This window comes from Onthophagus taurus, chromosome 3 (assembly GCF_036711975.1).
Source record: "Onthophagus taurus isolate NC chromosome 3, IU_Otau_3.0, whole genome shotgun sequence".
In the NCBI taxonomy this organism is placed as follows: Eukaryota; Metazoa; Arthropoda; class Insecta; order Coleoptera; family Scarabaeidae; genus Onthophagus; species Onthophagus taurus.
Genome location: NC_091968.1, coordinates 22,038,253 through 22,110,341, shown reverse-complemented (window position 1 = coordinate 22,110,341; position 72,089 = coordinate 22,038,253). Strand labels below are relative to the sequence as shown.

The 72,089-nt window shown below is 32.0% G+C and overlaps 5 protein-coding genes, 1 long non-coding RNA gene and 1 other non-coding gene across 11 annotated transcripts in view; 4 read left to right on the top strand and 3 right to left on the bottom strand.

Moving 5' to 3' along the window:
• LOC111420768 (vascular endothelial growth factor receptor 1-like) overlaps positions 1 to 5,042 on the top strand; it is a 14,999-nt gene extending 9,957 nt beyond the window's left edge. Inside the window, exon 7 of the mRNA XM_071195340.1 lies at positions 4,115 to 5,042. Within this exon, the coding sequence (XP_071051441.1) occupies positions 4,115 to 4,848 (734 nt within the window). The 3' untranslated portion in view covers positions 4,849 to 5,042. The remainder of the gene's footprint in view (positions 1 to 4,114) is intronic.
• An 8,292-nt stretch (positions 5,043 to 13,334) lies between these two features.
• LOC111427579 (tyrosine-protein kinase receptor torso-like) lies at positions 13,335 to 24,673 on the top strand. 5 transcript variants are annotated; one of them, XM_071195341.1, is made up of 8 exons: positions 13,335 to 13,472; positions 14,276 to 14,396; positions 22,348 to 22,468; positions 22,531 to 22,743; positions 22,800 to 23,128; positions 23,181 to 23,362; positions 23,427 to 23,478; positions 23,534 to 24,673. In XM_071195341.1, exons 2-8 carry the CDS (start codon positions 14,301 to 14,303, stop codon positions 24,536 to 24,538), a joined length of 1,998 nt encoding a protein of 665 aa, XP_071051442.1. In that variant the 5' UTR covers positions 13,335 to 13,472; positions 14,276 to 14,300; the 3' UTR covers positions 24,539 to 24,673. The 5 variants fall into 5 exon arrangements, with proteins under 5 accessions (XP_071051442.1, XP_071051443.1, XP_071051444.1 ...); XM_071195342.1 differs by having other exon boundaries at positions 13,335 to 13,538; XM_071195344.1 differs by lacking the exons at positions 13,335 to 13,472; positions 14,276 to 14,396 and adding exons at positions 21,609 to 21,690; positions 21,811 to 21,984.
• Positions 24,674 to 28,644: 3,971 nt separating this feature from the next.
• Positions 28,645 to 37,175, bottom strand: LOC111427335 (exocyst complex component Sec15). Its single transcript, XM_023062433.2, has 10 exons — positions 37,018 to 37,175; positions 36,796 to 36,961; positions 36,457 to 36,743; positions 36,300 to 36,402; positions 36,178 to 36,247; positions 35,934 to 36,127; positions 30,283 to 30,450; positions 29,271 to 30,231; positions 29,028 to 29,214; positions 28,645 to 28,972 (listed from the first exon to the last, which is right to left on the bottom strand). The coding sequence occupies exons 1-10, from the start codon at positions 37,107 to 37,109 to the stop codon at positions 28,846 to 28,848; spliced, it is 2,355 nt and encodes a 784-aa protein (XP_022918201.1). The 5' UTR covers positions 37,110 to 37,175; the 3' UTR covers positions 28,645 to 28,845.
• Positions 37,176 to 54,587: 17,412 nt separating this feature from the next.
• LOC111427082 (trehalase-like) lies at positions 54,588 to 56,418 on the bottom strand. Its single transcript, XM_023062054.2, has one exon. It carries the CDS (start codon positions 56,372 to 56,374, stop codon positions 54,608 to 54,610), a length of 1,767 nt encoding a protein of 588 aa, XP_022917822.2. The 5' UTR covers positions 56,375 to 56,418; the 3' UTR covers positions 54,588 to 54,607.
• Positions 56,419 to 65,547: 9,129 nt separating this feature from the next.
• On the top strand, positions 65,548 to 67,597 carry LOC111427083 (trehalase-like). The gene has a single exon (XM_071195294.1). The coding sequence runs from the start codon at positions 65,813 to 65,815 to the stop codon at positions 67,595 to 67,597; it is 1,785 nt and encodes a 594-aa protein (XP_071051395.1). The 5' UTR covers positions 65,548 to 65,812.
• Positions 67,598 to 70,402: 2,805 nt separating this feature from the next.
• Positions 70,403 to 70,565, bottom strand: LOC111427650 (U1 spliceosomal RNA). Its single transcript, XR_002707967.2, has one exon. It is a non-coding gene; the product is annotated as a U1 spliceosomal RNA (small nuclear RNA).
• A 319-nt stretch (positions 70,566 to 70,884) lies between these two features.
• LOC111427485 (uncharacterized) lies at positions 70,885 to 71,655 on the top strand. Its single transcript, XR_011639996.1, has 2 exons — positions 70,885 to 71,411; positions 71,464 to 71,655. It is a non-coding gene; the product is annotated as an uncharacterized lncRNA (long non-coding RNA).
• Positions 71,656 to 72,089: the final 434 nt, after the last annotated feature.

The following is a 72,089-nucleotide window of genomic DNA, read 5'->3' as shown; positions in this document are numbered from 1 at the left end:
ATTAGATAGCTTTGGCTGATATTTTGACATTTTTGAAAATCTTCTAGAAAACATTAAAGATATCTAGAATACATTTAGATATCTTTTGATAACCATGGAAGTCATTAAAAAGCTTTTGGAGATATTTTGACATCTCTCAAAACCTTCTGTGAAATCTTCAAAAATGGTTGAGAATCAAAGAGAGTTTAAACATTTTATGATAATCACGGAAGTCATTACAAAGCTTTTGGAGATATTTTGACATCTCTCAAAATTTTCTGCAAATCTTTAAGAATATCTAGAATGCGTTTTGACAGTTAGTAGGAAATCAGGGTAGTGTAGGAAATGATTAAAAAGCTTTTGCAGGTTTTTTGCCATCATTTCCAGTGTTGCCTGAAAATCTTCAAAGGTGCCCAGAAAGAATTTAGACATTTTTTGATAATCTTAAAAATTCTTAGAAATCCCTGGTTAACTTAGGAAATCATTACAAAGCATTTGGAGTCCTTTTCACATGTTTGAGTATCATTTGGGAACCTATAAAACTAATCAGCAACAATTCGAACATTTTTTGATAACCATGGAAGTCATTACAAAACTTTTGAAGATATTTTGACATGTTTCAAAATCTTCAAAAATGTCTAAAATGCGTTTTGGCAGTTAGTAGGAAATCAGGGTAATGTAGGAAATGATTAAGAAGCTTTTTAGAAATTTTTTCGCCAATGTAGAGTGTTGCCTGGAAATTTTCTAAAGTGTCCAGAAAGAGTTGGAACACTTTTTGATAATCTTAGAAATTCTTAAAAATCCCTGGTTAACTTAGGAAATCATTACAAAGCATTTGGAGACTTTTTGACATGTTTGAGTGTCATTTGAGAATCTGTAAAAGTAATCAGAAAGAATTTAAACATTTGTTGATAATCATGGAAGTCATTACAGCTTTTGGAAATATTTTGTATGTTTCAAAATCTTCAAAAATGTTTAGAATTCGTTTTGACAGTTGGTAGGAAATCAGAGTTGTGTAGGAAATCATTAAGGAGCTTTCGGATTTTTTTTTGCCATCGTAGAGTGTTGCTTGGAAATCTTCAAAGATGCCCAGAAAGAGTTTACACATTTTTTGATAATCTTGGAAATTCTTAGAAATCCCTGATTATCTTAGGAAATCATTACAATGCATTTGGAGTCTTTTTGAAATCTTTGAGTGTCATCTGGGAACCTCTAAAAGTAACCAGAGAGAGTTTGGAAATTCTTTGATAATCATGAAAATCATATTTTGACATCTTTCAAAATCTCCCGGAAATGTTCAAAATTGTCTAGAATGCTTTTTGACAGTTTTTGATAACTATGGAAATCTTACAAATGTCTGGGTAGTGTAAGAAATCATTAAGAAGCTGTTGTAGATTTTTTGACATTGTAGAGTGTCGCCTGAACATCTTCAAAAATGCTCTGAAAGACTTTGGACATTTTTTGTTAATCTTAGAAACTCCTGATGAACTTAGGAAATCATTACAAAGCATTTAGAGTCTTTTTGACATGTTAAAGTATCATTTGGGGGCCTATAAAAGTAATCAGAAAGAGTTTAAACATTTTTTGATAATCGTGGAAGTCATCACAAAGCTTTTGGAGATATTTTGACATGTTTCAAAATCATCTGAAAATCTACAAAAATGTCTAGAATGCGTTTTGGCAGTTAGTAGGAAATCAGGGTTGTGTAGGAAATCATTAAGAAGCTTTTGGAGATTTTTACCATTGTAGAATGTTGCCAGAAAATCTTCACAGGTGCCCAGAAAGAGTTTAGACATATTTTGATAATCATAGAAATTCTTAGAAATGCCTGGTTTACTTAGGAAATCATTACAATGCATTTGGAGTCTTTTTGAAATCTTTGAGTGTCATCTGGGAACCTCTAAAAGTAACCAGAGAGAGTTTGGAAATTCTTTGATAATCATGAAAATCATATTTTGACATCTTTCAAAATCTCCCGGAAATGTTCAAAATTGTCTAGAATGCTTTTTGACAGTTTTTGATAACTATGGAAATCTTACAAATGTCTGGGTAGTGTAAGAAATCATTAAGAAGCTGTTGTAGATTTTTTGACATTGTAGAGTGTCGCCTGAACATCTTCAAAAATGCTCTGAAAGACTTTGGACATTTTTTGTTAATCTTAGAAACTCCTGATGAACTTAGGAAATCATTACAAAGCATTTAGAGTCTTTTTGACATGTTAAAGTATCATTTGGGGGCCTATAAAAGTAATCAGAAAGAGTTTAAACATTTTTTGATAATCGTGGAAGTCATCACAAAGCTTTTGGAGATATTTTGACATGTTTCAAAATCATCTGAAAATCTACAAAAATGTCTAGAATGCGTTTTGGCAGTTAGTAGGAAATCAGGGTTGTGTAGGAAATCATTAAGAAGCTTTTGGAGATTTTTACCATTGTAGAATGTTGCCAGAAAATCTTCACAGGTGCCCAGAAAGAGTTTAGACATTTTTTGATAATCATAGAAATTCTCAGAAATGCCTGGTTTACTTAGAAAATTATTACAAAGCATTTGGAGTCCTTTTTAAAGTAATCAGAAACAATTTAAATAATTTTTTTGATAATCATGGAAGTCATTACAAAGTTTTTAGAGATATTTCGACATGTTTCAAAATCTTTAAAAATGTCTAGAATGCATTTTGACAGTTAGTACAAAATTAGGGTAGTGTGGGAAATTATTAAGAAGCTTTTGGAGATTTTTGTCATTGTAGAGTATTGCCAGGAAATCTTCAAAGGTGTCCAGAAAAAGTTAAGACATTTTTTGATAATCATAGAAATTCTTAAAAATCCCTGGTTAACTTAGGAAATCATTACAAAGCATTTGGAATCTTTTTGACATATTTAAATGTCATTTGGGAATCTCTAAAAGTAATCAGGAAGAGTTTAAACATTTTTTGATAATCATAGAAGTCATTACAAAGATTTTGGGGATATTTTGACATATTTAAAAGCCTTCTGGAAAACATCAAAGATATCTAAACTATATTTAGATAGTTTTTGATAATCTTAGAAATTCTTAGAAATCCTGGTTAATTTAGGAAATCATTACAAAGCATTTGAAGTCTTTTTGACATGTTTGAGTGCCATTTGGGAACCTTTAAAAGTAATTAGAAAGAGTTTAAACATTTTTTGATAATCATAGAAGTCATTACAATGCTTTTGGAGATATTTTGACATGTTTCAAAATCTTCTGCAAATCTTCAAAAATGTCTAGAATGCGTTTTGACAGTTAGTAGGAAATCAGGGTAGTTTAGGAAATCATTAAGACATATGTAAACCTCTAAAAGTAATCAGAAAGAGTTAAGACATCTTTTGATAATCATGGAAGTCATTAGAAAGCTTTAGGAGATATTTTAACATCTTTCAAAACATTCTGGAAATGTTCAAAAATGTCTAAAATGCGTTTTGACAGTTTTTGATAATTATGGAAATCTCTGGGTAGTGTAAGAAATTATTAAGAAGCTTTTGGAGATTATTTTGTCATTGTAAAGTATCGCTTAGAAATCCTCAAAACTGCCAAGAAAAAGGTTAAACCTTTTTTGATAATCTTAGAAATTCCTGGTTAACTTAGAAAATCATTACAAAGCATTTGGAGTCTTTTTGAAATGTTTGAGTGTCATATGGGAACCTCTAAAAGTAATCAGAAAGAGGTCAGGCGTCATTTGATAATCGTGGAAGTCATTAGAAAGCTTTAGGAGATATTTTAACATCTTTCAAAACTTTCTGGAAATCTTCAAAAATGTCTAGAATGCGTTTTGACAGTTTTTGATAATTATGGAAATCTCTGGGTAGTGTAGGAAGTTATTAAGAAGCTTTTGGAGATTATTTTGCCATTGTAAAGTATCGCTTAAATTTTTTTGATAATCTTAGAAATTCCTGGGTAACTTAGGGAATCATTACAAAGCATTTGGAGTCTTTTTGACATGTTTGAGTATCATCTGAAAACCTCTAAAACTAATCAAAAAGAGTTTAGACATTTTATGACAATCACGGAAGTCATTAGAAAGCTTTTGGGGATATTTTGACATCTGCCAAAACCTTCTGGAAATCTTCAAAAATGTCTGGGTAGTGTTTGAATTCAATTTTTTTCTTATTTTTAGCCGAATACACAAATTTATCAACAACACCAACCCCAACATCTCTAGATCAATTCACATTTGACGTCGATCAATCATCGCTTTTGGACCACACCGAATTACAACATTTCGCCCTTCAAATAGCTTGCGGGATGGCACATTTAGAAAAAATTCCGATAACCCATCGTGATTTAGCGGCAAGAAACATTTTAATCGACGCGAATAAAGTGTTGAAGATCTCCGATTTCGGTTTATCCCGACCTGGGCCATACATCAATAAGAGCCATAACAAACTTCCATTGCGATGGATGGCTTTGGAGGCTATCGAAGAGCACATTTATGACAATAAAAGTGACGTTTGGTCGTTCGGTGTGGTTTTGTGGGAAATTGGAACGTTAGGAGCTTTTCCATATGACACAATTCCTGATCGAATGTTACTTTATCATTTGCACGTGGGGAAACGGTTGGAACGGCCGGAAATTTGTACGGATGAGCTGTATTCGTTGATGTTGAGGTGTTGGTCGGAGGATCCGAAATTAAGGCCGACGTTCGAAGAGTTAGTTCAACAATTAGATGTAAATAAAAGTCGAGTTTATATTGATTTTGCGCAATTAAATCCGACGTACGTTTTTCCGCCCACAAGTTCGAACCATAGGTGTGCCAAAAAAGTGGAAGAATGTCAAAAAAATAATGACGAAATAATGATTACGCAAGATAACGTTGTTAGTGATAAAGAACAGTATCTTGAGTGTCCTTAAAATAGATACGTTTTAGATTGTTAATTTATTATTTTATATTTGCGAGACAAATTTGTACCTGGTTATATTTTTAAGTTTTATACTTAAGATTCGATTAGGAAATGTTAAAATTGTAATTTTTTTTTATTAGTAATTATAGCTAATGGTGATAATTTATAATAAATTTAATAAATGCTACTTTCTGTTATTTTTAACGATAAGTTGTTTTTTACCCATTATCAGCCTAATCACAGATTTAATTTGATGATGATTGAAAGGGATAAAGAAAAAAATTTTTCATAAAAAACCGTATCATTTGACGTTTCTTAAAAGTGTGATTACAGAAAAAAATTATTTTCTCCAAAACGGTTGGAGATTAAGAAATGAAACTTTTTGAGGTTATAAAGGAACCTTTAAGGCTAAGTTATACCAAATTACAACCTTCCTGAGTGAACAATTCATTTTATATAAATTTTTAAAAATCGCATATCGATTTGGTGTCTCTTAAAAGTGTGATTAAAAATAATTTTCTCCAAAACGGTTGGAGATTAAGAAATGAAACTTTTTGAGGTTATAAAGGAACCTTTAAGGTTAGGTTATACCAAATTATAAGCTTCCAGAGTGAACAAATCATTTTATATAAATTTTTAAATATCGCATATCGATTTGACGTTTCTTGAAAATGTGATTAAAGATAAAAATTATTTTCTCCAAAACGGTTGGAGATTAAGAAATGAAACATTTTGAGGTTATAAAAGAACCTATAAGGTTAGGTTATACCAAATTATAAGCTTCCAGAGTGAACAATTCATTTTATATAATTTTTCAAAGATAGCATATCTATTTGACGTTTCTTAAAAGTGAGATTAAAGATAAAAATTATTTTCTCCAAAACCGTTGGAGATTAAGAAATGAAACTTTTTGAGGTTATAAAGGAACCTTTAAGGCTAAGTTATACCAAATTACAACCTTCCTGAGTGAACAATTCATTTTATATAAATTTTTAAAAATCGCATATCGATTTGGTGTCTCTTAAAAGTGTGATTAAAAATAATTTTCTCCAAAACGGTTGGAGATTAAGAAATGAAACTTTTTGAGGTTATAAAGGAACCTTTAAGGTTAGGTTATACCAAATTATAAGCTTCCAGAGTGAACAAATCATTTTATATAAATTTTTAAATATCGCATATCGATTTGACGTTTCTTGAAAATGTGATTAAAGATAAAAATTATTTTCTCCAAAACGGTTGGAGATTAAGAAATGAAACATTTTGAGGTTATAAAAGAACCTATAAGGTTAGGTTATACCAAATTATAAGCTTCCAGAGTGAACAATTCATTTTATATAATTTTTCAAAGATAGCATATCTATTTGACGTTTCTTAAAAGTGAGATTAAAGATAAAAATTATTTTCTCCAAAACCGTTGGAGATTAAGAAATGAAACTTTTTGAGGTTATAAAGGAACCTTTAAGGCTAAGTTATACCAAATTATAACCTTCCTGAGTGAACAATTCATTTTATATAAATTTTTAAAAATCGCATATCGATTTGGTGTCTCTTAAAAGTGTGATTAAAAATAATTTTCTCCAAAACGGTTGGAGATTAAGAAATGAAACTTTTTGAGGTTATAAAGGAACCTTTAAGGTTAGGTTATACCAAATTATAAGCTTCCAGACTGAACAAATCATTTTATATAAATTTTTAAAAATCGCATATCGATTTGACGTTTCTTGAAAATGTGATTAAAGATAAAAATTATTTTCTCCAAAACGGTTGGAGATTAAGAAATGAAACATTTTGAGGTTATAAAAGAACCTATAAGGTTAGGTTATACCAAATTATAAGCTTCCAGAGTGAACAATTCATTTTATATAATTTTTCAAAGATAGCATATCTATTTGACGTTTCTTAAAAGTGAGATTAAATATAAAAATTATTTTCTCCAAAACCGTTGGAGATTAAGAAATGAAACTTTTTGAGGTTATAAAGGAACCTTTAAGGCTAAGTTATACCAAATTATAACCTTCCTGAGTGAACAATTCATTTTATATAAATTTTTAAAAATCGCATATCGATTTGGTGTCTCTTAAAAGTGTGATTAAAAATAATTTTCTCCAAAACGGTTGGAGATTAAGAAATGAAACTTTTTGAGGTTATAAAGGAACCTTTAAGGTTAGGTTATACCAAATTATAAGCTTCCAGAGTGAACAAATCATTTTATATAAATTTTTAAAAATCGCATATCGATTTGACGTTTCTTGAAAATGTGATTAAAGATAAAAATTATTTTCTCCAAAACGGTTGGAGATTAAGAAATGAAACATTTTGAGGTTATAAAAGAACCTATAAGGTTAGGTTATACCAAATTATAAGCTTCCAGAGTGAACAATTCATTTTATATAATTTTTCAAAGATAGCATATCTATTTGACGTTTCTTAAAAGTGAGATTAAAGATAAAAATTATTTTCTCCAAAACCGTTGGAGATTAAGAAATGAAACTTTTTGAGGTTATAAAGGAACCTTTAAGGCTAAGTTATACCAAATTATAACCTTCCTGAGTGAACAATTCATTTTATATAAATTTTTAAAAATCGCTTATCGATTTGGTGTCTCTTAAAAGTGTGATTAAAAATAATTTTCTCCAAAACGGTTGGAGATTAAGAAATGAAACTTTTTGAGGTTATAAAGGAACCTTTAAGGTTAGGTTATACCAAATTATAAGCTTCCAGAGTGAACAAATCATTTTATATAAATTTTTAAAAATCGCATATCGATTTGACGTTTCTTGAAAATGTGATTAAAGATAAAAATTATTTTCTCCAAAACGGTTGGAGATTAAGAAATGAAACATTTTGAGGTTATAAAAGAACCTATAAGGTTAGGTTATACCTAATTATAAGCTTCCAGAGTGAACAATTCATTTTATATAATTTTTCAAAAATAGCATATCTATTTGACGTTTCTTAAAAGTGAGATTAAAGATAAAAATTATTTTCTCCAAAACCGTTGGAGATTAAGAAATGAAACTTTTTGAGGTTATAAAGGGACCTTGAAGGTTAGGTTATACCAAATTCTATGTTTTTAGGGTGAACCTTTCGTTTAATATAAATTTTTAAAAATCGCATGTCGATTTTGACGAAATGAAACTTTTTGAGGTTATAAACGAACCTTTCAGGTTAGGTTATACGAAATTATATGCTTCCGGGGAGAACAATTCGTTTGATATACATTTTTGAAAATAGCATACCGGCTTGACGTTTCTTAAAAGTGTGATTAAAGAAAAAAATTTTTAAATGAAATATTATAGCTTTTAATACACTTTTTAATTATATGCGAGAAAATATGTTGACTTTGATATAAGTTATTTCGATTTAATTCGATTTTAGTAAAACCTCATTTCTGAACCAACGTTTATTCAAAAAAGCTCTAAATTACCTAAAATATCTTTTGTAACACGACTAATACACACATTTAATTTTGACAATATCAGAAATACTTGGTCACTTAACTTCTAAATTCGCAATTTTGGTTTTGTTAACTTTTTTTTGTTCTTAAAATGTTCAAAATGATCTAAGGAACACGATGAGTACACGCAATTCAAATTTGGCAGTAGCAAAAAAAAATACGCGGGTGCAAAAAGTCATTTCCTTAGCACTAAATTTGAAATTTTTGTTTTTTGAAAATTCTTGAAAAATTTTTTTCTTCTAGAATACATAAAATATCCTTTGGAACACGACTAATAGACACATTTCAATTTTGGCAATATCAAAAATAGTTGGTTCCTTAACCTCTAAATTCTCAATTTTAATTTTTAAATTTTTTTTTTGTTCCTAATATGTTCTAAATGATCTATGGAACATGATGAGTACTCGCAATTCAAATTTGGCTGTAGTAAAAAAAATTACGCGGGTGCAAAAAGTCATTTCCTATGCTCTAAATTTATAATATTCATTTTTTTGTAAATTTTTTGCTTGTAAAATATACAAAATATCCTTTGTAACACGACTAATACACACATTTCATTTAATTCTATACAAATCTCATCTATAAACACACCTATGATTTTTGATATTATTACTTGGGTTGGGTTTGGTATCTTGAAGTCTGGGTTTTGTGTTAGATTGGTGTTTAGGAAATCAGTTGAGTTGGTTTTGAATTAAGTTAGAATGAGATTTTGATCAACTCAGGTTGAGATTAATTTGGAATGATTTTCAAGTATTGATTTAGTAAAACTTGGATTTAGTTTTATCTTTTTTGCGCTTTCCAAGTTCTATTTAAAAATTTCTGCAACTTATTAGAGATGAAAATCAGAGGATGACAGATCAATACAGATACAATTTTGCAGTAAGTCCAGAAACGGATCTGTTAAAGTTTACCTTACCAAAAAGTTGATGATAAGTTCTGCACCTACCATATTTATAACAAGTTACAGAAAATTCTAATCTTAGTAACAATGATAGCCGAAAAAAGCTCTGTGCATGGAATAAAAGTATAAAATATCATTCATCAAGTATAGCATTTGCCAAAAGTATATTTATTGACTAAGAACGAATGTTATTATTTAATTCATTATTAATTTAACATTAACAAAGAGAAAAAAGTATTTTGTTGCAAAAATCGAGAAACCAAACGATTTTAATGATTAAAATTTGCAAAATAATCCTTAATAACCTGTTGGAAATAAAGGTTCAACCTTTTGTTTTTAAAAAGTTTTTAAAAATCGCATATCGATTTGACATTTCTTAAAAGTGGGGTTAAAGAAAAAAATTATTTTCTCCAAAACTGTTCAAAATTAAGAAATGAAACTTTTTGAGGGTATAAAGGAACCTTTAAAGTTGTGTTATACGAAATTTAAAGTTTTTAGGGTGTACCTTTCGTTTAATATAAATTTTTAAAAATCGCATATCGATTTGACGTTTCTTAAAAAAGTGGGGTTAAAGAAAAAAATTATTTTCTCCAAAACTGTTGAAAATTAAGAAATGAAACTTTTTGAGGGTATAAAGTAACCTTTAAGGTTGTGTTATACCAAATTTAAAGTTTTTAGGGTGAACCTTTCGTTTAATATAAATTATTAAAAACCATCATATCGATTTGACGTTTCTTAAAAGTGGGGTTAAAGAAAAAAATTATTTTCTCCAAAACTGTTGAAAATTAAGAAATGAAACTTTTTGAGGTTAGAAACGAACCTTTAAGGTTAAGTTATACCAAATTATAAGCTTCCAGAGTGAACAATTCATTTTATATAAATTTCTAAAAATCGCATATCGATTTGACGTTTCTTGAAAGTGGGATTAAACAAAAAAAACTATTTTGTCGAAAACTGTTGAAACTTAAGAAATTAAACTTTTTTGAGGGTATAAAGGAACCTTTAAGGTTGTGTTATACCAAATTTAAAGTTTTTGGGGCGAACCTTTCGTTTAATATAAATTTTTAGAAATCGCATATCGATTTGACGTTTCTTAAAAGTGGGGTTAAAGAAAAAAGTATTTTCTCCAAAACTGTTGAAAATTAAGAAATGAAACTTTTTGAGGGTATAAAGGAACCTTTAAGGTTGTGTTATACCAAATTTAAAGTTTTTGGGGCGAACCTTTCGTTTAATATAAATTTTTAAAAATCGCATATCGATTTGACGTTTCTGAAAAGTGGGGTTAAAGAAAAAATTATTTTTCCAAAACTGTTGAAAATTAACAAATGAAACTTTTTGAGGGTATAAAGGAACCTTTAAGGTTGTGTTATACCAAATTTAAAGTTTTTAGGGTGAACCTTTCTTTTAATAGAAACCATTAAAAATCGGATATCGATTTGACGTTTCTTAAAAGTGGGGTTAAAGAAAAAAAAAATTTTCTCCAAAACTGTTGAAAATTAAGAAATGAAACTTTTTGAGGGTATAAAGGAACCTTTAAGGTTGTGTTATACCAAATTTAAAGTTTTTGGGGAGAACCTTCCGTTTAATATAAATTTTTAAAAATCGCATATCGATTTGACGTTTCTGAAAAGTGGGGTTAAAGAAAAAATTATTTTCTCCAAAACTGTTGAAAATTAAGAAATGAAACTTTTTGAGGGTATAAAGGAACCTTTAAGGTTGTGTTATACCAAATTTAAAGTTTTTAGGGTGAACCTTTCCTTTAATAGAAACCTTTAAAAATCGGATATCGATTTGACGTTTCTTAAAAGTGGGGTTAAAGAAAAAAAAAATTTTCTCCAAAACTGTGACTTTTCAGTGTTCAAACCTTTTAATTTTGGTGATAATGGAAGTTATTTTGTGATTTTGAAACTCTATGTAGTAGTACCAATATGTCACATTCATGACGTGTGTGTCAGTTGTGTATGTATGTAATTCAAACATGATAGAATAAAACATGAAGGTATTGTTAGTATTTTTAGTGCCTTGAAAATCGTTTGACAACTCTCATTTGGACCCAATTTTGCAAGTATTCTAACGGCTTTTTCTTGAGCTTTAAAGATGACCTCAATATCGTTTGAAGCACCCCATGTAAGAAAAATATGTTTCTATACTGTGATAGTATGCAAAATACACACTTTTTGTTTCTTTGATCGGTAAAACCCTTGACACCACTCTCAGGCAATACAAGGATGTTAACAACTTTTATTTGCTTAGGCATGTTCTTTCTACGCTAAGGTCGAAGAAAGTGTTATGCCTAGGAATTTCACGGTTTCGTCCTTAACATCCTTTGTTGTTTTGGTATAAAACGTAAGAATTTTGGTTTTTTCCTTATTTAACTGCAGATTATTTGAGTCAAACCTTTATTTTGTTTCTTGGTCTAACGTTTCATTAGTTCTTTGTTACAGCTGTAGAAGGTCTGTAGAAGAATTAATAAAGGATGTGTCGTCATAGAGACACATTGAATCAGCGTGTATTGCTTGGCAAGTCATTTATGTATAGCAGAAAAAGTAGAGGTCGCTGTTATAGTTCTCCACTCCGAAGAGGTACCTTTCCACTGGACCTCTTGATATCAATCCCGGAAATATGACGACACTATTTTTAATACATTATTTTTCAAACCATACCATTCCAATTTCTTTAAGAGAATGTCATGATTAACAGAGTCAAACCCCTTACTTAAGTCGCAAAACGCAATTTGAGTGTACTTTTGACTATCCAAACCATTGATTATTTGTTTTATTACGCTTTGCAGTGCTGATGTTGATTTATTTTGTTGGTAACCATGTTGGTATTCTGTTAAAATATTTTCATTTATTACATGTTTCATTATGTTCTCTTTTATTATTATTTCCAAGACTTTTGACATTACCGGTAATATTTGATATTGGTCGATAATTAGTAATAGTTTTTATGGGGGTTATTTTTGCAAATTTTAATTCATTAGGAAAGACTCCTTCTCTCATACATTTGTTTATGGCAATGCATAAATGCTTCGTTATTATTGGCACCACCTTTAAGGATGTGTTATACTATATACTATACAGGTGTCTCCGAAATGCGTGTACAACGGAAGGCCACAGATTCCTTGGCTCAAAATAGGTCGATTTAAGTTAAGTTATATTATCCAAAGTTGCTTCGTTTTGCCGCTAGAGGACTTCAAAGTTAGCAAAAAAAATTCTTTTATTTTTTATAACTCGAAAACGCGTAAATCAATTGAAACCATTATTCAGAAGGGGGTTCCTAGGTTCAATTAACGTCTTTTTATGGTTTTTGATACAATTTTAGAAACACAGGAATGATGGAAAAGTCATGTGTTCACCGGATATTACTCCATTTTTTTTCTGACCAGGCGACGATTACATTATTATAATTTCTAAATAGCCCATTCAGTTCTAAACCGTTTTTGTCTCTTATAGATTTTGATTACATAAGTGGTTAAGCCAGAAAAAAGGTATTTTTAAATATCTGCAAGCCTTGTTTACGTCATTGCAGTTACAAAAGTTACCTCATCGTAGTTGGCACTTCATCTACCTATGTAAAATTTTTCTAACGTATTTATCATCTGCATAAAAAAATTTGAGCAAAAATGTAAAGGAGTGGTTACGTTTAGTAGTTTAGAAGGGTCGGTTGAAAGTACAAATAAGGCCAAAACGTGCCCTATTATGAGTTAAACATATTCCCCGAATTTCATTTTCCTAGCGTTTATGGTTTTTGAGAAAAAAAATTAAACCAAAACCTTCCGCCATGGCCGAAGTCGCCCATGGTTCATATATCAAAGTACCCTTAAGATTCACTAAAGAATCACCCCTTGAAGTTTGTTGCAGTCATTCAGATGCACCCTGTATATATGTTTTGACGATTGTTATGCAAAACAAATTAATTTCTCCAAAACCGTTGTAAATTGAGAAACAAAACTACTTTACTATTTTACTACAAAACTATTTTAGGGTAATAAACTAATCATCAATCTTCCCTAAATTTCTGCGAAACCAGTAGGTAAACTTAGTTTACTTATTTCTCAGAAATTGTTTTAGTAATTCGGCACGTTGCTGGTATTATCAAACTGAAACGATTGCATTAATCTGCGTACCTTAGCGGATAATCGTTCAGTTCTACGTTAATCCTCGCGCACCGCGTACAATTTCGATAAAATTTATTTACCTGTTTTAACGCAAAAATTAAATTGTTGTGATAGAAATCTGGTTAGGATAAAATTTGTTTATAAACGTGCTTTTTTGTAAGTTCCAACAAATATTATTCACCATTTTCTTTGATTGGGGTTTACTTCAATTTAATTTAATTTGTAAGTGTTTTTTTAATGACTTCATTGTAAGTATAATAAATAAAAATCGGATTAATAAATCAGGAAATTAAACATTTAAAGCAAACATTTAAACTAGGTACGTCATTATGGTGCTATGTTTACCAAATCAATTAGATGAGTAAATTTCTATAACGATCCCGAGTAAACAACGTTAAGGGAAGTTTCAGAAATGAAATTTATATCTAAATATGTTAGGATGCAGTTTTTGCACTCGCATCATCGAGAATTGATGTCTTAAGTTGCATTAGTTCCTGAAGATCGTATCTTCATCGCCGAAAATTTGGACTTGTTCAATTAATACTAGATATGTATAAAATTTTATTTATTTTCTTATTTCCGTAATAAAATTTCCAACAATCCAAGGTTTATATAAATATTTCAATTTGATTACATTTAGCGAATTATAAATATAAGTAGATTTACGTACAAGTCACTTTATTTATTTTTTAATCCTATTTTAAATGTACCGGATTTGGTTTAAATGTAATCAATAAGTTATTTCTTGTAATCACTTCATCTTCATTTACTAAACTAGTCAGCTAAATATATTAATATAAATTATTCACGGACATTGTCTAAACAATTCAAAATTTTTCAAGACTCAAGTTTATTTTTGTTCGAAAATTTCATCACAACTCAAAGAAAAGGGTCAAAGAAATTGTTTACAGTGTAAAATATGCCAGGAAATATAAAATATTAATGACTTTACTTTGCAGATGTGCCCGGTGAATGCGTTTTTGAATGTTACATCATTTTTGGCGTAACTTGCGTTGCATCAAAATGACAGGATTTTTTAAATATTTCATAATTTTATACTCGATTGCTTTGTCGATGGAGGTAAGTCCACTTTTTTTCTTATTTTTAATCTTACATCATCATAAAAGCTTAAAAACATCACAAATAATGGATTGCTTAGATAATAATTCTTATTAACTAGCGCTAAGATAACATTTATGTGAATTATTAACAACTTTTCTCGCAGAAACTAAAACAGATAGAAAAAAGCGGGTTTCAACATTGGAATTATTAATTAATTTTGATTAAATTCGCCAAATTTGAATCATCTACGATTATTAATAAGGCACATACAAAACGTTTTGTTTAATCTTGCAAAAAATATCACTCTAAATCATGATTTTTTAACAAATGATATCTTAAAGAGTAATTGAGATGTTTTAAAACGGTTTTTTGAGTTAGAATTGTTAATTAATTCTTAATAAAGTCACAAATTTTAATTTCTTCGTTTGTATTAATAACCGAGAAAAGAATTTTTTAAATTAATCTGTCAAAAAAGTTAAGGCAAAATGGTGATTTTTTTAATAATCAATAATCAATGTTGATTGTGTATAATCCATTTTACCAGTATTATATTAAATGTAAAAGACGAAAATTATAATCAATTTATTTTTTTACTGGTTTATTATTCTTAAATTTAGCTTAACATGTTTCGACTAACGTCTCGATAGTGAACAATATTTAATTGAAGTTATAAAATTGAAAAGAGAGACAGTAAGTCTCGTTAAATTTAAAAACTTGAGTTCAAAAAATTTGCACGTGCACTTTCAACTTTTTAAAAAGATATTTCTATTGCTTTTCTTTGTCACAATATTAATGATGATTATATATTAAAGTTTCGTAGAAAAGATTCAAAATTTTACAGATTAACACATTAAAATATAAAGTAAAGTTACATCGAACGGACATTACAACAATGAAATTAAAAATCAACATAAACATTTGGATTTTCTCAATAGAAAAATTAATTTTATTTATAATATTTTAATTGTAAGATTACATTATTTGGAATTGTAAGAAATAATCGAACAAACAAAATTCATACTAATTGTAAGACCAGAATTGAATGCCATGTGGAAAAAGAAAATAAATATAATAAAAAATAATAATATACAATTATTCAATCGTGAAGAACTAGACTTTCTCAATAAGGGACATAAATACTCCATTTCCAACCTCTCAAGTAAATTTACCAAAATTAGCAATAAAACTAGAAAACAGTATTAATGGATTGCCGGGGGAAGACAACTTAAGGAAGGATCTCATGGAACTTCTAAAACGAAAGGAACAAAACACATAAAATAAAACCCATAACAACGTTGGGAAAGAAAAAAACACAACGTGACGTAACATAAGAAATAAAATAAAAGTTAATTCACTCATAGTCACAAACGCAGACAAAAACGCAGATTTGGTAAAATTAACAAGAATGCAAAAAAGTCTTTTCATAATAAAACTAAAAAAGTTACAAAAGATGCTTCAGAATTTTTGAAAGGTAGATATTAATCCTTTTTATTTTGTTCCAATGAATCCGAAAATTCCTTTAGTTTACTCAATTATTAAATTACACAAAAACGACTTCCCAATTAGACCAATCATATCAAATTTTTGATTCAATTTTTTAAAAACATAATTCAATTTAAAGTTCATTATACTATAAACAATAGATATGAACTTATTGACACTTTACAAAATCTAGAATTACCAAAAAACTTCACCTTGCTATTATTTGATGTAACTAATTTGTATATTAACATTCCAGTTAAAGAAGCTTTAATTATAATTAAAGATCTTCTTAAAGACAAATTAGATTTTAATAATGTAACACATATTTTAAATTTACTTCAAATTTGTATAGAACAAAATTTTTTCCAATTTAATGATAAATTTCATAAATAAAATAGAAAATAAAATTCTACACAAAGACAAGTTAATTAATAACAACATAACACCTTGACGAAGATATGTTGATAGTTTGGAATGATGATGGTTTAAATTTAGTAGATGATTTTCACAGTTACATTAACAGTTTACATAACAAAATTAAATTCACCTTGAACAAAATAAACTCTTAAATTTTCTTGATCTTACTTTAATTAATAATGATAGTTCCATTGAATTTAAAATATACAGGGTGTTTTATAACATACGGAGTAGACTAAAAAGGTAGGTAGTACTTGGGGCCAAACTGAAGAGATTTTCTTAATGTTTTGTTAAAAACTTAATAGTTACATAGATATAGCATGTTATTTTTTTAAATAAGTTAACATCCATTTTTGAGAACCGCTGATATTCAGTAAAGAACAATTAAAATACTTGTCAACGCCATCCTCATTTCTGAAGGAGCTGTAAAACTAGACAATTTATTATTTCAGTAGTTTTGATATTTTAGATAATACGTAATTTGTTAAAATTCGCAGTTTGAACTTAAACGTAGTGTAATACCGTATATCGTAAGAAATGCTCGGCCATTAATTCAACTTTAACGTTCTATATCTTTGTGATTATTGCGTTATAGTCAAAACATTATTAAGAAAATATCTTTAGTTTGCTATGCAATTTAAAGCATTAAAATCTTATGGCATTTTGCAACACCTTGTCAAAAGGAATTCAAAAACCTTAAAATATACAGGGTGTTCCATTTAAAAAACACACTCACCATGTCGTAACTCAAACTGCCGCACAGTGGCACGATACTGTAAATAAGTAGACATTCGACAAAAATCCGGAATTCAAATATATGCTAATTTTTTCTGCTAATGTATAGAAAAGTGTCCCTTTCATTATAAAATGGCCTTAAAACCACTTTAAAAAAGCTATAATCTGCTTTGAAGTTACTTGATTAAGACTGTTATAAATCACTTAATATTAGCAACGTAATTACGATAGAGTTTTTACAGAAATATTTCTGTTTGTAATCCAGTTAACGAAAATCGGTTTATATCCAATAATAGTGTAATATTTTGAGATTTCTAAATACATGCTTACTTATACTCACAAGTATGTTCTTGAGAAATATTGAAAACATTGAATGTACCCTAATTTCTAAAATATATATATATATATTTCGATGTTTATAAAAAAATGCTCAAAAGTGCAAGATGAACTATTAGCGTAGGTAGATTAGCTATAGTGTCTACTATGGGAAACTATCGATATCTTATCCGACCGCATCCGACCAAAGGATATTTTCGATATTATTTGTCCCGCTGTTCCTTACTAAAGATTGATATTTTTCAAGTTTTTAAAAAATTATTCTAAGGTGCAAGGTTAATATTTACTACAACAAAAAGATTAGTCAAAGATTATAGGCTTAAGCCGGGTTCACACGCACTTTTTTTACAAGACAGTTTTTTACTGAATAATAGTAACGCAATCAGCATAGATTTGTTCACTCGTCGTTTATACTGCAAAATTGCGTTATATACTGTTTAAGATAAGATTTGATTTTTATTCAGTAAAAATGTATTCTGCAAAAAAAACGTGCCGTGTGAACCCAGCCTTAGTGTTACATTCTGTCTTGTCATTTTTAAATTTTAAATTGGAGTAGGCTATGATTTTAAAATTTATAAACATAACCTAACTTTTGAGAAATCAAAAATTTAAACTGTCATTTTTAAAAGTAAACTTTTAATAGCAGTTTTCGATAAAAGTCATTATGGATTTAAAAACTAATGAAGATCTGTTCAACATCGTGAACAAAATTAAAAAATTATGGAAGTATGGCGAACTTTACGATACCATTGCGTCAACAATGGACAGAATTTTATCAGAAGACAAACAGAAGATTTTGAAGGAGTGTCTTCGGAAATTTTGTGTAAATTTATTCAGAAGATGGAAGAAGTGTTGTTATAATAAAAAGCGCTTCCTAATCCGAGAACATGCTTGGTTACATTCAATATTTAATTGGCCGATGGGTCTAAAAAATGAAATATTTGGAGAAACAATACGTCCGCAACAAAATTCAACTGAATTTAAAAGAAGACCCTTTTTGGAATTAAGCTACCGTCAGAAGAAGAGGAGGACCAACGCTCTGCGGTCAGAAAATACTTTGGATGAGCTTATCTTTGCAACAAGATTAAAAATGGGTACACATGAATCTCGCGAACTGGCCAAGATTTTAAACCACCTTCTCAAACATTCTGAAGATATTTCCAAAGTATCTAATATATTATATCAAAAAAAGAAACAAAAGCCCACATTAACCCCTGATGACAGCCTTGCTCTTTATACATCTTTAAATTTATCAAAATGGCAATACAATACTTTGAGAGATTCTGTAGGAAAGTCACTGATTCCATCATATTATAAGGTGACTATGGCAAAAAAGGCCTGTTATCCACCCTTAGAATCTATGAATGTTACGGACACTGCGGCAAAAATTAAAATTCAAGCTCTTCTGGATTTAACGGTATCGAGACTTTTAAAAACTTGCTTGGATAAATTGCAATCAACAGAACTAGTGCTAATTAGTAAATGGGGATTTGATGGAGCTTCCAGCCAGAGTAACTACAAACAAACATTTAACGATGTAGATGCAGATGATTCTTTCATATTCATGTCAAGTTGTGTACCCCTAAAATTGTCAACTCCAAATGATGTCGTGATTTGGGAAAATCCTCGCCCATCTTCTACTCATTATTGCCGCCCAATAAAATATGAATTTATAAAAGAAAATAATATGGTTATTAAGCAATAAATGGCAGATTTGCAAAATCAAATAAACGCACTTACACCAACCTTTTTTAACGGCATTACTATAAAACATCAAATGGTGATGACCATGATAGATGGAAAGGTTACTACTGTAATCTCAAACACTCCTTCCGCTTCTACTTGTAAATTAAAAAAGTAAAAATACTTGAAATGAATAATTTATCTGTTGTGCTCACGAAAGAGGTAAGATGTGATGTCTTAAAATACGGATTATCAACGCTTCACATGTGGATTCGATGTTTTGAGTGTTTAATACACATATCCTACAATCTGGATTTTAAGAGATGGTGTGCGCGAAAGGAGCATGCACCTTTAAAGGATGCAAGAAAAAAACAAATTCAAGCAAAATTTCGTAAAGAACTCGGTATTTTAGTTGATGTGGTAAAGCAGGGGGTTGGCTCTACTAATGATGGCAATACTGCTCGAAAATTCTTCAACAATTTTGATAAATCTGCCAAAATTACAGAGCTCGATGAAAATTTAATCAAAAGTTTTGCTGTAATTCTTCAGACAATTTCATCGGGGAGAGAGATAAACATAAATGCGTTTGATAAATACTGCAAGGATACAGCAGAACAATATGTTTCTCTTTATGGGTGGTACTATATGCCATCAAGTGTACATAAATTATTAATTCATGGGGCGGAGATTTGCAAATATTTTTCAATTTTACCAATAGGAAAATTATCAGAGGAAGCAGGGGAAGCGAGAAATAAAGACTTTAGAAAATTCCGAGAGGATCATTCCCGGAAGCAAAGTAGAATTTTAGCCAATGAAGATGTAATGCACAACCTCTTGATATCATCAGATCCCCTTATATCAAGTATTAGACCGAGATATTCACGACATAAACCATCAAATTTATTTCCGGAGGCAGAGCAATTGTTAGTTCATGATGAAAAGGGCGAGGAATATGATTCAGAAGCAGGAGAATTTTTAGAATGAACATTGAGTTGGTTCATCATTCATTGGGCGCTTGTGTTTATTCTTCTGTTTATACTTTTCTGATTAACATTCAATTTGTTGTATGTCTTCTGTGTTGTTTTGTGTTTTAATACGTTTGCCACTATTGTTACTTTTATTATATTTGTTACAATCATTTATAAAATTAGTTATCTGTTCAGTTGTGAGTTGGTTCATCATTCATTGAGCGTTTATCTTCATTCTTTTGTTTTTACTTTTTTTCAAGAGACAGTTTCAAATCTGCATTAATTATTTACCAATTAACATTCAGGTGTTGAATGTTTTTGTGTTATTTTGAGTGTTAATACGGTTATCACGGTTACACCCTCTAATTACCGTTTGGTGTAATAGTTTCTTATTGCTATTTTTTATTACTCTTATTATGTTCGTTATATTTATTTTGTTTGTTAACTCTTTTTTTTGTGATAGTGGATTTTCTACCATTAAACTCCCCATAATACTAGTTTTCAAGTCATTTTTTCTGAAACTGTTCAATTTATGAAAGAAGTAATTAACTGAAAGACAATCTTCAACGCCGTGTATACATTATATGAGCAATATTTTGCCAATACATTTTTGGTATTATTTTCATTTTAAATGAAAATAGAATTTGTAGTTACTCTATGGTCAATTTATTACCGACCACCTGTATAACACTAATGTGTGTATTATGAACACACTGTATATGACTCAATTATTTTATAGTTTAACATTTTATAGTTTTTGGTAGCAACAATTTGTAAAAAAGAGCATGGTATAAAAATAAAAACACCCATGTCCACCCTTTTTCACTTTCGTCCCACTGTGTGCCGTCATGATTTTTATTTTATTTCTACGCCAAGATATGCGGAAAATAGTTTCAAGTAACTTTTATTTAAAACTTTTTTTAATATAAGTTGAAGTTTAGGCTGTAGAACTGTTATTCCATTCTTTTTGTACACCTGTATAATATTTTCCTCTTACAAGAGTACATGTGCATTACATATTTTTTAATTCTGGTTTTCGAACAAAAAGTTGAATTATTCTTGCAAGTTCATCTATTTTACGTCATTTAGTTGCAATGTCCGTTCAATGTAACTTTACTTTATGTTTTAATGTGTTAATTTTGAATATTTTCTACGAAACTTTAATATAATCATCATTAATATTGTGACAAAAAAAAGTAATAGAAATATTTTATTATAAAAATTGTGACATCATTCCCTCCTTTATTTCTAAAACTCCAATTATAACGACGTTTCGGGAAATGTTCCCATCATCAGGTTAATACTCTTATCTAAAGAAACACGAATTACTAAATTAAAACTAACATAATTACTATTACAAATATGAAAAACAATCTCCATACACTTAAATCACAAAACATTTTTTGTTTAGTTTATAGAATATGATTTTAATTGTTTAGTATCGTATTTGTGTTGTTGTATTCGTTTTTTAAGATGTTGTTTTGATTCCCCTATATATATTTTATTACAATCAGTGCAATTTAATTGGTATATATATAATATGGGAGAGAAAACAGGTTTCGGACAAAGGAATACAATTGTTATCTGACCTTGTATGAAAATTTTTCTTAGACTTGATTCGTAAGCATGATAAGATGTATCGGAATAAATTTAAGAAACAATTAATGATAAAAATTGATGAATAGTCTTAGGTAAGAATCATTCTATAAACTAAACAAAAAATTTTTTGTGATTTAAGTGTATGGAGATTGTTTTTCATGTTTGTAATAGTAATTATGTTAGTTTTAATTTAGTAATTCGTGTTTCTTTAGATAAGAGTATTATTAACCTGATGATGGGAACATTTCCCGAAACGTCGTTATAATTGGAGTTTTAGAAATAAAGGAGGGAATGATGTCACAATTTTTATAATAAAATATACCAAAGCCTCCATAAACTAAAAATTATAGTAATAGAAATATCTTTATAAAATGTTGCAAGTGCAGGTGCGTTTTTTGAACTCAAGTTTTTAAGTTTAACGAGTAAGTCTCTGTTTTTAATTTTATAACATCAATTAAATATTGTTCACTATCGTATTGTAGCGCTTTTGAAGATGACGTTAGTCGAAACATGTTAAGCTGAATTGTTAAGAATAATAAACCAGTAAAAAAGTACAAAAATAAATTGATTATAATTTTCTTCGTTTACATTAATACAGATAGCGAAAAGCTCAAATTGATCAAATTCACCAAATTTCAATCATCCAAAATTATTAACAAGATACATGCTCGTGATTTTTTTAACAAATGATATCTTAAAGAGTAATATTTATATTTATTTATAACTAATTTTTATTAATATTGTTGCAGGATTCAGTCGACATCTATAAAAGTGATAAAGAGTTTCTTTTTCTTGAACAATACAATCTCAGTGTAGTTATTAATTACAACCAATCCATGAATTGTTTACAATTCCAATTTACCTCCGATGGTAAGAATCAAAATAATTAACTATATTTCAGTGAATCTACAAGATTTATTCATCTTCTTCAGTTTCTTCGGACGAAAATTTAACAGCAACAATAATTAGCTTCCCAAGTTCGAATCCACATGTAGTTTGTGATGACTTTAATTTTGATTTGGTAACAAACATCAATGAACCCATATCTTTTCTCGGGGAAGCGAATCAACTAAATTTCGGTTGTACATATAACATAACAGTTAACGACCGCTTCACAAGCTTATCTTTCAATTACTCCATACCGTGTATGATTTATTGCAATAATCTGTGACAAAAAGATATAATGATGCATCATTTTTAGATTGTGTCGATGGAAAATGCAATTGCGACACTCATTTGGTTCCGATGAATATGACCATGGATTATCAAGGAAGAGACGAATTTTTAATCAGATGGAAATTTACAAACGTCGAAGATAGAGATACTTTAGTGAACGTAACATTTTATTCGTACGTAAGCGATGATTGCAGTGATCCTCCCGATTGGAATAATATAACGGAACCTAAACATAAATTGTTTATGTGGAATAATTCCGCTTTGATCTACATTGAAGATAATCCTCATTTGTGTTTACTTACCACTTTTAAAAACAAGTATACATGCGAAGAAGCCTTCCTAAGAAGCCTAAAAGTCGAAGCTTATTTTTAATTTAAACGTTTAAATTAAACATTAATTTTTTTAGATTAATAACTCAACGTGGATCAATATCTCATACACTTTCATCTCAGTAATTTTATTATTGGTCATCGTAGCTCTTTGGTATATTCATAAATGTCGAGGAACAATAAAAACCGTATTAATAACGAGGGATCAAAGTCGTAGGCGACGTAGTTGCCACAACATTTATGGATACTTCCCAGACAAGTAACACTATGTTTATTAACTTCCTTATAAATAACCCAATAATATTTATTTAATTTATTTTTAGAAAGAAATGGGCCGAATCCACCAACATCGAATACATCGAACACGAAATTCTTGTAAATTTATTTTTAACAATCAAAAATTTATTTATTGAAATAATCTTTATTTAAGGAAGGACTTGTTGATGAATTTGAATTACCCAGGAACCATTTAAAACTGTTAAACGAAATCGGAAAGGGGGCATTCGGGGAAGTTTACCTTGGAAATATTATATTGAACGGTAACAACGAATCGGTTGCTGTTAAAACGTTACGGGAAAGGTGTTCGAATGAAGAAATGGAAGACTTCTTATCAGAAATCGATATTATGAAGAAAATTGGGCGACACCGAAACATTGTGACGATGCTAAAGTGTTGTACTCTTCAAGAACCGTATCGGATGATTATGGAATATGTTCCGTACGGAGATTTGAAGCATTATTTAATGAGCATGAGGGATAAATGGATTAAAAAAAATAATTTCGATGATGATGAATCTGAAAGTTATATTGTTCCAATTACACCCACAAATAAATTTACACTTGATATTGCTCAAGATACGATTCTAGATCACACCGAATTACAAGATTTCGCCCTCCAAATAGCTTGCGGGATGGCTCATTTAGAGAAAATTCCGATAACCCATCGTGATTTAGCCGCAAGAAACATTTTAATCGATGCGAATAAAATCTTGAAAATATCCGATTTCGGTTTATCCCGACCTGGGCCTTACATCAATAAGAATCACAATAAACTTCCGTTCCGATGGATGGCTTTGGAAGCAATAGAAGATCACTTTTATAATAATAAAAGCGATGTTTGGTCGTTTGGAGTGGTTTTGTGGGAAATTGGGACGTTAGGTGCTTTTCCATACGACACAATTCCCGATCGAATGTTGCTTTATCATTTGCACATAGGGAAACGTTTGGAGAGGCCGGAAATTTGTACGGATGAGTTGTATTCGTTGATGTTGAGGTGTTGGTCGGAGGATCCCAAATTTAGACCGACTTTTGAAGAGTTAGTTGAAGAATTAGATGTAAAGAAAAGCCGAATTTATATTGATTTTACCCAATTGAATCCAAGCTATGTGTTTCCACCGATTCGAGCGAACGAATATCACAAAGTTGAAACAACCTAAAAAAAATTTTTATTTTATTAATTAATTTATTAATTTTTGTTATTATTGTGAAATGAATGTACCTGGTTATATTTTTAACTTTTATACTTAAGATATGTTTACTCAATATTAATAAATCTCTATTTTTATCACTTATACGATTCAAACAACCTTACTTAGGGCCGGTTGTACAATATACCCATAAATCTACCTGATAACTTATCCGACCGATAAACTTATCGCGAGGATAAAGACATTCGCTGTTGTACAAACTGTTTTTGTCGGTAGGATAGCTATCGGCAAAATAAAAATCGGTTTTTCCCCATATCTAGTGATTTGTGCCGTAGGTTGGTAACGCTAACGTCTTTCTTTGAAATTTGAATTATGATTTTTACGACCGACAACTGAAACAACGTATGTATACGGTTAACGGTTAATGTTATAGGTTAACCTATGCAGTAACCATACAAATTTTTTATTAAAACCTTGGTAATCATAAATATCTGGCGTATAACTGTCTTATTATATATTAAGCACCGCTGAGTTCCCGATAAGTTATCCTGCCGATAATCCACCCAGTTATAATGTCTTGTCTTGTTATTACCAAAATGTCAGAGGTGTTCGCACGAAGACACCTACTCTTCTGAATTCATGTGTGAGTCTTGTTTTGATGTTGTGGTCTTGTCGGCGACATGACTATCCGATGATATTTTTGATGCTGAATTTTGTCCCTGTGATTGGATTACGTTTCGGAGGGATTGTAACTTTGGTGCGCTTGGCCTGTCTAGGAGGGGTGGTGTTTTGATTTGTCTTAAGAACACCCTAAAAGCAAGTCAGCTTGATCTCTCTGATTTATCCAGAGTGGTACCAGTAATTGATGTGGTGGGAGTCAAGATTCAGGGTGTACGTGGGAAAATAATATATATATTTGCTTTATACCACCTTCTGTCCCTTTTGATGCATTTAAACTATTTTTTGACACGTTTAATTCGTTTGAATATCTGCCTAATGAATGCGTTGTTCCTCTTGGTGATTTTAATGTCACCTCCTGTACTTCCATTGGTACCAATGGTAGATTTAAAACGACCTTAACAAATTCCCGACATTGCCATGATTTTCGTCAATACAATTCAATTGTGAATATCAACAATCGTTTACTTTATTTGATCTTTGCCAATATGAGCTACGCAGTCACTCGTGATCTCGATCCGTTGCTTGCTGAGGATTCCCATCATTCCGCTTTAGCGGTTGTCCTGGATTATGCTCCCCAGGTTTCCATGTTTAAGCATCGTGGCCTACCCACCTACAACTTTAAGCGTTTAGACTATCCTTTGTTGTATCGAATGTTGCGAGAAGTGAATTGGTCGGACCTGGATGGTATTGGAGTGGTAGAAGATGCATGCCGGCTTCTTTATAACAAGTTACACGACGTTTTTGATTTAGCAGTGCGTAAAACTGTGAGAGATTCTACGAATCGTCGTTGGCCTTGGAAAAAGGATTGTATTCACATGAAGGAGAATATGCGCGCAAGGCATAAGCGTACTGGTTCACTGTATTGCCTGAATGAATGTAAACGCTACAGATCTCTATCGAAACACTTCATTACCGATGCATATAATGCGTATATGAACAATATAGAGCGATCTTTGATTTCTGATCCCAGTAATCCCACAAACGCGAGCCCTTTTGAGCACATTTTTCTACATTCTCACACATTTCACGCGGTATTTCATTAATTTCATCACGAATATTTTGTTGAGTTGATCCAGCGTTCCTGGTTTGTTTGCATAAACCTTGCTTTTCAGATATCCCCACAAAAAGAAGTCCGGAGCAGTCAAATCAGGCGACCGTGGAGGCCAATCAACATCACCATTTCTTGAAATAACTTGTTGTGGAAAGAGGTCTCGCAGTAATTCCATTGCAATCCTGGCTGTATGCGATGTGGCACCGTCTTGTTGATACCACATGTTAATCAAGCCCAAAGCATGCAGTTGTGGCTTTAAAAAGTTTTCAATCATATCACGATATCGCTCCCCATTGACAGTTACCGTTACGCCGTTTTCAGTTTCAAAGAAGTAAGGTCCAATGATTCCTCCTGACCAAATTGCACACCAGACTGTCACTTTTAATGGATGCAAAGGTGACTGATGAATAATTTGAGGGTTTTCCATTGCCCAGAACCGACTATTCTGTTTATTCACATATCCATTCAAATGAAAATGTGCCTCGTCACTCATTATGATTTTTTCATGAAAATCGGGGTTGTCATGGGCGAGCTGTAACATCCTATTGGCATATGTACGGCGGCGTAAATGGTCTTCTAGAAGAAGCTCTTGTGTCAACTGAATCTTAAATGGAAACAAATGCAAATACTTGTGCAAAATTGTGGCCAAAGTTGTTCTTTGAAGACCAAGTTCCTGAGCACGTCGTCGAATTGAGGTCGATGGATTGTTTTGAACACTTTTTTGAGCAGCAGTAATGTTTTCAGCCGATCTTGCAGTACGTTGTGGTCCATGCTTGGGCCTATCAGCTACAGTCCCTCTTTCTTCGAAATCATTCACTACACGATAAATAGTGCGTCTTGTTGGGTTGGGTTGGGTTGTTTCTCCCAAAAATTTCACGTAACTTTCTCATCGTCACAGTAATCGATGATTGATTTTGATAAAATGTTTTAACGATTAAAACACGTTGGTTTACCGAATATTTTTCCATAATAAATTTGCCACGTCTCTACTTCACGACTACCAAATATGAACTGTCAAGACTAATGTTTACCAAAATGGCGGCAAAACAAAGTAGTATACCTTCTCGGCGGACACCGGTAGAATCGTAAACTATGCATTTGATCATGTGATGATCTTTAGCAAAGTTGTTGTGCATGAGCCCACGAAGGTTTCTATGTCACAATTTGTTCAAAATGAACAAAATCAATAAAGTGAAAAAAAATGAATTGAATATTTGCGTAATGTCTTTAATTCAAATTTATTTTAGTTAGTGGCGTAGCAACGCGCGCAGTGTACAGCTAGTATAGAATAAAACTTCAGTTCATTTTGGTTCATTTTCATCATTTCATAACGAAACACGTATTTTTTGTCCTTAAATGAGGTTATACTGATGAATTTGTTTAAATTACAACCAGTAAACTTCAACACAACGAACAACAATGTGGTGATGCCGGCAGTTGATCGATACAAATTAATCATATTTAAGATAAGTGAAATTTTCAATGATAATTAAAATAAAAACGAATAATAATGAAATTGAAAATTGTAACTTAACTTATCTTGTAGTTTACTGAAGTTCTCGGTTAAGGAAACTTGGACTCTTCAAAGGAATCAGAAACGATGATTCTTGATTGGATTGGAATAATTCTTCGGTATGGTATACTGGATTAATTGGATCAGGAACCAGTTAATTTTCTTTTTTATTATTAAAGGTGATTAATTTTAATTCGAATAATCTTCTTATTATTTAACTTATTAAAGCAATAAGTTTTCTATTTTTGAGGTTATGTCACAATGGTGATTGACAAGTAAATTAACTTTTGTTTTGATTTTTAAAATGAGGACAAAAATTAGCGTGCACTCCTCATCACGTTCGAAATCACACTAAAATCTACCAGTTTCGTTTGTTTATTACTATAACGTTTAAATAACGTTTTCTGATTGGTTAAATTCTTCAACTTGAAATTCGTAATTTAAATTTCTCCAGTATTACCAACTTCGAAATGTCAAATGTCACCAATTAAATTTTATCCAAAATTATTAAAATATCTATTTCAACAATATTTATGAATAAAATGTTGTAGTTTTATTGCTTTAACTTTGTTTTGGTGATTTCGTAACATTTTCTTTTGGATTTCAACGTCCAGCTTCAAAAATTATTCAAATATGTAATCTAAGGATTTTCATCAAATTCTTCATCAAAACTCCCATATGATGGATGGTTTTCGTTCTTTACATGCTAAAATTATCGTTTTCAATACTTTTAACCCGACAAATATGAATTACAATAAGAAATTAATGAAAAATGAAATTTGAGGTTATGTCATTGTCAAAATTCTACAAAATTATTTCGTATCGACTTTACATGGATTAAATACAATAAAAAACGTAAACGGCCTATAATACATAATGAATTCTAATATATTTACAACACTTTATTAATACAAAAGCAAATTTTTATAATTATTATTTGTAACCTCACCCACGATTAATACGATTTGGTTATATTATTACACTTATATAACCACTTAGGTGTTTCAAAGACTTCAATTACGATTATTTATTACAGATTAATACAAAACGTTAATAAATAATAGTAAAGCATTAATTTTTATTTGTAGTTTGTGACAATTGCCTCAACTGCTTCAAAACTGTTTCTAACAATTTCTTCTTTTCCCTTTCGCTTTTCTTCAAGACGGTAAACATAGTTTTTTTATCACCTTCTCTTAATCTAAAACGTAAATTTAAATCAAAATTAACAAGTTATTGTGTTAATAATCACAAACTTTTCCAATAAAATAATAGCCGTTTCTGGATTAACCAATTTGTATTTGCTATTTTCCTGGCCGTGATCGTGGAAATAAGTGGGCCAATCCCACGATATTATTAAATCTAAAATTTCGCGTAATTGCGCGAAATATGATAAAAGGGCGTCTTCTTGGAGCCCTTCAACGCGTTGCAAAGCAGCAAATTCTACAACAAAATCAAAAATTAATTAATCAACTAAAACATGTGATTAATTAAGTTACGTTCGCATTGTAATAGATCCAAATTGATTTGGTTTAGAGCCCCCATCGAAATTTGTTTAATGTTATCATCCAATAAAATCTCCGTTAAGCAACCTGAAATGTGTTGACAAGTTGATTTACAAGCTGCTTGGGCGACTTGCGCCGGTAATTTAGTGAATCCCAATAAAGTAGTTTGCAAAAACGAGATTAAATCGGTTATAAAACTCGAAGCATGTCCTTGAGGCTCAACTAATAACCAATCGTAGCGTTCCAACTCGATAAATTCATCAATTTTTTGTTTCAATTTTTCGCAAATTTGTCTTTCAGCGTCTTCTCTAGCAGCGCGAAACAACGCTGGTTGTCCCTGAATGACCGTTGAAGACACCCCACGGGTTTCCTCCCCGGTTATATTCGAAATAAATTCGTCCAAATAAACCGTCGCTTTCTCTAAATAACTAGTATCAACGATTATTTGAATAATTTCTTGCAAATTAATATGCGGGCTACGAAATATCGACGATAAGCACCCGATAAAAGTACGAGTCAAAAGCAAATTCATCGATTTTCGTATCATCTCATCGACTTCAACTTGACTCAGATTTAAATCTTCCGAAAATTTCAAACAGGCATAAATAAACTCTTTGACTTCGTTATAAACTTTCGGAACCATCCCGGAAAATGGAAAACCAAACGGAAATTCAATAGGTTCATCTGGGAGGTTATCATCAATAGGAAATTCGGATAAAACTCGTCCAAACGACTCCATATCGTTCACTTCGAGCGGTTTGAACGTTTCGTTTGATAAAATCTCACGAAAAACTTGCACCCAACGTTGCATTAACACCTCTGTGTAATGATCGCGTAATTCTCGCATTAATTCCAACAACGGTTTTACGGTGTAACCATAATTTCTTAATGTGGTGCAAAACAACATTATTAAGTCTTTTATACGTAGAATTAATGTTGCATCGGTACAATAAGCCTAAAAGAATCATTTCAATGAAGATGTAAAGTTAAATTAATTCAGGGTTACCGAATGCGTTTGTAAAGTTGAAACAATTTTGGATAAAGCGGTATTCCACATTTCATCCAAAAAAGCTCTCGTTATCAATCCGTTTCCGGTGTTGAGAATGTGATCTTCTAATATAAAAAAGCCCAGAATCGAATTTATGTATTGTCGGTAACTGTCTTCGGCTTCGTGCTTAAATTAATTAATTTAGACGATTTTTTAATAATTGAGTTAATTTAAATTGGAAAAATTCAAGAATCATCATGTGGCTTAAAAATCCCAAAAAACACGTTTTCTAATTTAAAAATTCCTGGAAGCCGTATTTATTGAAATTAAGGAATGAGACTTATTCTAAAATAAAGCTCAAAGCTTTCTCTTTACAACGGTGTATAATAATTGTTGGGTTGGATTGTAAAAATATTGGGAAAAAAAATGTTGAAACAAAACTTACATTTTCGTATAACCTAAAAGTGTCAAAAAAGATGCTAATTTAAAAATTCCTGCAAGCCGTGTTTATTGAAATTAAGGAATGAAACTTATTCTAAATTAAAGCTCAAAGCATTCTCTTTACAATGATGTATAATAATTGTTGGGTTGGGTTGGAAAAATATTGAGAAAAAAAATGTTGAAACAAAACTTACATTTTCGTATAACCTAAAAGTGTCAAAAAAGGTGTTAATTTAAAAATTCCTGGAAGCCGTATTTATTGAAATTAAGGAATGCGGCTTATTCTAAATTAAAGCTCAAATCTTTCTCTTTACAAAGATGTATAATAATTGTTGGGTTGGATTGGAAAAATATTGAGAAAAAAAATGTTGAAACAAAACTTACATTTTCGAATAACCTAAAAGTATCAAAAAGACGCTAATTTAAAAATTACTGGAAGCCGTATTTATTGAAATTAAAGAATGAGGCTTATTCTAAATTAAAGCTCAAAGCTTTCTCTTTAAAATGATGTATAATAATTGTTGGGTTGGATCGGAAAAATATTGAGAAAAAAAATGTTGAAACAAAACTTACATTTTCGTATAACCTAAAAGTGTCAAAAAAGATGCTAATTTAAAAATTCCTGGAAGCCGTATTTATTGAAATTAAGGAATGCGGCTTATTCTAAATTAAAGCTCAAATCTTTCTCTTTACAAAGATGTATAATAATTGTTGGGTTGGATTGGAAAAATATTGAGAAAAAAATGTTGAAACAAAACTTACATTTTCGTATAACCCAAAAGTGTCAAAAAAGATGCTAATTTAAAAATTCCTGGTAGCTGTATTTATTGAAATTAAGGAATGAGACTTATTCTAAATTAAAGCTCAAATCTTTCTCTTTACAATGATGTATAATAATTGTTGGGTTGGATTGGAAAAATATTGAGAAAAAAAATGTTGAAACAAAACTTACATTTTCGTATAACCTAAAAGTGTCAAAAAAGATGCTAATTTAAAAATTCCTGGAAGCCGTATTTATTGAAATTATGGAATGAGACTTATTCTAAATTAAAGCCCAAAGCTTTCTCTTTACAATGATGTATAATAATTGTTGGGTTGGATTGGAAAAATATTGAGAAAAAAAATGTTGAAACAAAACTTACATTTTCGTATAACCTAAAAGTGTCAAAAACCATGCTAATTTAAAGATTCCTGGAAGCCGTATTTAATGAAATTAAGGAATGAGACTTATTCTAAATTAAAGCTCAAAGCTTTCTCTTTACAATGATGTATAATAATTGTTGGGTTGGATTGGAAAAATATTGAGAAAAAAAATGTTGAAATAAAACTTACATTTTCGTATAACCTAAAAGTGTCAAAAAAGGTGTTAATTTAAAAATTCCTGGAAGCCGTATTTATTAAAATTAAGGAATGAGACTTATTTTAAATTGAAGCTCAAAGCTTTCTCTTTACAATGATGTATAATAATTGTTGGGTTGGATTGGAAAAATATTGAGAAAAAAAATGTTGAAACAAAAGTTACATTTTCGTATAACCTAAAAGTGTCAAAAAAGGTGTTAATTTAAAAATTCCTGGAAGCCCTATTTACTGAAATTAAGGAATGAGGCGTATTCTAAATTAAAGCTCAAAGCTTTCTCTTTAAAATGATATATAATAATTGTTGGGTTGGATTGGAAAAATGTTGAAACAAAACTTACATTTTCGTATAACCTAAAAGTGTGAAAAAAGATGCTAATTTAAAAATTCTGGAAAACCGTATTTATTGAAATTAAGGAATGAGACTTATTCTAAATTAAAGCTCAAATCTTTCTCTTTACAAAGATGTATAATAATTGTTGGGATGGATTGGAAAAATATTGAGAAAAAAAATGTTGAAACAAAACTTACATTTTCGTATAACCTAAAAGTGTCAAAAAAGATGCTAATTTAAAAATTTCTGGAAGCCGTATTTATTGAAATTAAGGAATGAGACTTATTCTAAATTAAAGCTCAAAGCTTTTTCTTTAAAATGATGTATAATAATTGTTGGGTTGGATTGGAAAAATATTGAGAAAAAAAATGTTGAAATAAAACTTACATTTTCGTATAACCTAAAAGTGTCAAAAAAGATGCTAATTTAAAAATTCCTGGAAGCCGTATTTATTGAAGTTAAGGAATGAGACTTATTCTAAATTAAAGCCCAAAGCTTTATCTTTACAGTGATGTATAATAATTGTTGGGTTGGATTGGAAAAATATTGAGAAAAAAAATGTTGAAACAAAACTTACATTTTCGTATAACCTAAAAGTGTCAAAAAAGATGCTAATTTAAAAATTTCTGGAAGCCGTATTTATTGAAATTAAGGAATGAGACTTATTCTAAATTAAAGCTCAAAGCTTTTTCTTTAAAATGATGTATAATAATTGTTGGGTTGGATTGGAAAAATATTGAGAAAAAAAATGTTGAAACAAAAGTTACATTTTCGTATAACCTAAAAGTGTCAAAAAAGGTGTTAATTTAAAAATTCCTGGAAGCCCTATTTATTGAAATTAAGGAATGAGGCGTATTCTAAATTAAAGCTCAAAGCTTTCTCTTTAAAATGATATATAATAATTGTTGGGTTGGATTGGAAAAATGTTGAAACAAAACTTACATTTTCGTATAACCTAAAAGTGTGAAAAAAGATGCTAATTTAAAAATTCTGGAAAACCGTATTTATTGAAATTAAGGAATGAGACTTATTCTAAATTAAAGCTCAAATCTTTCTCTTTACAAAGATGTATAATAATTGTTGGGATGGATTGGAAAAATATTGAGAAAAAAAATGTTGAAACAAAACTTACATTTTCGTATAACCTAAAAGTGTCAAAAAAGATGCTAATTTAAAAATTTCTGGAAGCCGTATTTATTGAAATTAAGGAATGAGACTTATTCTAAATTAAAGCTCAAAGCTTTTTCTTTAAAATGATGTATAATAATTGTTGGGTTGGATTGGAAAAATATTGAGAAAAAAAATGTTGAAATAAAACTTACATTTTCGTATAACCTAAAAGTGTCAAAAAAGATGCTAATTTAAAAATTCCTGGAAGCCGTATTTATTGAAGTTAAGGAATGAGACTTATTCTAAATTAAAGCCCAAAGCTTTATCTTTACAGTGATGTATAATAATTGTTGGGTTGGATTGGAAAAATATTGAGAAAAAAAATGTTGAAACAAAATTTACATTTTCGTATAATCTAAAAGTGTCAAAAAAGATGCTAATTTAAAAATTCCTGGAAGCCGTATTTATTGAAATTAAAGAATGAGACTTATTTTAAATTAAAGCTCAATGCTTTCTTTTTAAAATGATCTGTAATAATCACACCTAATAACCATTTATCAAAGAGATACCTTTGTGAACAACAAAATTCAACAAAGTTTAAATATACCTAAAAACCCTACAGTGCGGATTGTGTCATTTTTTATACAGATTCTTTCTTGTATAGTAGAAAGTACCGACAGCTCTAAATGCGCCGAATAGATGACTACAGTTTAAAATGAGTGTTTAAAACTACCGGTACTTTAAAGTACCGTCGGGACACAAAGGGTTAAACCGGTCAACACCTAACCTAGAACTAGAATCATCTAACTAGCGCTACCTACCACTAAAACTGAAAACATTCAGCATTAGCCGTCTTAAGAGACGCACGGCTAAACCCGAATGTTTCCGGTTCTAGGTCTAGTGTTAGTTCTGCAAAACCTCTTTGGTTTTTTCGACCGTGGTTCTGATTATTGTGTTATAATAATAACACAATTTAATTTAACTCTAATTTAATTCTAACTTTCAATGTAATTCCCAAAATCGACCCAGTGCTTTTCCCTTCGAAAGCCACCTTACATTTGTACACATTAGCAGTGTATAGTGATCACTTCCCATTTCTTTGCATAATTGTGAAAAAATCCGCGTGTTTAGCGCTCTACTTTTAATAAAATTTATTATTCTGATACACATATGTAAGACCGTTTTTAATTCTGCAGGAATTCTGTTTGTAACCAACGCTTCTCGATGTATAGCACAATGGCACCACTCTGCAGATGAAGATACTTGCTTTATTCTCGCCTTCAGACCTGTTATTCTTCCAGACATAGCTTTAGCACCATCTGTACTTACACCAACACATTTCGTCCCATCGATTTTATTTTTATTGAAAAACGTATTTAATTTTTCAAAAATTTCTTCTGTGGTGGTGTTAATAAGAAATCTACGAAGAATCTTTTATGTTTTCTGCCATACTTTCAATTTTTCTTTACACTGTATTGTTTGACAACGGAATTTGTGTTTAAAATTGTGTTAAAATGCGTGTTTTTTTTTTGTACCTCTGGGTGCTTTGTTTCAAACTGGTGTTTTAACTTAGCTGGTTTCATAGAATCATTTGCTAGCACCTGGCTGCAAATAACATACTGCAGTCGTGTTTTGTCAGATTTCGAGGACAGAAATGTTGTAAAACTCGACAGGAAGTTTTACAAAGGAAGTTACAAACAAAACTGGATCTGAAAGAAACGTATTCTTTCGTTTCGAGTTAAAACTGATTTTTCTATATGAAATTTGAGTAACGATATCTGTTGTTTCATTACCCTGTATAATAAAAAAGTAAAAATGTATTCGCCTTTGTAACATTTTCTCACCAAATATTGCTTGAAAAATGTTAATATTGAGTTTGATTACTTAATTTCTTCTTTAAGTAAACGATTTTTGCGAACCTTCACTAAGAACACAAACACTGATGGATTTAAAAGAAGAAGTAGAAAGAAGAGTTAACTTATAACGAGAAAGTAGTCGCTAAAAAACAAAACAGGAAACTTAAAAAGTAATATTAACAATCTCCATACCCAAAATGTCCTAAAAAACGTTACATATTTCTTATGATTGTGAGAGTGATATTAATCTTTAATACAATCTATGTATGCAATTTCGTATGTTGTAGTTTAAACTTTTATTTTTATGTAATTTATTTGCCTACTATTTTTTTCTCGGTTACAGCATTCTAAGTCCTTTGTACACAGACTTTTGCTGCTAAGTGTATATGGTTAGCACGATCGATGACGTCACAAAAAGTGACGTCACGTCAAAACTTTAAAGTGATTTTTCGGTAAGATTCACACTTTTCTGCACTTTTTGACATGATGATTCTTGAATTATAGTTTTAAATTAAATATTAATATTTAAAAGATTAAATTTGAAGTAAAATTTTTTTTTTGGTTATATTTACCATATTTGGTGGAGGTTGTAAAACTAAACGGGCTTGTTTAGTTCTTTCCGCTCTATAATAAGTTTCAAAGGTGGATCGCGAACCTAAAACGCTAGAAATGTGCGAACAGCGATAAATCGGCGAGAAATCAATCATTTCTTGGGCGCAAAGATCTTCATCTTCTCCATAATCTTTAATTTCAAACTCATCATTTACTACAAAAGTAAAAATTAGTCCCTAATTAAACAAGACGAGATTTCTTTACCATCTTTTGGTGGAATTCGTTTCTTTTTACGACCTATTCCTGTGGGATCAGTAGGAAGTTGCTCACTCGTCTATAATAAAGATTACAAATGTATTTATTAAAAATTAATTTAGTATTATTACATGTGACATAGCCACTTCTCCAATTTTAGGAGAAAATCTCCTAATATTCTCCAAAAAATCCCTTAAATCCGACATTGAACTTTTCTCAATATTTTGTCGAATCCTAAAATTAAATTTTTAATAAAAATAACTCCTAAATATCAATTAAAACAATTACTTTGGAATATTTGCGCATAATTCAGCTGAAAATCGATAATTAGCAACATGGGGTAAATGAACATGTTCTAATTCCTCCAAAGTTTTTAAAGCAGGGTAATACCGTTTATCAGCAATTTGCTTTTTTAACTTTGTATAAGTAGTTAAAACCGGAAGACATAAATTCATTTGTGAAATGACCATTGCAATGTTGCTTTGAACTTTCCGAGCTTGCAATAATTCCGCCCCCGATTTATTTAAAGCTTCTGATGCTTCTTGTAGGCTTTTATTAATAGTAACAACTTCGCCCTAAAACGAATAAAAGCTAATTTGTTGTAATTAAGCCCTGGAAAGTACTTACATTTAGCTTTTTAGCCTGCGATCTAACTTCTAAAAGCTCCCTAATCGCCTCAATAAACCCGTGATAAGACACATTGCAGAGTCGTTCGATATCACGATCATAATGTTTAACTCGTTGTTGTAACTTCTCATTGAAGGTTTCTTGCTCGTTTCGGTCGTAAATAGCTCTACAAAGGTAATTGGTACATAGATTTGTGTTTAGGGATAAATACTTGGTTTTAACCTAAAAGTTGGGCCCCAATAATCGTCGACACCTTCAATTTCTTGCAAATATTGATCGTATTGACTTGTTGATTGAGAAATTGTTTGTTCCATGATTTAATTTGTTAACTTATTCTCCAAGATAAAAATAGTGAGGTTAGGTTAATTGGTTGTGTATGCAACCAAATATACAACGAAATTTACGTTACTCTTATTTTATTTATTTGGGGTTTATATTATTTTTAGTCTTTTTATGAAATGATGAAATTAATATTCTTGTATTTTATTAATGTTTTATTGATTTATTTATAATTTTATAGGTTTATAATGAAAAATAAATATGTTAATTTGTTAATAAGTATATTGGGTTGCATAATTATTGACATTGATGTAAAATCCATGAATTATAATTACTTTATTAAATATATATTAAAGTCTTCTTTCTGTTATATTTAGTTTTAACCACTCGTACACGTTTTACATTATAAAAAAATCAAAAAGTAATTCGCGTTTTAAATTGCCTTAAAATATTTGACATGATGAGAAGATAGATAAGCGACAGATGGCGCTAACTCCTATGCGTCTTTTTGAAGTGATATTTTTTGACGTTTCATACAAAAAAAAATTATTTATCTCATTTTGCGTTAGAAATAAAACTAAAACTAGAAATTTTGAGGTTATGCCGTGCGTCTTTGACTTACGATTAGTTTTATTTCTTATTACATCGGCAGAACAGTCTATGGAAATGTTGTGATTAAAATAATTTTGTGTTTAAAAGTTTTCAACCATGCCGTTACCATGGTAACGTCTCGGACATCTTTAAAATAAAAACCACTTGTTGCATCAAGAGAAGTTTTATCAAAATTATCATGGTTATTTTAAACAATTTTCGCATTAAATGAAGCTGAAACACAATTTTTAAGGCAGAGTAAGTACATTTTTTAATTAGTTGTTATTGCGTTGTAAAAATTATGTTCTCAAGTTTTATTTAACACCTTCAGTGTTATAAATAAAACTAAAAATTTTGGGGTTATGCCTTGCGTCAAAGACTTAAATCTAAATCGTGGAGTACTTTGTAACAAAAAGTGAACTTGGCCGCCCTCAAGAACCGAGGGTTCTCAATGCTGTAGCATTCGTGATGGTCGGGGGCGGCCGATGTCTTCGAAAACGGCCGTGTTGGTACTTGAAAATGATGTTGAGGATTCCTAACCTCACTTTAATAACATAACCTAACGTCACTTGCAAATGACATTTTATTTTGACGTCTATTCTGAAGGTCCTAGGTCTGGTGTACAACTTGTAGTCTCTTTTCTGGTACTTTATAAACCATTAAGAATGTCGAAGCCGAGGTCGCTTGCGACTGAGGCTTTAGATTATGTTCATAACAATTAAAGTCTTCTTTCTGTTATATCATTATTGATAAAGATTGTTTGAAGCCGAGGTCGCTTGCGGCCGAGGCATTAGATTATGTTCCTAACAGATAAAGTCTTTTTTCTATTATATCAGTATCGAACGAGAATGTTTCAAGCCGAGGTCGCTTGCGGCCGAGGTCATAGGTCTGGTGTACAACTTTTAGTCTTTTTTCTAGTACTTAATGAACCATTAAGAATGTTGAAGCCGAGGTCGCTTGCGGCCGAGGCTTTAGATTATGTTCATAACCAAACCATCCGCAGTCTTTGTAACAATATTAACGAGTCATTGGGAACAGTGCACAGAATTTTGAAGGAAGGAGTCATAAAGAGAGTTTCAAGTACATTGAAACCTGTTTTGTTCGTGACAATAAGAAGCGTCGATTAGAATTTGCACTTTGTATGTTGCAAGAACCTACCCTATATTTTCAAAAAATGTTAGAGTTTGTTCATATTGATGAAAAATGGTTTTACATAACAAAAACTAAGACAAACTGCTACCTTCTTCCCAAAGAAGAAACACCTCATCGAACATGTAAGAGTAAAAGATTCTTAACAAAAGTCATGTTTCTAGCTGCAGTGGCTCGTCCATGATTACAACAAAAAGTCTGAATTTAATGGTAAAATATCGGCCTATTGTAACTCAAGAACCAGCAAAACGAAATTCTAAAAATCTAACACCTGTTGAAGTTACTCATCAAATTTATGTGGACATGATTACCGAAAAAGTTATTCCAGCTATAAAAGAAAAGTGCCCATCAAAATTCAAGATACAAGATAATGACCACATTGTAGTATAGATGATGGTGAAGTAATTCTGGCCGGAACAGCTAATGGATGGAATATTAGTTTGATTTGTCAGCCACCAAACAGCCCTGATTTTAATGTTCTTGATTTAGGCTTTTTTAATGCAATTCAGTCTATACAGCATAAAAGCTCGATGCATAATATAGATGAATTAATTGCTGCTGTTTTGAAGGCATGGGATGATACATCTGCATATAAATTAGACAAAGTTTTTATGACACTGCAGAAATGTATGAAGTCTTCCATGCTTCATAAAGGAGTTAACAATTACAAAATCCCTACTGGACAATTACAAAGAAATGTAATTTGTTCAAAAGAAGCTGTTGAAACTGCACGGATGGCATTAAATAGTTTATAATTTTTATTTAAATTATACTATAAAAAATTTGGTTCAATTATAATTTAATACAGTTCTATTAATAAATTAAAACTTATATTTCACTTTTTTTAAAAGTTGACACTTATTTTGGAACAAATAAAAATTTGATTTCATTAAAATGAAAGAAAAATCTATATTTATACAATTATCTAGCTTCCGTTTAATTTATTCTTCTTCTCTCCATCGTTTCTCGATAAAGTTTATCGCACCAAATCATGAATCATCGAAAATAACTAACAAATAATTATGCAGAATCAAAAATGAAGCAATAAAATAATTAAGAAATTGCAAAATTACAAAATCGAATCTTTTATTGACATTGACAGCTATAAAATATACACTGTGTTAATTAATTGGACCGCGTTATGCATCACTTGACTAAGCGACAAATCAACAATGTTGAGAAAAACGGGATTATCGTTTTCATCTCTCTAAAAATGTGACTTTTCAGAATAGACAGGCTCAAACGATTGAAAATTGTTTGGTGCCTATCTATTTTTATCACAGAACATTGATAACAGTCATCACAAGCACAGAATCCGCTTGATCAGTCGTTTTACGATTGTAATACAGGATGTTTCTGTAAGTCGTGACATAAATTTAACCACAAATACTAGAGTGCAAATGATGTTTCCATTATTTTATCCATTTTACAAATGTGTTTCTTAATATTTCTTTTACTTTTGTTAAAAAAGATCATATATCAAAGTCGAAATCGGATTATTAGTTACTAATTTACAAAATTAAAGTTTAAAAAGTTGTAAAATGAAATTGAGGACGAAGTGTTATTTGTCACTTATTAATAATCGTATTTGTAACCTTCATTAAAAATCCTTTAAAATGAGTACAAACACGACATATTTGTCTTCAATATTAATGAAGTTATGGTCAACTTCCGGTTAAGAATGTCAACGTCAATTTTGACATATTTGTAATCGTCGTGAAAAATCCTTTAAAATGAGTCCAAACATGATACGTTTAATTCTAATATTACTCGAGATATAAGCAACTTCCGGTTTGGAATGTCAATGTCATTTTGACATATTCTTAATTTTTATAAAATGTCTTAATATTTGACACAAAAACAAAAATATAATAAAAATTAAGGTTGGTATTAATATTTAAAAATTAAATTGCTCTTCATTGTAGCTAACTTCAGGTTTAATGTTTTTTATTCTAACTTTTTTGTTTTTTGAGATAAGTGCGTCATCTTTGGACTCATTTTAAAGGTTTTTTAATGAAGATGACAAATATGTCAAAATTGACGTTGCCGTTTCAAACCGGAAGTGATTATATCTCCATTAATATCAAAGTTAAATATGTCGAGTTTGGACTCATTTTAAAGGATTTTTTATGAAGTTGACAAATATGTCAAAATTAATAGTTGAAAGTTCGAACTTTTTGGTTTTTTGAGAAAAATGCATCATGTTTGGACTCATTTTAAAGGGTTTTAATAAAGAATACATCATGAAAGCACACCATGAAGTTGGCCATTTGTCTATTATATGATAACTAACTTCAGATTTAAAAATTTCAACCTCAATTTTGACATATTTGTAATCTTCAATATTAATGAAGTTAAGGTCAACTTCCGGTTAAGAATGTCAACGTCAATTTTGACATATTTGTAATCGTCGTGAAAAATCCTTTAAAATGAGTCCAAACATGATACGTTTAATTCCAATATTACTCGAGATATAAGCAACTTCCGGTTTGAAATGTCAATGTCATTTTGACATATTCTTAATTTTTATAAAATGTGTTAATATTTATCACAAAAACAAAAATATAATAAAAATTAAGGTTGGTATTAATATTTAAAAATTAAATTGCTATCTCCATTGTTGCTAACTTCAGGTTTAATGTTTTTTATTCTAACTTTTTTATTTTTTGAGATAAGTGCGTCATCTTTGGACTCATTTTAAAGGTTTTTTAATGAAGATGACAAATATGTCAAAATTGACGTTGACGTTTCAAACCGGAAGTGATTGTATCTCCATTAATATCAAAGTTAAATATGTCGAGTTTGGACTCATTTTAAAGGATTTTTTATGAAGTTGACAAATATGTCAAAATTAATAGTTGAAAGTTCGAACTTTTTGGTTTTTTGAGAAAAATGCATCATGTTTGGACTCATTTTAAAGGGTTTTTAATAAAGAATACATCATTAAAGCACACCATGAAGTTGGCCATTTGTCTATTATATGATAACTAACTTCAGATTTAAAAATTTCAACCTCAATTTTGACATATTTGTAATCTTCAATAAAAATTTTTTAAAATGAGTACAAACACCACATGTTTATCTTCAATATTAATGAAGTTAAGGTCAACTTCCGGTTAAGAATGTCAACGTCAATTTTGACATATTTGTAATCGTCGTGAAAAATCCTTTAAAATGAGTCCAAACATGATACGTTTAATTCCAATATTACTCGAGATATAAGCAACTTCCGGTTTGAAATGTCAATGTCATTTTGACATATTCTTAATTTTTATAAAATGTCTTAATATTTGACACAAAAACAAAAATATAATAAAAATTAAGGTTGGTATTAATATTTAAAAATTAAATTGCTCTTCATTGTAGCTAACTTCAGGTTTAATGTTTTTTATTCTAACTTTTTTGTTTTTTGAGATAAGTGCGTCATCTTTGGACTCATTTTAAAGGTTCTTTAATGAAGATGACAAATATGTAAAAATTGACGTTGACGTTTCAAACCGGAAGTGATTGTATTTCCATTAATATCAACGTTAAATATGTCGAGTTTGGACTCATTTTAAAGGATTTTTTATGAAGTTGACAAATATGTCAAAATTAATAGTTGAAAGTTCGAACTTTTTGGTTTTTTGAGAAAAATGCATCATGTTTGGACTCATTTTAAAGGTTTTTTAATAAAAAATACATCATGAAAGCACACCATGAAGTTGGCCATTTGTCTATTATATGATAACTAACTTCAGATTTAAAAATGTCAACCTCAATTTTGACATATTTGTAATCTTCAATAAAAATCCTTTAAAATGAGTACAAACACGACATATTTATCTTCAATATTAATGAAGTTATGGTCAACTTCCGGTTAAGAATATCAACGTCAATTTTGACATATTTGTAATCGTCGTGAAAAATCCTTTAAAATGAGTCCAAACATGATACGTTTAATTCCAATATTACTCGAGATATAAGCAACTTCCGGTTTGAAATGTCAATGTCATTTTGACATATTCTTAATTTTTATAAAATGTCTTAATATTTGTTACAAAAACAAAAATATACTAAAAAAAAACAAAAATTAAGGTTGGTATTAATATTTAAAAATTAAATTGCTATCTTCATTCTTGCCAACTTCAGGTTTAATGTTTTTTATTCTAACTTGTTTGTTTTTTGAGATAAGTGTGTCATCTTTGGACTCATTTTAAAGGTTTTTTAATGAAGGTGACAAATATGTCAAAATTGACGTTGACGTTTCAAACCGGAAGTGATTGTATCTCCATTAATATCAAAGTTAAATATGTCGAGTTTGGACTCATTTTAAAGGATTTTTTATAAAGTTGACAAATATGTTTGGTTTTTTGAGATAAATGCATCATGTTTGGACTCACTTTAAAGGTTATTTTATGAAGATTATGAATATCGTACCCGATGTCATCTTTACAAGTATGCAAACAATATCACAGTATTGGTATTACAATATGCGATTTGCCATATTGGTTGCATACTTGGATGCAATGATGACGTTGGGTGAGATAATTAATTAACACACTGTATGTTATATAAAAATTTATATTATTAAATTTCAATTTTTTTTTTCAAAATTTATTTCAAAACCGTTGATACAAAAAAAAAGAAATAATTACATGTAAATACTATGGATTACAGAATATGTAATTTCCGAGCTGTAAAATCAGGTGATCAAGAACTCCGAGGTATTTAATAGCTTCATCTTTTGCTTTCCACTGTATTTCTTGATCGTTTATAATAATGTAAGGAACATTTCGATAATGTCTTAGCGAAAAAATCTTGATCTGGCATTGAGCAGAATGGCCCATTTTGATAACCATTTCTGAATTTTGTCTACTGACCTTTGAAGTGTCTCAATAGCATCAATAAGGTCGTTTTGTCCCATTATTAACATTTCGGGCCATTTCGAAGTTTACGTCGGTCGGGATATCATGCATAAAGATATTGAACAGAGCAGGGGATAAACTACTATCTTGTGGGACGTGCAAGTATTCTTCGAGTGCTGGAAGAGTATCCATTGATGGAGACGGAAAAGTTCTCTCCTCCAGGAAGAAAAACAGAATGGCAAATAAATAGTTCCTTAACCCTGTTTGATTGAGCTTGCATTTTAATCCTTCAGTCCAGACAGTATCAAAGGCCCTTGCTACATCCAGCGAAACAACAGCTGTAAACTTTTTAGCCTCGAACCCTTCCTCGATATATTGCGCTACTCTTGCCAGTTGGTGAACCATGGAATGTCCCTCTCTAAATCCGTACTGTATGTTTGGGATTATCTTGAGGAGGCTTAACTCTTCTTGTAGTCGATGATGGATGACTCGTTCGAATAGTTTAGATAAAGGTGAGAGGAGACTGATTAGGCGATAATTGGCTTTCTGAACATTAGGATTTGCGCTTTTTTCCATACTACCGGAAAGTAGCCAATTTCCAAACAGCGATTCAAAATTCCTATGATGTGATTTAGTAGTTTCTCCGGAAGGTGTTTTATTACTATATTAGGTATCTGATCTAGGCCTGGAGCTTTTTTAATGGCGAGGTTTGCTATTTATATCTTTAGGTTTTCTACTGAGATTTTGTCGGTCTCGGTAATTGCTGAAGTTAGTAGATGGGATTCATTATATTATTGGATTGTGGTAATGTAACGAATACAGATGTTTCATTGACTAATAGGGTAAGTATTTCTTCATATGTCCTAGTTCATATTTTCCTAGTGGTCTTCCACAAGCCCGGGTCATTTGCTTCAAAACTTTCGATGAGTTTTCTATAATTGTTGATTCTATAGAAATTGTATTCTATAGTCTATTCAGTGTAGTTTTTATTTCTGGGTTACGCGTCTGTTGCCATTCTCGGCGAACCCTCCGTTTTTCCTTGATTATGTCTAAGATGTTCTTAGGGGGAAGGTTGTAATTGCTTGTAGGATTCCTTTTGAAAGGTTTCGTTGAAGAGACAGTTGCTTCCTTAATCTTTGAAGACAGCGAACGGATTTTTGCGTCTAACTCGTTCGAAGTAGCTGATGTTGGTAAGTTGAATTCTTGATTATTCAGTGAGTCTCCAAACTCTGCCCAGATGATGAATCCATTGTTCAGCTTTGTAATTTTAGGTTTGTTTTGCAAGGGTGATGATTACTGGCAAATGATTCGAGTTTAACTCGCTGATTACACACAGATTTAACTGGATGGTAAAATTTTTGGTTATTACTATATCTAAAATATCCGCTTCTATATGGAAAGTAGGTAAAATAGATTGGGCACTTGAAAACCGTATTTGGTTGCTAATAATTCCAGATTCAGTCCCGATGGATTATCTGCTCTGCATCCCCAGAGTTTATTCTTGCTGTTAAGATCTCCTATAAGTAGGGTAGGTATAGCTACTCAACATTGAACTTATGTCAGATTCTAGTAGTTTTTTGTTAGGTTGTTTGTATCCATATATGATATTAACTGGAGTTGAGGTGTTTGTTTGGATTGCTATTGGCGTTACTTCAATAGCGGTGGTTTTACAGCTAAATTGATGTTGTTGAATTTGTCTTTTAATTATAATCGCTCTATACAGGGTGTCCCGTTAAACGTACGGGGCGGCTGTATCTCTAGAACGGTAAGGCCTAGAGGTTTGGGAAAAAAATCCTTATAAGCAAAGTGACCAAGAGAAATAGCTAGAAATTATTTTGAAGTTCGTAATTCGACCGCTAGGGGGCGTAACTGCCATTGAGAAACATAAAGTTCCCGCTATCTCAGAAACTTAAACGATGAGCTATAACTTTGACAACATCATTTAATAGCTTGGATAATACCGCATCGCTTTTGTTTTGTGATATTTCTCATATCTGTCATAATAAGGGAGGGGGAGGCCAATGCGTTTTCATATGTTTACATTTTAATATCTCCTAGACCATTCAACCGATTTGAATATTTTCGGTGTTGTTTGAAAGAGCATTTTATGCTCTTTTTAAAGATATTTTCAGTAAGACCGTCTGCTTTAAAACAAATGAGCTAGAGGACGTTATCTGCAGCGATTACATATTTTTGTGATTTTTGAAGAAAAGTTAAATGGAACGATACTATTTACTTCACAGAACCTTAATCACCTTAAAATTTGCTAAATTTTAGTGAAAACCGCATCTCGATATCGCCACCCGTTCTCGAGTTATAGAAGAAAATGTTAAAAATTCGTATATCTTAATCGGATCAAGTTACCTTAGGAAACAAATAAGAGAGAACAAAAATTTTATTATATAGAACCTTCCTTCATACTTTATCCAAGCTTAGAACTGCTTCAAAACTACTTTTGAGGCGTGTTGAAAAGCCAACGGATCAATGAAACATCAACAATGATAATAAAACAAAATAAACCAAAACACTTAGAATAACTAAAATTTTTGGCAAAAATAACTCACTAATGTGTGAAATGCCTTCCATAAACCTCGATGCATTTATTTAATCTAGTCTCGGCCCTGGACACGTTTCTACTGGTATTTAGTGTTTTGTCATATTTTCCCTGGTTATTGTTTTTTCTTGAAAAGTCAGGTCGTTTAATCTACCCAATAGATAAAGGGGTGAAAGCAATATGGGTTTTGCTCGAACCAAGAATGCATATTATGCAAGTTTACATCAGCTTGTGGACAGATGCTTCATGCATCCATAGCATTTGTGATAAAAGGTTTGGATTTGCCCAAATCATATTTAAAAGTCAATGGTAATAGTTCAGTCTGTTATCATAGTACATTGGCCTCCCCCTCCCTTATTATGACAGATATGAGAAATATCGCAAAACAAAAGCGATGCGGTGTTATCCAAGCTACTAAATGATGTTGTCAACGTTATAGCTCATCGTCTAATTTTCTGAGATAGCGGGAATTTTATGTTTCTCTATGGCAGTTACGCCCCCTAGCGGTCGAATTACGAACTTCAAAATAATTTCCAGCTATTTCTCTTGCCCACTTTGCTTATAAGGATTTTTTTCCCAAACCTCTAGGCCTTACCGTTGTCGAGATACAGCCGGTCCGTACGCTTAACGGGACACCCTGTATACATTATATCCTGCTATTCGGAAAGTCTCACTTGGAGCTAGCTGTGTTTCCGTGATACAAGCTACATCAATCTGATAGCGAGCCAAAAACGCAATAAGAGTTCGTTGTTTTTTAATAAAATTGGCGTTAAAATTTCGTCATGAATTAAATGTGGAAGTAAATGGTTAATTACGAATGTTTTGATTTGTGGTATTAGGAAAACAAGGAAATCTTTAAGATAGGAGAGGTGTCTGTGATTCTTAGAATTGTTGTTGGTTTGGTTGTGATGCGTAGCTCCTGATATTAGTCTTTGTTTGAGGTATTGCTTATGAGCTCTGAGTTCTTTGCGCAAGATGGACTGAAGTTGTTTGACGATGGTATTTGTTCTGATATTCGATCTGAATTTTACAGCCTCGATAACTTGCTGGATGATCTTGGCCACAATTGGCACACTTTGGTGGGTCAGCTTGAAGTTTTTTGCAATTACTGTGGTTGTAATTTCCACCGCATTTCACGCACCTAAGACTCATTGAGCAGTAATTTTTTGTATGTCCATATCGTTGGCAGTTATGGTTTCGACTGTGATGATTGCGTTGGAAATTTCCTTGACTTGTTAAATTTCTTTGGCGTTCTCTGTGGTTTTTATGTCTGCTGCGCATAATATATGGGGTATTTCGACTTATTGAGCAATCTCGTGACTCTTATGACTGGTAGCTTTAGTTGATTCAATTCGGATTTGATTTCTTGATCGGATATTGATATCGGGACATTGCATAAAATCACAGAAGGAGGTTTGCTGGAGGAATCTTGATAGGTATGGAAAGGAATTTTGTTTCTTTGTAGAATTTGGTGACCGCTCTGTAATCATCAGCATGGGTTAGCTTTACTTTGGTATTTGAATTTTTGTAAGTAGTAGTGAATATGTAGTTGCTGGTGGTTTAGGACACTATGGATAAAAAGAGGGGGAATTTTTTGGCTTTTATTTTATTATTAGGGTTGTTTGAAGCCGAAATACTATGTTATTAGGCATGTTTATTTTGAGATAGAAGCGTTGTGGGATCCCATGAGTACCTCTTGTTGATTTCTTTGATGGGAGGAGATAAATGATCGCTTTTAAGGGGATTAAAAATGTTTATAACTGCAATAACTTTACACATTGTTTATTATTCCGACCGTGATAAATCCCCAATCGAGACTCAAATTTCTGATTTAAAATCAATAACAGTTTTAGAGTTATTCCATTGTATTAAAACAACGAGATAAGAAGCTATATTATTGAGCAATAAAAATAATAACGTTCTGTTGAGTTTAAAAAATCCATTTGCAGAAATGACCGGAGAATGATAAACGATTCTATTTGATAAAATTAATAAAACTTCTCTCGAATTTCTTTCCAAAATGGGATTTTCCCGTTTTAATTTAACGATTGTCTTCAACACAAGCGAGGATAAATCCATCATCTCATTATTAATCGATTGAGAAGTAATCGATGATAAAATTAGTATCAACTAAAAAAAAATTTAATTAACACAAGATATAATCAAATTTAATTCTTACAAAACCAGCAACACTCATTGAAACATACACCACAACGTACATAACAATTTGTTTCCTTTCAAACTTAAAAATTAATTCTCCAACCGTAAAAATTTGATTTAATCCGAATAAAATAGTGATGAACGAATACACATAGAGAAGAAAAATTGTTGACCCAAACAGCTCATTAATCATCTTCATCACATCGCAAATCAGATCGTAAATTTCAATAACATGTTGAATTTCATCTCGTTTTGTAAAATTTTTAGATGAACCAATAATTTTAAAAGCAGCGGATAAATCGCTACAATTTTCTCTTAAATAAATAAGTAAACTGTGTAATTGCCCGTACATAAAAGTAAACCCAATTTTATACAGATCCGGGGGTAAATACAATATCAAACAAAAATCCAAACTTTGTGTTAAATCACTACAAACTTTCACGTTAATTATTTGAATTATAACATGAAATATGCAAGAAAAATAAATTGGGAGGATTCGAAACAAGATTTGTGTCCGTGTTATATCATACTTTGAAAGTTTTTCCTCGATTAAGTATAAAGTGCGATAAATGTTTTGATATTTTTTTGGATTAATTATGGTGTTTTTAACAATATTAATGATTACACACGTTGTGTATGCTGCTACGGGGGTTAAATCCAAAAAGGCGATTGTTCCACCGACGTAAATGTATAAAAATCTTCTTTTTCCCATTGCGGTTAAAACAAATGTTAACAAAATTAGAATTAAGTAGAGAATTCTTAGTTTTTTTGAGTACGTTTTGAGTCGAAATTTTTTATCCAGCGGTGGGGTTATCCCAAAAAAATTTGTTATAAACAAAAACATTTTAATATGTCTTAATCGATTATGATTTAGCTCCACCATTTTTGTTACAACACAATATCTTACTCGAAATGTTAACAATACACTAACAATAAGTGATCATTCGAAATCCATTAAAATAACGATTATCAAGGAATATCCTAAAATTGTTTACACTTACTTTAGGTTATATTAATGAAAACATTTTAATTTTATTTATTTTGGTGAGATATTATGAGTTGTGATACAAAGCTTTTTGGATGTAATTACGTTTAAGTACTTTTTTATGAAAAAATATGTAACAAAATCGACAAAGAATTGTGTTTGGATTAATTATAAAAAGAATAACCTCGATTTTTACCAAACTTTGAGTCATTCAAAGTCTAACACAGCTTTTGATTTTCATTCGTTTGGGTTTTTCTTAAATTTATCTCTGCAACCATATTCAAATCTTCAATAATTATTATCAGAATTATTATAGAAAGATAAGAAGAAATGTGATACAAATGAAAAAGGAAGTCTGGAAGTTTTCAACTTCCAGAAAAGGACATTACTTTCATTATTAGATCAGTTAGATCTGATTCTTTATGGTAAGATTACTTTAGGATCTATTGGGTTGTTTTGGGGTCATCCAGAAAAGAGGATACGAAAGATATAGAGAAAGAGATAAAGACAATGTGGGAAGAAAATTCTGGAAAGGCGGACTAGAGTAAATGAATGATGCCCGAAATAACATTGTGGTTGACTATCCCATTGCACAGTTCTTAAGTGGACATGGATGCTTTAAAGCCCACCTTTACCTCCATAAAAGGGCAGAAAATGTATTGTGGAGAAAAGGGACGACATGGATGGAACACACGTTTTGAGGAGAAAGGGCAAGAGCAAATAGCAGAAGAAGATATTCCTGGACAAAACTAGGAGAATATATGAAAAGACAAAGTCAGTTGTAAGAAAGTGAAGAAGAAATAGGAGCCTCGGATGGAGAGGCCAAGAATTCAGTAACATAAGCAGATGATTAACACGCCCAAATGTGTTCCTAACTAAATTGAGAAAGGTATGACAGTATCGTTATTGGCCAAAAAATATGGTATAGCAAAATCAACTGTTTGTTTAATAAAAAAGAAAAAAGATGACATTTTAAAGCTGTAGACAATATGTTAAATCCTTCTAAAAGACGTACCTTGAAGGTATCTGTATACAAATTAATGAAAAAAGAACTTTACAAATTCTTTCTTAAACAAAGAGAGCGTAATTTAGCTTATTTATTTAAAGCATTAAACTTATGTGGAAACGAAACATTTACAGCTAGTGATGATTGGATGCAGAGATTTAAAACCCGTTATGGCATTCGATTTCTAAAAATAACGGGAGAAAAATTATCTTCTCAGCCGGAATTGGTCGACCCATTTAAACAGAAATTATACAGAATTACACAAGAACTAAATTTAAGTCACCAACAAATATATAATGCAGATGAGACGGGATTAATTTGGAAACTCCTTCCCGAAAAGACTTACGTTTCTTTATCAGAAAAAACAGCCCCAGGGTTAAAAATTGCAAAGCAAAAATTAACTTTCTTAGGCTGCACAAATGCTACAGTCCAACATAAATTGACACCTCTTATTATTGGAAAATCTAGGAACCCGAGAGCATTAAGTAAATTCCAAAATCCTGTGAATTACAAACATTCAATAAATGCATGGATGACTTGTGAAATCTTTAAGGAGTGGTTTTTTGAGAATTTTGTCCCTGAGGTAAGCTTATGGTAGGAAGGTACATTCCCTTACGCATTTGTAGATAAAGAAGTTTTTAAAATCCCATGGGTTGCCTCCAAGAGCCATTCTTCTACTAGATAATGCTCCTAGTCACCCACCAAAAGAGAAGCTAAGAACAGCCGATGGAATGATATTCGTAATATTCATGCCGCCCAATGTCACACCATTAATACAACCGCTAGATCAGAACGTTTTAAAATTAATAAAACTTTACTATAGGAAAAGCCTTTTAAGTTCAATTGTAGGAAAAAGTGGTCAATTAACAGAGAGTCTGAAACTTTTAACAATACAGGATACTATAATGCATCTGACGATTGCGTGGAATAAACTTAATCCTGATATAATTCGTAAATATTGGAATAACATTTTAAAATGTAACGAACCGGACGAAGATGATATTATAATGCCGCTAAAGAGATTGACTACAATGAAGCACTTAAGGACACAGTTACACTACGTAATGAAATAAATTATGGTAACACATCTAAAGACATAGAAATATGGAATGAAGATCGTCAAGATGGATCTGAAATCGAAATCTTCGACGATGAAATTCCTGAGGATGAGGAAGCAGAATTAGATCCTCAGCGTGTTTCACATGCTGCTGCTGCAAAAGCTTTGGGTTTAGCAGTGCAATGGGCTCAAGAAAATAATCTTGACATTAGTAAAAATTTATTGCTTCAAAATATATCAGAAGAGGCTGTCCTTTTGAATATTCAATCTAAAAAGATTCAGAAAAAATTACACATTTTTTTCAGACCTAAAATAAATACATATTTACATGTTTAATACATATGTACATACTATGTACAGTTCTGTTCAGATATAATGCGAAAAGAGCCGCTCGTAGAGGCATAAAATTGTACTAGAAACGACCTACGTTCACGAGGCATTCAATCCAGGTTTTACCTGCTCTGTAGTGTTGTAAAAGTTCCGAACAGACAAGCGGGGTAATGTAATTTATGGCCAAGGTGACTGAATCACAAAGGAAAAAATGAAGAAAATAAATAAGTATAAGCAATCCAGTTACTTTACACAATTCCTGTAGTAAATGAAAATAATTACTAATAATTACTGTATTACTTTGGTAATACATGTCGGAACAGTTTTGAGCATATTTCTTAAATCTGTAAATGATTGTTCTAGCCACTTTCTCAATATGCAAATGCAGAGGAGATAGGCCAAGCAGAACCTCCATTGCTAGAGTTGGCGTTGTGCTGATCGCACCAGAGATTGCCAATCCAGCTACTTGCTGAATTCGTGAAAGTTTACTGATAACTGAAGTCTGTCTGACTTTCCTATACCAGGCTGCTACTCCGTATATGATCATAGGTCTAACCACAGTCACATAGAGCCAGTACAGTCTTTCAGGGGTAAGACCCCAATTTTCTCCACAAAAACTGCGACAAGTCCACAAGGATAGTTTAGCTTTGTGCAAAACTCCCTGCAAATGTCCATTCCATGACAGGGTTTTGTCTACGATTACTCCTAGATATTTGACTTCCTTTGAGAAAGGAATTTCTTCACCTTGGATAGTTGGGCGGATTAGTCCATCCAACTTTCGTTTCCTAGTGAAGGGCACAAGAAGTGTCTTTTGCGGGTTTATTGAGAGGTTCTCTCCCTTATACCAAGCGCAAATGGTATCTAGGGTCACCTGGAGGACTTTAGATATCCTCGGCAAACAGGTTCCTTTGACCATAACGACAATGTCATCAGCATAAGCTTGTATTTCTACACCAACGGTTTCGATTATCGCAATCAGATCGTCAACTAGGAGGGACCAAAGCAGGGGAGATAACACCCCTCCCTGCGGGCAGCCACCTCCCGGTCTGAAGCGTATCGTATCACCGTGGAGTGAAGTAGAAACTGTTCTACTATCAAGCATATTGCGGATCCAACCCGCTATAGTTGCTTCCACTTCCCTGTCAAGAGCAGCTCTTTCCAGAGATTGTGGTATTGCGTTGTTGAACGCTCCAGCGCAGATTATCCACGTTGCGAATCGGAAAGTTGGCATTTTTATTGAACTGTTTCTCAACCAAAGCCCATAGATTTTCGATTGAATTAATTCCTTGATAATTGTGGATGTTGTAAATGGATTGGCGGTGACGTATTCAGCAATTCCCCTTCGTTGAGCATTATTAAGAATAAGTCTTCAGCCTGATCTAGATGTTGTAAGGCCAACTTTCCCGTTTTCTTCAAATCTCACTGATAAGCCTACACGTTCGGCAATTTCCCGTTTATCTATTCCTTCTTGGTGAAGTGCAATAATTGCTCGCCTCGTAGTCAAACCTGACTCTCGTTGACCAGGAACACGAGGGATGTTGTATTTAAGAAAACGGACAAATTTGAATGCACGTAATTTTGATATTAAATAATTCTATTTAAAATTTGAAGAAGAGTTTCATAAAGCTTTATTTATAAGTTTTACATTATATTAATTATATTACTGAGATTTTTATCTGACGTTTTATTTATAGAAATACTCTAAAATCATTTATTAGAGGAACATATAAAAATCGTGTATTTGATGTTCTTAAAAATATCAAAAAAGATTTAAAATAAAATAAAATTAAGACATTTAAAAAAAGGGTGAACCATTCTTCAGCCCACTTCAAACTGGGACTGTTTTACCTGGGTTAAGGAAGAGGGTAACTTCCTTTAGTCTCACAAATCGAATTGAATAGAAACAAAAGATGTCTCCCTCTTCTTCCAGTACCTGCGTCATGTCGGAGCTAACAGCGGACGATTCGCATTAAATCTGAACAGAGCTGTACATGTGCAACTTTTTTCTTTCTTAAGGAGATATATAGATATTTACTTTTTGTTATTTTTTTAATAAATGTTTATTTCGTCAAACATATTATGTATGTTAACTTTCTTTGTGAAATAAAGAGCTTTTGATAAGCTCTTTATTATTATTTTTATTTACAAGTACATAAAAATACGTATTGTATGAACACCCCCTATAACATGAATGGTCCTTGGTATTTTTGCGTTCACACTATCGAGCTTGTACTGTATGTAAAAATACACAGGTGTTCCATTTAAAAAAATAAAGTAGGTGGCGACTTCCGGTATAACCAGAAATGCGAGAAACAATGTCAACTTTACCATGACGTCGAATGAATTTTTAAAATTTACAAGCGCTATCTATCGCTCATCAGGCAACACCCCCCCGCTCAACTGTCCACCGCTAGGTGGAATGCCCATCGCTAGGTGGTCGCGCGCCTTACAGAAGTTTATCCACCCACCGAAACATATGAGTTCCACCGCCAGGTGGCGTTTCCGCGTACAGAAATCTCCTGGGTTTTTTAGTCACACTACCAACCACTAGGTAGCGTAATATAAAGTCACCAGATCTAGTAACTTTTTCACCCCAGATTTTGTGTTGGCACTCCTATAACATTACAGCGTGACGTCACAGGGCTTCCGGTTGAGTACCAACCTAAATCTAGTTACTTTTTTCCCCCAGATTTAGGTTGGCACCCCTCCCTATACTTCTAACATTGCAGCGTCACGTTCCAGTCCAGAACTCTCGTTTCTATACTACTTACGACAGAGTTTCTAATGAGTAAGTTAGAATAAGTATGTGACATTTTTTTATATACTCGAAAATTTTTTAATCATAATTCCTAAATTAAATATTGAAATATCTTACAAATAACAATACAATTATATTTCTTAAGTTACGATTATAACGCTTCATTTTAAACCCGGAAGTAGTATAAATATCAATAAAGTCCAACACAACTCCATTTGTCGAAGCAAAACCGCTCGTACGTTCAAAATCACGACCACCACCGTACCGTCCAGGTATATCGGCGTGGTATTTATCATAAAGCATTCCGGTGGATTTAAACCCGATAATACAAGCGTTCAAAAAATTATCAACAAAAGTGTGCATCAGCTCCAAAGCTTGTTTTTCGCCGGTATCCTTCAAACCATGCACTATAATGTATTGGTGATAGGGATAAACGAAAGGATAATCCCAATTCCCAAAACCTTTTTTAGTCGGGGGTATTCCCCCAACATAATTAACGATTTCTTTACGAATTAAGTACTCGCTAACTCGTTTACCGATAAATTCCTGATTATCATCGTCGTAAACTTTGGTCCAAAGCGGTACTAAGTTACTACAGGCAAACATTCGCACTCGCTTTTTCGTTATTAAGTTGTAATCGTACCAAATTCCATCCTCCTCGTCCCATAACACAGAGTTAATCGCTTTTTTTAGTTCCTCGGCTCGTTGAGTCCACGCAGTTTTATTCTGCAATTGGCCGATTTTTGAGTACATTTGCGCCATGTCGTTGAAAGCGCCGTAAAGAATCCCGTTTAAATCGGCCGGAATTACTTTCGAAACTGAAATTATAGAAGCGTTTTCGAACTGTGATTTTCTAAGGCTACGATAAAACCGAGTCGAGTCCTCCCAACGACTTTCAGCAGCACTTTTCACTTCATTATAAAAGGTTTCTTTGTCTATATCCTCTTGGTAAATATCAGCTAATTTTAAATCTTTATGATATTCTTCGGGTCTTGGTCCAGTACTGTTAACGTAATACTGGGCTAAGCTGTATGTTTTTTTATTGATGGTAACGATAGTGAAGCGTTTGTTGATCCAAAAGAATAATTCTTTTTCTAGTAAGGGTATGTTGGGTCTTAACCAGTCTAAATCGCCGGTTTTATCGAGATATTCCCTGGCTAGTTTCATTAAAAGAGGAGGGTTTGATCGACTTATGTAATAAATTCGACCTCCGGTTGGTATAAAACCGAATTTTTTTAATAAATAACAATGGTTAGTTAAAATTCCTCGCACCGTTTTGTCCATATCGGATAATAAAAGCCCTCTCGCGGTCCAATACATATCCCAATAATGATACTCTTCATATTTCCCACTTGGAATGATAAAACCGTTGGGAACGTAAATCAAAGTATGCGATTCGGGCGAATCCAAAACTGTCTCTCTGATTTTTCGTCCTAATCGGGGCCAAGTATCGATTATTTTCCGCGCCATATTTCTTAATTCGACGTCTTTGATTTGAGACAGGATTTTCGGGGTGTCCTTGTAATCATCCGGGCGCCAAATTTCGAGTAATTGCAATTTGTGGAAATAACTTTCCAAGAAAGATAGCATATCGTATTTTGATGGTTTCCCGTTGTGCTTTTTCATTAATTCGTTGAAACTTTTTAAGATCGAATCGACGGTTTCTCCCTCCATGATACTCATATCCAAGAATTCTTTTAATGTGTTATAGATATCGGCGTTTTGGATGGCCGATAACACTTGGTCGTTACAAAAGATTCGGTGGGTGCAAGAACCGATTAGTGTCGTGTTCATTTCATCGTTGGATTTAACACAAGAAACGTTTATCATTAAAATTTGAATTAATAAAATCAAAATTGCCATTAATTCATACTTTTCGTGATGTATTTATAATTGGTTATTTTTCTTTTGATGTCTTAATGACATTATTTAGTAACGATGGTAACAGTGTCCGAACATATATTATTTAATATTATATATAACCTAGTGTTTTATATATTTGATATTTAGTATTAATATTTAGTAACACTTAAAATAAAAAACACCTAGTCACGATAACCGTTTATTTCATAACCTATATCTAAAACTCTCTTTACATACTTATATGTCTAACTTAACTTAAATGGTAATACGGTTGCCTATCTACAACATCTACAGTGCATATGTGATGGTGGTGGGGGTAATCAGAAAGTCAGACATGTTGGATATACCGACCTGAACTTAGCTATAGTTTCAAGTCTCTATTGTACCCAATTGTACCTACGATTATAACCTCACAAGTTAGGAAAAGCTTCGAACGCATGGTGGCTAACTAGCTTGAATGGTGGTGCGAAAATAAGAGAATATTCGAAGGACTTCAGTTTGGTTTTAAAAAAGTGCATCACGCCGTAACAGCATTGGTGTCAGACATACGATTGGCTTTTCCAATGTTATGACAATGTCTATATTCCCACGTTAATTCAAATAATGCAAAGGATTGGTATCCCGTATCCCATCGCTAGAGTTATTCACCAACTATTCGCAGAAAAACATCTGAAATTAAAAAACGCTCCAAAGTTGGAACAAGGGTAAGTTATAAGGGATTCCCGCAAGGCAGTTCCCTAAACCCCATCTTATTCAATATCTATATGTCTTCCCTCGAACAGGAATTGAGAGAGTTTGACGTCCACGCAGTAAGCTACGCAGATGATCTAGTTATATATTGTAGTTCAAAGAGCGCAGAAACAGCAGTAGACCAGGTAAACAGGGCATTGGAGTCTCTGAACAAATTTTTAAGCGACTGTCAACTAGAGATATCAACGTATAAAACAAAATCGCTGATGTTTACCAGAAAGAGAAATATTATTCGACCTATGATCCTACTATCCCATACATATATAGAGAGGAGACAAACAACATCTATGACATGGAATATAATATCAGGAAATTCACATCGTCAATAGCTTTTACAACGGGCTCATACAAGAGTCTTGGAACGGGCGCTGAGGTTGGTAAAATAATAGGAAGAGAGATAGAATCATACATCGCGGAAAAATGGCCGGATTTCCAATACATATACACAGATGGATCACTGTCCACTATCCTGGAGATAGAGGAGTACTATCATCTACCTGACGAAGTAACAATATTTTCTGCTGAGGTATACGCAATACTTACAGCACTAACAATTGTAAGGGAGAAATCTATCACCAAGGCCCTCATTCTCGTAGCACATTGGAACAAATAAAAAACTGTAATTTCAGAACCAAATTACATCCATACATAACCGAGACTATCAAGCTAATGTACGAAATACACCAGTTGGATATGGAGATAACCCTGGTCTGGGTTCCGGCACATACCGGTATCAAGGGAAACGAGAAGGCGGATGAATTGGCAAACAAGGGACACCACAAAGAAACTCTCAAAATAAGGATTCACGCAGAAGAGTTATATCATCAAATCAAAACGGAGCTGAACCTCGAGTGGGAACAGGAATGGAGCAGATCAACTAGAATCAAAGGTGTTATATACGCTAGATGTCAACTGACAGTGCAGAGGGTTCCTTGGTACAGAACGATGCCTTTTGTGTCACGATATTTCTCGACGCTTATTGTCAGGCTGAGACGGGGTCGTGCACTTATCTACACAAAATTAAAGTAAAAGACAATTCAAATTGTGAATACGAAGAGAAGGCGACTTAAATCACATATTCTTTACATGCCATACAGTAGATGCACATCGACAAAAGCTGATGTTGGGACTACTGGAAAAACCAGTCAGCCTACGAGTTAAGCTAGTCTCTATTGGCAACTGGTTCATTCGAAATATATATATTATTGTACAAATACGTCATTTCCTCAGGAATAAGACTGTAATAATAATACCCAAAGCAAGAAAAATGCAATATTGAGAAAGACTGAACAAGTGCAAGAAAACAATAAATAGGATAATTAGATACTTAGAAATATAAAACTGACTGTGATATTAGATCTAGAACCTAGGCCTTAAGCAACTCTTATACTTATAATCACTTTCCAAATCTGGTCAGAGAATCAGCAGAAGCAGAAGAATCATCCTCTCATCAATCTATTTTAAACTGTTGTCCTGTATATATAACCATTTGTTATTGTGTGTTTCATATATTCATAAATTGTCTAAACCACGGGACAGTTCGATAGAGCTGAAGAAGGAAGATATCGTGTAATGGGAAGTGGAACGGAAGTTCGAACTCCAAAACCGTACCAGTAGAAGAATAACTTAACTTAACATAACCTCACAATTCGTGTGTAGCAAGCGAGTTGTAGTTCCTGTATTTTGTGCTCCAAAAACATCGATATTTCTGTCCCGCGGAAACCAGATGTAACATTTAGTAATAATTTCTTAACAGAAACACGTGATTTCTTGAAATCGGGTTTTTTTTACGATGAGAAGGGAAATAGAACTCTATTAACGCCCACAAATTCAAACAGTTCTACAGAACTAACAAAATCTAATACCCAAGCTAATAATAAAACCTCCCGTATCACAAATGAACATACTTACTCATCAACTGATTGGTTTAGAATCCGTAGCAATGAATGATAACATATTGAAAGTAATGACCTGGAACTCTAGAAGCTTAGTAAGGAACAAAGCTAGCCTTTATGGTTACTTAAAGGATAACCCACAGGATGTTATCATAATCAGCGAAACTTGGTTGAGCAATAATACTGTCTTTACTACACCAATTTATAATCACTAGGGAACGGAACTTTTATAACAAAACGATACGATTTCCCCCCTCCACTTCTTCTCAGTGGTTAGTTTTCTGGGCTTGTTTTCTAGAGACGTCACTGAGTGGCCACAACAAATGGAGGGGGAAATCGTATTGTTTTGTTACAAAAGTTCCGTGCCCTAATAATTATACTCTGTTTTCAAAATAGATACTGGTGTTTAAAGACTCTATAAGTGCTATATCAGCCTACAAATCACTGCGACTTATAGCCCGTGAAAGGCGTCTCACTGTGACAAACGATGGAAGAGTTACTCTTTTCTCATATAATGAACAAACGAAAAGTATAATAGATCTAGTTTTGGTATCCGAAACACTAACTGCAAGAGCTGTTTCGAAGAATGGGATACTCTCGCAAGCGATTATTTCCCGGTCTGTTTGGAACTGAGGTTAAAACATTTAGCCCAAAACAACAGGACGATAGCGAAAGGACCATAGGTAGCATTAAGGGGGATCAGATGGACAAAATACGAAGATATTCTGCAAATGAGTAACGTTAATAGCAATGGTACATATGAAAACTTGTTGACGACAATGCAAGGTGTGGCTCACCAGTCTTGTGGAAAGAAAACAAACAAAAGACAGATCTCGAATCCATGCCCTTGGTGGGGTAAGGAATGTGAGAATATTGTAAAAAATGTACATCTTGTATTCTTCTGAATCGTAGCAGGATTGTCAGTTTTGCTATCGTATTCTTCGTCATTCATCATTGTTTCTCTCGTTCTGGCTTTTCTAAAATGACTGACAAAGAGTTTCCATGTTTAATTATTTTCATATTCGGGTCGTAAAAAGCGCTATTTTCTACAATTATGGCGTCTTCTTGACAATGATCCGGAACCATCATAGATGAAAGATACATATTATACTTATATAGATGGCCCATTCCGACGAGTTTTTTTCTCTCTAATATTAGTTTAAATTGTACATTTGCTGTATCCCAGGTAAACTACATTAACTTCACTTTTTTACTAAAATTGTATTTGTCATTTTCTTCCTTTCCTATTTTAGTAAGAAAATAGTATAATACCATTTTAGCCAAAAGGTGGAGTTAATACAGTTTAACTCTGAGAGATACATTATCGTTGTTTATAAACACATGATATAAGTGTAATGAACGTTTTCATGGTATCAAAATGAAATTAAAAGAAAAAGAAACAAAGAAGTATATAAAAATGTATTATATGAATGTAAATACATAAAATAAAAGAATTTAAGGTTTATGCATAAAATTATAAACTAAAACTTATTACCTTCAAATTAATAAATTTGTTATAATTAAAGAAATATAAATAAACTTAAAAAAGACTGGAATAATCCATACTTCAGCAAAAATTTAAGAATTATACTGGTGAAAACCCAATCTTAAGGGAATACTCTGGTCAGAAGATTAATTTGCAAGAAAAAGTCTGAAATTGCAATAGTTACAAACTAGACTTCAACAAAAAACAGGAATTACTTTGTTCAAAGTCCACATGATGTCTGAAATTACTGTTCAGAGAAAACAAAAAATTGATTATATGCCAAACATGATTTTTCATGGCAATACTTATGTGTTCAATAAAAGAATGCGTCTTGTTATTGCACAGAACAGGAAATCACCAATACGTAAACTTTGCCAATGCAGGATAAGCACAAAAGCAAAGTAACAGCTGCAGAAATGAGGTACAAGATCCGTATAGATAATAAGAGGCTCCAAAAAAGATCTACTGCTTCTAAAAAACTAAATACTGCTTTCTGAAGACTAGATACTGCTCTGGAAGGTTAAATACTGCTTTCTGAAGACTAGATACTGCCGACAGGTCTAAATACAGCATCTGGAATACTGCTTTCTAAAGACTAAAATTGCTTTGTGGAGACTAAATACTGCTTTCTGAAGACTAGATACTGCTGACAGGTCTAAGTACTGCGAAAGAAAGATAAGATATTGTTGGAGAAAACATACATAACGTTGGCAGAAGACTAGATACTGCTTCTAGAAGACTAAATACTGCTTTCTGAAGACTTGATACTTCCGACAGCTCTAAATACAGCGTCTGGAAAACTAAATACTGCGTTCTAAAGACTAAAATTGCTTTGTAGAGACTAAATACTGCTTTCTGAAGACTAGATACTGCTAACAGGTCTAAATACTGCAAAAGAAATATAAAATATTTTGGAGAAAACATACATAACTTTGGCAGAAGACTAGATACTGCTTCTAGAAGACTAAATACTGCTTTCTGAAGACTAGATACTGCCGACAGGTCTAAATACAGCGTCTGGAACACTAAATACTGCTTTCTAAAGACTAAAATTGCTTTGTGGAAACTAAATACTGCTTTCTGAAGACTAGATACTGCTAACAGGTCTAAATACTGCAAAAGAAATACAAGATATTGTTGGAGAAAACATACATAACGTTGGCAGAAGACTAGATACTGCTTCTAGAAGACTAAATACTGCTTTCTGAAGACTAGATACTGCCGACAGGACTAAATACAGCGTCTGGAACACTAAATGCTACTTTCTGAAGACTAAAATTGCTTTGTGGAGACTAAATACTGCTTTCTGAAGACTAGATACTGCTAACAGGTCTAAATACTGCAAAAGAAATACAAGATATTGTTGGAGAAAACATACATAACGTTGGCAGAAGACTAGATACTGCTTCTAGAAGACTAAATACTGCTTTCTGAAGACTAGATACTGCCGACAGGACTAAATACAGCGTCTGGAACACTAAATGCTACTTTCTGAAGACTAAAATTGCTTTGTGGAGACTAAATACTGCTTTCTGAAGACTAGCTACTGCTGACAGGTCTAAATACCGCAAAAGAAAGATGGAGAAAACATTAAAAAGGCGCCAGCGCACAGTGGTCCACAAGCGGTAAAATGTGAAAATCAAATTTTCGAAATTTTTTTTTCGTTTTTTTTTTACATGTTACATGTGCTTTAGGTCCTAATAGACTGAGAGGTGAAAGGAATAAAGTCTTATGTACTTTCTAGTGCCAACTGTACGCAATGAAACAGTACTACAATTCTTGTGTATTAAATATCATAAAATACTACAACTTTAGATGAAGAAAATATATTGTGTTCCACTTTTCCAAGACAATGCGTTGTTGCTATCTTGAACAGTATAGAAAGGTCTTCATTTGGCACTTTTCTAATTTTTAAAATATTTTTGCAGAAATACGTAACGACCTACTTGAAGTTACAACCAAATGTTTTAACATATATATCTCGCAGAAGACGCAAGAAGAACTTTTGTCGCTAGAATATTCTTATTCTTTGATATGTGCTCTATATAACATGATAACCACATCTTGCTTTAACTTGCTCCTTACCAAGATATTAGCGATCAAAGATGATCAGTGCCTGAGTGTGTTATTTGACTGTTTTCATATAAAATGCTTATATTCTTTTTCTTAAAAGATAAATCTCGTATATTTGGTGCATAACAATAATAGAATACCAGACTTAAAGTTTCAGGCATATCTAACAACCGAAAGTGGTTGTTAGATACAGTGCGGCAAAAAACTGGAACACTTGAAATATCTACTTTTTTATAAGTACGAAGGTTTTCACGGCCAGAGTTAATTGAACTAAAATTAGAACTAAAACTGCTACTAACTCTTAACTAACTAAACTGCTTCGAAGTGTTTCTGAAGAAGGTTGCAACATGACATCCGAAACGTCAAACCTTTTCTTAAAAGACGCACGGCAAAACCCGAAAGTTTCTAGTGTTAGTTGATGAACGGTAGAGCTAGAAGGTTTGATTTCTCTGTTCTCCATGCATACATTGGGTTTTTTGTGTGTCTGCTTCACATTTCATATAGATTAAAAATTAGAACTTGGAAGGTGACTGGTTCATACGTACTTTTACTAAATTATCATCAGAGATTTCATTCAACAGTGGGTACAATATTAATTGCAATGAATTTGATAAATACTGTTTCAAAACTGCCGAAAAGTACGTCCATTTTATGGTTGGTACTATATGCCAACCAGCGTTCATAAAATTTTGATACATGGATCTGCAGTCATTAAAGAACCTCTACTACCTATTGAAGAGTTGTCGGAAGAGGCGCAAGAAGCTAATAACAAAAAAATCTGAAAATTTAGAGAGAGCCACACAAGGAAATGTAGTAGACTGGATACGAATGAAGATCTATTTAAAAGACTGCTACTCAGCTCAGATCCATTTATAAGTAATTTTCAACAGCACATTTCTAGAAAACATAAAAAGATGAGTATGGAGGCTAAAAGATTACTTATAATAGACAATGTAGAAGACCAGGAAGAAGAAAAAGATCGCTAAGAAGAAGATGAATATGACGAAGAACAAGAATCAGAACAAGAGCTATATGAGGCAGGATGCAACGAAGATGAAGATGACGAAGAATGGTCTGAAACAGAACAAAAAGAAACACATATTATTAAGCAACGTAGATAATTTATAGAGAATTAAATTCCCTTTCCTAATAGGCTAAAAAAGCATAGTGCGTTCCATTTAAAATTTTCTACTTTCTCGCCATTGAAAATGGAGAAACAATAATTCAATTTTTGACCACTCTGTATAAGATACTCCGATACAACAAATGACAGTTTATTTGACAGCATCTGAAAAATAATCGCTCGTTTTAAACAGCATGGTGAAATTTACCAAAAAAAGTTTAGAACCAAAATAACTCGAAAACGAAAAGCGCTAGGTACCAATAACTTTTATCAAAGTTAATCTATTTTTTTACGTACAATTAAATGGCGTAATAAAAACTATAGCATTTTATTTAAAATAACGAAGTTATGGTCTACTTCCGGTAGACCGGAAGTGGCAGCCATCTTGAAAATATTTTAGATTGAAAGTTCCGAATGAACAACCCATGCTACCAAAATTTCAAAATTGTACGAATAGTGGAACCTGAAAAAGTTCTAACGAACCAGTTACGTGAGACACGCTGTAGTTAAAGATTTATTTATAGAAACCTTACATCGAAGTAAACTATATAACCAATTTAGTTTAAACAATTTTGTATTAAGCTATCCTTCACAATTTAATAGCGTTGCATAAAATTTTGTATTTATCCAATTCTAAGGACCTAAATTATATGAAAAAAGTAGAATGTGACCTCAAGTAAATTACTACTTCCGGTTGCCATATTTGATCCAAAAATTCACAAGGTCTTTAGCATATAGTCCTATAGCCATATACCAAAAAATTTTCTCAACCCAAACTGCGTTAAAATATTTTTGTTCGAGTTTTTTCGAATTTAGACCACTGTGCGGCGCCCCCTTCAGTGTACCCCTTGCACCCCCCGGTAGCGCCGCCTCTGGGATAACCACGTTTTGAATAAGTGAAAAAGGCCTTTATAAAATATTAAATGTATATAAATTGATACATACCTCTGGATCTTTGGGATAATTATGCATTGCACATCCACCTTTGTTGATGCATGGGCAGTTAGGCACACTACACGTAAATACCATAGAAAAATTTATATATATTATGTATATAGAAGGTCATCTCCCCACTATTTTTTGGTACATTCAGCGCTCCCAAGGGGATTGTGAGGGAACTAATTAGGTTAAAGCACGAAATTTAAATATATGTATTTCTATGCCGGTTTATACCAATACTTTATTTTGAAGAGGTCAAGTACATTTTACAAATAAATGCAAAAAAATATGTATTTAAAGTTTTTCCAAGACAAAATTCATAATTTTAAATATAATATATATTGCTCTCATTGGCTAAGAGCGCCAATTTATCTATCGGATAAAGTTATGAAGAGGTGGTAAAAGTGGCCCTAGCTTATTTAAACACTTAACTAAAGGATATAAAACACAAAGCCAAAGGAAAGTAAGGAAGAATATTTGCTTATACAACGGGGTTATCACCAGTTATCACACCAAACGACAAAACAAAAATGTGACGTTTGCTTTCACCTTTAAGTTTGACCATTTCTATGGTTACAGGCGCTTTGTTTGTGTAGATAATGCAGATTGCTACAAATTCAGTCTACAACGTCATCCAGTGGATTGTGAGGGTACTAAAACCTGGGTCTACATTTTTATAGTAGTAAAGCCGTGTGTCCACTACCAAGTTTTCTTGCGGAAGTTGCTTCCAGAAGTTTTTGTCGTGTAAACACGCATGTTTTTGTCGTGTTTACAGGACAAAAACTTCTGGAACTCACTTCTGGAAGCAACTTCCGCAAGAAAACTTGGTAGTGGACACACGGCTTAAGATTACACACCGTAAATCATGATTAAAAACGGAATAGAAATTGAAAGTTCAAATTTAACTAAAATTGACAGTTCTTTCCAGTCGGTAAAACAGCGCGCGCGGTGTTTTAGCGCCACGGGTGGTGAAAGGTGAACTAAATATAGCATCAACGAATACATACAGGGAGATGGGAACCATATAGATTTCTACCTTGATTTCAATAATCATACTAATCATCATTAAATATTTTCGGACACTATTACCATCGTTACTAAATAATGTCATTAAGAAAGACATCAAAAGAAAAATATCCCAATTATAAATATATCACGAAAAGTATGAATTAATGGCAATTTTGATTTTATTAATTCAAATTTTAATGATAAACGTTTCTTGTGGTAAATCCAACGATGAAATGAACACGACACTAATCGGTTCTTGCACCCACCGAATCTTTTGTAACGACCAAGTGTTATCGGCCATCCAAAACGCCGATATCTATAACACATTAAAAGAATTCTTGGATATGAGTATTATGGAGGGAGAAACCGTCGATTCGATCTTAAAAAGTTTCAACGAATTGATGAAAAAGCACAACGGGAAACCATCAAAATACGATATGCTAGCTTTCTTGGAAAGTTATTTCCACAAATTGCAATTACTCGAAATTTGGCGCCCGGATGATTACAAGGACACCCCGAAAATCATCTCTCAAATCAAAAACGTCGAATTAAGAACTATGGCGCGGAAAATAATCGAAACTTGGCCCCGATTAGGACGAAAAATCAGAAAGACAGCTAAGGATTCGCCCGAATCGCATACTTTGATTTACGTCCCGAACGGTTTTATCATACCAAGTGGGAAATTTGAAGAGTATCATTATTGGGATATGTATTGGACCGCGAGAGGGCTTTTATTATCCGATATGGACAAAACGGTGCGAGGAATTTTAACTAATCATTGTTATTTATTAAAAAAATTCGGTTTTATACCAACCGGAGGTCGAATTTATTACATAAATCGATCAAACCCTCCCCTTTTAATGAAACTAGCCAGGGAATATCTCGATAAAACCGGCGATTTAGACTGGTTAAGACCCAACATACCCTTACTAGAAAAAGAATTATTCTTTTGGATCAACAAACGCTTCACTATCGTTACCATCAATAAAAAAACATACAGCTTAGCCCAGTATTACGTTAACAGTACTGGACCAAGACCCGAAGAATATCATACAGATTTAAAATTAGCTGCACTTTACGAACATGATGTAAGCAAAGAAAACTTTTACAATGAATTGAAAAGTGCTGCTGAAAGCGGTTGGGAGATCTCGAATCGGTTTTTTGTTAGCCCTAAACAAGCAAAAATCAGAAACACTTCTATAATTTCAGTTTCGAAAGTAATCCCGGCCGATTTAAACGGGATTCTTTACGGCGCTTTCACCGACATGGCGCAAATGTTCTCAAAAATCGGCCAATTACACAATAAAACTGCGTGGACTAAACGAGCCGAGGAACTAAAAAAAGCGATTAACTCTGTGTTATGGGACGAGGAGGATGGAATTTGGTACGATTACAACTTAATAACGAAAAGGCGAGTGCGAATATTTGCCTGTAGCAACTTAGTACCGCTTTGGACCAAAGTTTACGACGATGACAATCAGCAATTTATCGGTAAACGAGTTAGCGAGTACTTAATTCGTAAAGAAATCGTTAATTACATTGGGGGAATACCCGCGTCTAGAGAAAGTTTTAGCAATTGGGATTATCCTTTCGTTTATCCCCATCATCAATACATTATAGTGCATGGTTTGAAGGATACCGGCGAAAAACAAGCTTTGGAGCTGATGCACACTTTTGTTAATAATTTTTTGAACGCTTGTCTTATCGGGTTTAAATCCACCGGAATGCTTTATGATAGATACCACGCCGATATACCTGGACGATTCGGTGGAGGCCGTGATTATGTACGTTCGGCCGGTTTTGGTTCGACAAGTGGAGTTGTGTTGGACTTTATTGATATTTATACTACTTCCGGGTGTAAAATGGAGCGTTTTAATCGTAACTTAAAAAATATAATTGTATTGTTATTAATAAGATGTTTCAATATTTATTTTAGAAGTTATGATTAAAAAAATTTCGAGTTTATATAAAAATGCCACATATTTATTCTAACTTGCTTATTAGAAACTCTGTCGTATAGGATAAACTAGTTTACATAAGTCCCTTTAATTCTTAAAGGTGCGTGCTGTATTTATTATTCTTTACTCAAGTCTTTCGAGACGATAAAATCACCATGTCCGAAGCAAGAAGGAAGAGACTATGTGCGTTGTTTGCCAAACTTTCGTTTCATTTCTACACTGAGAAAACTAATGTGGAAAAACTACCAAAAATTTTGTCATATTATCTAGAATTTTTAGTCAAAAATTAGCTAAGTAGTACTACTAGTTATATAAGCTAATTCTATTTCATTAATTTAAGATAGATAAACTATCGAAAAATGTATCTTATAAATACCTAATCAAATTAGTTTCATTATACAGGGTGTATCTGTATTATACAGAATGAATTTTTAATGAAAAAATCTTAGTAGGCTTTGCAATGTTTGTCAGAAATATTTTTGACAATTATTGTTTTTTTTTTTTTGATTCAAATAAAATACTTTTATCTACGACTGCTTGGATAAGTCATCATTACCGCACTCATTTGAGATGATTTGAGTTACGTAATGAAGTTCATTACCGCACTGGTTTGAGCAACAATACAAAAGAAAAAGTGCTATCTACTTACAGAGAAACAATACTATTTATTATAAACATTAATTGTTATGTTTTTACATTTCAAAACACTTATTCCAGATGAGTAAACATGTTGTTGAAACTGACAATTCAAAATATTTTTATAAATGTCAAATAGACTTTTTTAAGGAAATTGATTTTTTAGTAATTTTTAGCAGTCGTAGATAAAATGCTGTATATCACACGTGGGCTAGAGCATAATTACAGTACTCGGGTGATTACACGACTCGGTCTACGACCTCGTCGTGCAATTCTCCGCACACGTACTGTAATTATGTTTCTAGCCCACTTGTAATATAAATAACTATTATCTTTCTGTACTTTTATTAAAATGGATGTAATGTTATAAATTCTACCGGTTTCGGTCCTTTTATAAGACCATCTTCAGGAACTTTCGAATTTCCTATTACAAAAAACAACTACTATACTTAAAAATGTTAAAAATCTTTTAGATTAAATATTAAATTCTAAAACACTTACGTCAATTTAATTTTAAAGTTCTCGTGACATTTTGCATTTTGAAATCTCTATAATATTTTAAATCTCGTTGGTTTAGACTCGATACGCAATTCTACTATTAATAATAACATAGACAGTTTTCAATAAAGCGCTTTATTGAAATTAGTGTATATTTTTTAAATTTTGACATTCGGCTGATGATGAGTTCTTATTAAACTCGAAACTAAAATAAATTGAAAATAAATTAATAAAGCAAGTAAAGAAGTTATTTTAAATACTTTTCTCACATATTGTTATCTGAACTTGCAACATGGATTCAAACAATTAGATCTTTATAAAACCGAAATTATGGTAAAGGAAAAAACTGAAGGCATTGTTAAGTAACATTTATACACATAGGTACATATAAAAAATAATGTATTGTATACCAAAATATATAAAACAACATAAATACAGAAAACCTCTTACACTACAAAGAAATCTACTAACTAAATTTAAACTAGGTTTTATTATTTTTTTCTCTTTGAAGCGCCTAGTGTTGTTCCAGAATTTCTAATTTTCGTTGTCTACATATTTTTTTTGCTGCCATATACTCAATTTTTTTGTCATAATACGCTTTTAAGTCAGTTTTCCTTTCAATTAATATGTCATTTCTTTTTCTATAGGTAACTGTTGGTCTAGCCTTTCTTTTCTGTTTTGGTGTTTCCGGAACGCTTAACGCTATTGAATTGGGGAACCATGTTGAATTATTTGTGAGGTAGACGGTGTAATATTTATTATTGTTGATTCCTCGGTAGAGGTGGTCACTATGTGGGGCAGTATGTGATTGGGGAAAGACTTCATTTAGTAGGATACTCATTAACAGCACTGAGTAAAACTTTTGGATGGATAGATGCCTTTCTTCCTAGGACTTCATGCATTTGATTTTTGAATTCAAAAATTTTACGCCCCCTACAACTTTTGCGGTCATTATCAATTACTTTTTTGTAATTCCTTTCTAAAACTTTCCAACGATTTTACTCTTTTGCAATCACCAGCCACATTTGGTTGATATTCTTTAAATTTGAACTTGCTCCAACTTCACTTGTATAAACCCCATATAGTTTTCTGAGCTCCCTTGTATTCTATACAGTAAAAAAGAAATCTGAAAGGTGTATTTTATTAATTAAGATTTTTTAATTAAAATGTTGCACCCTTACCTTTTTCACTTTCGCAACTCATTGTAGAATAAGTGTATATATACAGGGTGTATCTGAATGACTGCAACAAACTTCAAGGCGTGAGGGTACTTTGATGTATGAACCATGAGCGACTTCAGCTTCCCTAAGGAGCTACACCCCTCCAAAAATGGCGGAATATTTTGGTTTAATTTCTTTTCCTCAAAAACCATAAACGCTTAAATTCTAATAATCACGTTAGCTTTGATTAACTGAACGTAGACAATGGGTTAACTCACAATAGGGTACGTTTTGACCCTATTTGTACTTTCAACATACCCTTCTAAACTACTAAACGTAACCACCCCCTTTACATTTGTGCTAACATTTTTTTTATGCAGATGATAAATACATTAGAAAAATACTACTATACTAGACAGAAATCTAAGATAATTGTATCTTTGACTATTGGTAATATTACACAAGGTAAACCTTTATTGTAGTTATGTTTGTATTAATATAATCCGGGTTAGCGCGTACGCAGACCCGACTACCAAAAATTACGCGCCCGAGTTACCCGCATTAGGGGTAATCGCAGAGGTCAGCCCGACCGAAGTGCAATGGAAGGGCCTCGTCCTGGGGGAACCGCCTTATTGATCACGGTAACCCCTACGCCAGGTAAGTATGCTTTCCATAGCCAACCAACTACCCTGCCTAAACGCTATTAAACCACCCCTTATCTAGAATAACAACGCGCCATCTGCAAACGACAAGGTTAAGTGAACCTTTGATAGCTCCTATATTTGATTATTTAATAAGGTCCATAACAAAATCTGTAAATAACTGGTTATTCCATTTCTTTTCACCTTATTTATCCAAAATTATATTTCGAAATTGTTTGAAGCAGAGGTCGCTTGTGGTCGAGTTGCTAGATTGATAATACATAGTTTCTCGTACGCATGTAGATATCGAACCTATATCGCACAGCTGATCGATAACTCGAGCGATATCGGTCAGTTGGGTTTCTGACTAATAAGCAGCAATATCGACTCGATAGTGTGAATAACGAGAGTGGTGTGTGTTAAAAACAGAGCATAAGTTGTATGTGCATCCTGCCCGGTTTCTCGTACATTATAATATCGGGCACATATCAGAGCAATCCTATCTTTTAACCGGGCGATATCGGCTGTTTGGTGATTTGGTCTAAAAATCGGTTACTTGTTTCTTACCGTCGATAGGTGGCGGTAAAAATTTTGAACAAACAATTCGTAAAACAGAATATGGAGAAACGTTCGAAAAATTTTACTTCTTTCGATAAAAAATTGTTAATTGAATTAGTTAAAGAACACAAATCCATAATTGAAAATAAAAATACCGATAGTTCTACAAATATGGAAAAAAAACAAGCTTGGGATATACTCACGGAACAGTTTAATCAAAACTCGCAATCGGGAACAAGAAATGCAAAACAACTTAAAGATTTGTATGGATTTATTAAAAGGAATGCTAAAAAACATAATTCTGTAGATAAAGTAAGTATTGCACCGCGGTAAAGTATTGCATTTATATTTAAAAATCCAACAGGAGCGAAACGAATTTCGAAAAAACAAGGAAGATGGTGAAACTATCGAGTTAAAAAAGAAAATTTTAAGGGAGGAATTTGAGCAGGCGAAACTTAAAACATTAATTATGAAGGCTCAATTAGAGAGGGAACAATTGGAAGTGGAAAAAATAAAAAATGAATTAAAAAAATAAATAAAAAACAAATTTAATGATCATATTCATTTATAAATAATTGCTGCCAATTCCGTCACATCATCCATGGTTCCTTCAATTCCTTTTTCAAATGTGGTAACATCTTCAAGGCAAAAATTGTGTAAAACTGCACATGCAGTGATTATAATTAATATTGTCCTAGGTTTTAGAAAATCTCCTTTGTAAAACTCCAAAACAACACAATTTCTCACGTACCTTCAACCAAGTATGCACTTGCTGCATAACCACTATCCTCCAGTATAAAACAATTAGGAAATACATTGTTCTCAAATTTATATTTTATATAAGACCCATTAAATATGGTCATATCTTGTGTAAATCCTGGCCATTACGCTACAATATCCAATATTTTAAGGCTACTATTACAAATAACTTGCACAATATAGGAGAATTAAAATTTTCTATTTCGATATAATTCCCCGTTGTACACTGTA

Bases quoted from the DNA above. Each gene is read 5' to 3' on its own strand.
- LOC111427082 (XM_023062054.2), bottom strand. From the start codon at position 56,374: ATGGCAATTTTGATTTTATTAATTCAAATTTTAATGATAAACGTTTCT.
- LOC111427335 (XM_023062433.2), bottom strand. From the start codon at position 37,109: ATGGAACAAACAATTTCTCAATCAACAAGTCAATACGATCAATATTTG. The intron at 36,403-36,456 runs GTAATTGTTTTA...ATTTAATTTTAG, and splicing joins TTATGCGCAAATATTCCAAA to GATTCGACAAAATATTGAGA. The intron at 29,215-29,270 runs GTAACTTAATTA...ATTTTGTTGTAG, and splicing joins GGATCTATTACAATGCGAAC to AATTTGCTGCTTTGCAACGC.
- LOC111427579 (XM_071195341.1), top strand. From the start codon at position 14,301: ATGTTACATCATTTTTGGCGTAACTTGCGTTGCATCAAAATGACAGGA. The intron at 22,744-22,799 runs GTATGATTTATT...CATCATTTTTAG, and splicing joins TTTCAATTACTCCATACCGT to ATTGTGTCGATGGAAAATGC. The intron at 23,363-23,426 runs GTAACACTATGT...ATTTATTTTTAG, and splicing joins TATGGATACTTCCCAGACAA to AAAGAAATGGGCCGAATCCA.
- LOC111427083 (XM_071195294.1), top strand. From the start codon at position 65,813: ATGGCAATTTTGATTTTATTAATTCAAATTTTAATGATAAACGTTTCT.